This window comes from Cornus florida, unplaced genomic scaffold (genome assembly GCF_030987335.1).
Source record: "Cornus florida cultivar Cherokee Brave unplaced genomic scaffold, ASM3098733v1 CherokeeBrave_3.0.0_Hap2_Chr07, whole genome shotgun sequence".
Lineage (NCBI taxonomy): Eukaryota > Viridiplantae > Streptophyta > Magnoliopsida > Cornales > Cornaceae > Cornus > Cornus florida.
In genome coordinates this window covers 27,188,758-27,260,846 of record NW_026775577.1, presented here as the reverse complement: position 1 = coordinate 27,260,846, position 72,089 = coordinate 27,188,758, and the positions used below count along the sequence as shown (strand labels likewise).

Below are 72,089 nucleotides of genomic sequence, written 5' to 3'. Positions count from 1 at the left end.
ATGTCCAATTCGTATTCTACGTTTTGATAATGCTAAGGAATATTCTTCAACTCCATTTGATATATATCTTAGCGATAAAGGAATTATTCATCAAAATTCATATGTTTATACTCCATAACAAAATGGAGTTGCAGAACGTAAGAATCGACATCTCTTAGAAGTAACTCGTGCTCTTTTGTTTCATATGCGTATGCCTAAACGGTTTTGGGGTGATGCTGTTCTTACTGCCTGTCATCTTATTAACCGTATGCCGTCATCTGTATTAGATGGCAAATCTCCACATTCTATTTTATTTCCTGATTCTCCCTTGTTTTCTCTTCCTCCTAGGGTTTTTGGATGTGTATGTTATGTCCACAATCTTAGTCCTGGTTTTGATAAATTAGACCCACGTGCCACAAAGTGTGTACTCTCGATCTCTTAAAGGTTATCGTTGCTATAGTCCTGTTTCTCAACGGTACTTTATTAGCGCAGATGTAACGTTTTCTGAGTCCATCCCATATTTTTCAGATACTGATTCATTTCTTGATATCACTCTTGAGTTGCCTCCTTCTGCCGTTCCTCTTCCCTCACTCTTTCTTCAACCTCGATCTCTTGTTCCTTCATCTACCCCGTTACAGGTGTACACTCGAAAACCAAAGCCATCTGTTGTCGTGCCTCCTCCATCGTCTTCAGAGTCTTTGGATCCGGCGCCTTCCACTGTGTCTGATTCCTTGCCTATTGCACTTCGTAAAGCTCCTCGCTCATGTGTTACTAACCATCCCATTGCTCATTATGTCTCTTATAATTCCTTTTCGCCATTATTCTCCTGTTTTTCCTCTAAGTTGTCTACTACATTCGTTCCTAAGACTGTGCAGGATGCGTTGTCTGATTTGGGCTGGAGGACAGCAATGCAAGATGAAATAGATGATTTGCATAAGAATGGCACGTGGGATCTTGTTCCATTACCTCCGGATGTCAAACCTGTTGGTTGTCGCTGGGTATATACTGTGAAGTATCTTCCAGATGGGTCTGTTGATCGTTTAAAAGCACGTCTTGTTGCCGAAGGTTATACCCAAACTTATGGTATTGACTATGACGAGACATTTTCTCCCGTTGCTAAGATTTCTTCTATTCGTGTTTTGATTTCTCTTGCTGCTAATAGATATTGGCCTCTGTTTCAGTTAGACGTTAAAAATACCTTTTTGCATGGTGACTTAGCAGAAGAGGTTTATATGAGCAACCACCTGGGTTTGTTGCTCAGGGGGAGTATCTTCACACTGTTTGTCGCCTTAAAAAGGCTCTGTATGGATTGAAACAATCTCCACGGGCTTGGTTTGGAAAATTCTCTGAGGTGGCGTTAAAATTTGGTCTTACGAGATGTCAGACAAACCATTCGGTGTTTCACCAGCGCACTAAAGCTGGCTTCATATTTCTTGTGGTGTATGTAGATGATATTGTGATCATAGGTGATGATTCTGAAGACATTGCTAAGTTGAAGTTGTTTCTGCAATATTAATTCCATACTAAAGACTTGGGTAAACTTAGGTATTTCTTTAGCATTGAAGTTACTAGATCCAAGAAGGGTATAAGTTTATCCCAACGCAAATATGTGTTGGATTTATTAGAAGAAACAGGTATGTTGGGTGGTCGTCCGGTTGATACTCCTATGGATTCAAATACAAAACTTGTATCTGATGAGGGTGATCTATTTAATGACCCGGACAGGTTTTGTCGCCTTGTTGGGAAATTAATTTATCTTACTATCACTCGACCTGATATTTCATATGCAGTCAGTTCATGGGAGTTCCTAGAATGCCACATTGGATTGTTGTTCTTCGGATTATACGATATCTCAAGAAAGCTCCAGGTTTAGGGTTACTATATAAATCAAATGGCCATCTCAGGGTGGAAGGTTTTACAGATGCTGACTGGGTTAGTTCTCCTTTAGATAGGAGATCTACTACAGGCTATTGCACATTTGTAGGAGGAAATCTTGTTACATGGCGAAGTAAAAAGCAGACGGTGGTAGCTCGATCTAGTGCTGAAGCTGAATATAGGGCAATGGCCCATACCACTAGTGAGTTGACATGGATACAACATTTTCTAAAAGAACTTGGGTTGATAGTTGAGGCTCCTATTCCATTGTTCTGTGATAATCAAGCAGCAGTTCACATTGCATCAAATCCTGTGTTTCATGAGAGGACCAAACATATTGAAGTTGATTGTCACTTCATTCGAGAAAAAATATTAAGTGGGAGCATCTCTACTCCATTTGTGAAGTCTGAAGATCAATTAGCTGATATGTTTACCAAAGCATTGGGTCATAACCGGTTAAGAACTATCTGTTCCAAGCTGGAATTATTGATATATATTCTCCGGCTTGAGGGGGAGTGTTTGAATGTTATATATATATATATATATATATATATAAGTGTTGGGCCATTATGTAATTACAGAAAGTTGATAGGGGCCCTTGTGTAGTTAAGTAAGACTTGTACTCTTTATATAAGCCTTGTACTCTTTATTAGGTTTGAGGATGATGAATATATACAAGTCTGAAACTTCTCTCTCTCTCATATATATAACTTTGAACACACATAAAGAAAGGCATGCAAAAAATATTATTACACACAACAAGCTAAGCTTGCAATGACCACTTGTGGGTACTTTATTTACTTACAATACAACACATAACTCTCATAAAGAGAGTTTACTTTATAAATCTAATGAAAGTTAACATACGGATGCCTCAGCAACCTTTGAACCTACCACAGGGAATTTACAGTACATAAAAGGTGCAACAAACTTGTGTTTTTCTGGACATGTCTATGCATTTGGCTCTGCACATTTATGTCCAGCGCCGGGGCTGCCACCTGGGTTCGTGGGTCGGAAATCGTCCGAGTTTTCTGCAAAAGAATAGGTGACACCAGGAACGTTACGTAAAATTGGTTCAATATCATCTTTGTATTTATGACCAACACCGGGGCTGCTACCTGATGATGTAGGTCGAAAATCATCCTTATATACCGCAACTGAATCACCAAATCCAAGGCTACGATTAGATGTCCTGGGTGAAAAGCTTTCTTTCTTGCCTGAGGCAGAATGGTCAACAGTAGGAGCTTGACCTGCATATGGGGCTCGAATGTCATTTTCATGACCTACAGAATTTTGGTGTAAGTTGATAGCTTGGTTGCCATGATTTACCATTTCCCTTTCATCATGAATGAAATTATTCTCCTGTTTCTTCATTGATTTAAGTTGCCTTCCCTCAGTAAATAGAATATCGTTGCACGTAAATAGTGCAAGAAGAAAAGCAATGGCGTAGAATGGTTGGTTATTGTGATACCCCCTAATTTTGGAACACGGATTGATCAAGTCCGCGCACAAAATCAAGGGATATCAAAACAATTTAAGTATTTAACAAGCACAGAATACAAAGATGAATAATAAAGAATAAATAAACCGCTGAAGAAAACTAATAAATAAATATTACTTAATGATTCTCCAACAATTACAATTCGGAAATCCCATAACTCAAGGACCCCTTAAAACATTATCCAATAATCCAATACTATTTAAAAGTACACAAGATGAATAGACGAATGACAGTCTCCCAGCTGCGGATCCTCAACCTCGAGACTGGAACCTCTAATAACCTGAAAAATAAATCGTGGGTTAAACCCTACGAGCAAGTTCACTCTACCAGGCCTCTGAAAACCAATAAGCAGATCATCTCTGATCAAAACCAAACCTAATAAAGTTTTAGCTTTAATAAAGCACGATATACATGTCTATATATAATTATATATACTATACTAATCACATCCATTAATAGGTTTATTAAATTTCCATACCTATTAAATAATTATTAAAATAATATTCATACCTAGACCAATCTACCATTTCATTTTATAAAAACTCCTTTGACCTTAATCCCATCCTAGTCAGTTGTTTAATCATTTAAACAACAAATTATAATAAAAGAAATACTCTATTTAATCCCAACCCGATAATGATTTTAATTGTTTAAATCACATATCCAAAATCCAAGTTTTGACAAATCATCCACGTCTTCCCCAATATTATTTTACTAATGTAAAATAATACACTAACCAGTAAGTACTAAACTATTCTCATTTAAGAATATCTAACCCTAATCCAATCCATACATACAACAACCATAGATGATATTTTAATCATCTAACACATAATAACGTAATTATGCTTTGGCAAATCAACCATGCCATTGTAAATATTTTTATTTATATATTGGCAATTCAACCATGCCTCCATAAGTATATTTATTTATACATTGGCAATTCAACCATGCCTCCGTGTATGTATATTTATACATTGGCAATTCAACCATGCCTCCACAGGTATATTTATTCATACATTTAATTAGCAATTCATCCATGCGTCCCATGTATGTATTATATTCATACAAATATTTATGTAATATTTTTAATCCTTTGGCAATTCATCCATGCCTACATCTTAACCATGAATCACTTGAAACTTAACAATACGCTAAATCATACATAACTATCTCATGCATATTATACGCATATTATTGATTTAATAATCAACCTATCAAGATACAACAAATAAGAATGATAATATTAATCATTTTAAATGATATATATTTATATATATACCTATACATATATTATTTAATATATATATGTGTGTTTAACACCTTCCTTAATAATCCTTAATTTTTTAAAAATCAATATACATATATGTATATATATATATATACATATATTCATCCTTCTATACAACTCATAAACGAATTAAACTATATATACGCATATATAAATATATATATATATATATATATATATACCCACACACACTTCCCTCCATAATAAATTATTAATTTATTATATTTACACAAATTAATGCTACTAAATATGTCAGAAATAGTTTCCCCTAAATACTCCATACCGGTTTAAATAGTTTTCCGACACCGTCTCACTAAAACGTAAATATCTCTTATTAGGATGAGAATCTGATAATGAAATTGGTACCATTGGAAAGAGGACGAAAAATCCTTGAATTTGAGCTCAAGAATGACCCAATTTCGATTTAAAATGATTAAGTTATGACTGTTTAAATTTCGAATAACAAAACAGGAATAATAATATGTTGAGCTCAATGGTTACTGTGAGCGCAACCGCACTGGATTAAAGTATGACACGTGGCGTACTATGATTCACTGGTGCATCAACTCTGATGGTGCGCACCGCACCAGATCCTATTCCTTTGATCAGATCTAATCTAGGATCCCTTTATGTGGTGCACTGAGTCTCTATGGAACCGCAACACACCAAATCATCCTCCAATCATCAACTCCAACTCAATGGCCCAGATCAGTTTACCCACCAACTTACTGTATGCCGCGCCACATAGGATTATGATACCTTGTTCATACGCCGATACATAAGCCGTATATATAAAATATATAAATAGGGTATATATATATATTTCAAATAAATAAAGAAAATAAATCTAATAAATTCCTTTTAAAAATAGAAAAATACCAGAAAAATTCCAAAAAATTACAGAAAATTCCCATAAATTCTAGAAACACTAATTAACCCTCTTGGGTCTAGATCTAGCCTATTGATTGATGTAAACAAAATATACAACACATATATACAACAATAAAAATCCAAAATTCCAAAAAATAAAATATAATAATTCATATTTTAAATATTCCGTTCTAACCATCATTTAATCAATAAATTTAACCTTAAATTTTGATACTTAACATGAAATCCTTATGAGTTCTAAGAGGAAAGTTAGAGAAGAACTCGCCTGAAGGTTTCGAAACGAAACCGACGCTTCAAGCTTTAATTATCTCTTCCAATTCCGACGTCCTCCTTTTCAGATCCGACCTCCTCATTGTCAGCCCTTCTTCTTCCTCTCTCTCTGTCTATTTTATTTTTCTAACGTGTAAAACCTTTAACCCTAAAGCTTTATGTGTATTTTTATACACATTAAATTCCAAATCCTATTCCAACTTGTATTATGAATTAAAATTATAACCTTTAAATAATTTATATCTATAAACATATATTATATTACATATATAAATATATATTCCTTCCATAATTAACCCATTAGTTAATTAAATCATATATACATATATATATCAATAAATATATATCTACATATATATTCCATAACAACTATTAATTAATTATATATATATATATATATATATATATATATATATATTTATTTATAATTAATACAAAAAGTGATCATTTAAATAATTAAATAACCACGGGCCTTCATTAATTATCCTAATAAGGTTTCATACAAGCCCAAGACCACGTCTTTTGGTCCAACTTTCCTTAAACCCAATCCAATTAATTTAAATAAATAAGATAATTAATTAAATACTGAAATTAAAATAACTAATTACATGAAGTACATAAACAAACAAGAATTTACAACTAAGTCACACAATACCAATAAAATCAACACACTAATAATTCAATCAATAATCAACCACACAAACAATCAATCATCATACATAATCACGAAATATAACTTAATTAAAATAAGATAATTAATCTAGCACTCAATAAAATAAAATAAATCATTGAAGAATAAAATAAAGTAATTAGTCCTAATTAATTAATCCTTTAAAAATATCGGGGTATTACATTCTTCCCCCCTAACAAAAGGAATTCCGTCCTCGGAATTCACGAATCCATGAAATAAAAACTTTGATTATTTAATTTCAAATTTCATTATTCCTTTTATCCGTGTGGAAATTAACCCTTCCACACATATTCATAACTAGCAGACACATCTCGTAATTAGCTAATTCCATATTTATATAATTGATAAATATAAATACACACTAGAGACTCTCACTGGACTAAAGCAGTCTCAACCGGATAGTGGGTATCTCATGTAAAACGCACACAAAGGTGGTCACGAGTCCTTCTACCAGAGCCCACACATCCTTAAATCCAGCTACCCATCTTAATCGGCAATATACGCCTCCATCCTAACCACTGATCCTAAGACTCAAGCTCATATCGTGGCACATAACTATATAATCCATTATATCCAAACATAAAAGTAAACTATCCAACCATATTATTTCAATGGCATGCCATCCAACTATTCCGTTGACCTGACACGAATAAGTAGGACTTAACTCTATGGTTAATCCGTTCCCTTATAAATATATAGGTAGGACTTAACTTCTTTGGTTAATCCGTCCCTAAAATGCCACCGTCCCATACCGGTGCATTAAACCATACAATCCATAAATAAATAGGTAGGACTTAACTATTCCGTTAATCCATCCCTAAAATACACAAATAAGTAGGACTTAACTTTTCCGTTAATCCGTCCCTAAAATACAACCATATTATTTTAATGGTGCATAAATCCATAAAATTCATAATTGATGCAACATATATAATTATACATCAAATAAACCAGAAGTAAAGATAACAAGAATCCGACAAATACATGATTATATTATATGCCAATACATGATTAAATCACGTAAATATACATTGAAATAACATTAAGCAACAAAATCCTCCATTCACCACAAATTAATTAAAATTTCAAATTGTTCAAGTCCTTAGCATATTAATGTATATTATGCATTATGAAATTTTAACCAGTTTATTTCAACCATGTAAATCACCTAATTGGATCTAAATAACCTTGGAACACCCCAATCCTCAAAACAGAACTTAAAACCCAATTCTGCAATTACATTTATTCTCCCTGAAAAATACTGAGTGTAGAAGTAATAACTTCCCACCATTCAGTTATCTACACTATCTCACATCTGTGTTTACTATGTAAACGTAAACTATCGACATTCGTAGTCTATGTCATTCAATCAGTTTCTACAATAAATATTGTCTCACTGATTTAACAAACAATACTGGCACCTACGCTCTTGCCTCCTCAAATACCTTCCAAATCGATGTCCTACCGTTTGTAGATAAGACTAAACGATTTAACTATAGGACGCACTAACGGACCAAATTTAGAATACAAAGAATCCTAAACTTAAGCTCTAAGTAAAAGCGTACACAACGCGGAAGTCACACAACGAAAGACACCCTAGGGACACTTGAACCTGGAGTGCTCTGATACCAACTGTGATACCCCCTAATTTTGGAACACGGATTGATCAAGTCCGCGCACAAAATCAAGGGATATCAAAACAATTTAAGTATTTAACAAGCACAGAATACAAAGATGAATAATAAAGAATAAATAAACCGCTGAAGAAAACTAATAAATAAATATTACTTAATGATTCTCCAACAATTACAATTCGGAAATCCCATAACTCAAGGACCCCTTAAAATATTATCCAATAATCCAATACTATTTAAAAGTACACAAGATGAATAGACGAATGACAGTCTCCCAGCTGCGGATCCTCAACCTCGAGACTGGAACCTCTAATAACCTGAAAAATAAATCGTGGGTTAAACCCTACGAGCAAGTTCACTCTACCAGGCCTCTGAAAACCAATAAGCAGATCATCTCTGATCAAAACCAAACCTAATAAAGTTTTAGCTTTAATAAAGCACGATATACATGTCTATATATAATTATATATACTATACTAATCACATCCATTAATAGGTTTATTAAATTTCCATACCTATTAAATAATTATTAAAATAATATTCATACCTAGACCAATCTACCATTTCATTTTATAAAAACTCCTTTGACCTTAATCCCATCCTAGTCAGTTGTTTAATCATTTAAACAACAAATTATAATAAAAGAAATACTCTATTTAATCCCAACCCGATAATGATTTTAATTGTTTAAATCACATATCCAAAATCCAAGTTTTGACAAATCATCCACGTCTTCCCCAATATTATTTTACTAATGTAAAATAATACACTAACCAGTAAGTACTAAACTATTCTCATTTAAGAATATCTAACCCTAATCCAATCCATACATACAACAACCATAGATGATATTTTAATCATCTAACACATAATAACGTAATTATGCTTTGGCAAATCAACCATGCCATTGTAAATATTTTTATTTATATATTGGCAATTCAACCATGCCTCCATAAGTATATTTATTTATACATTGGCAATTCAACCATGCCTCCGTGTATGTATATTTATACATTGGCAATTCAACCATGCCTCCACAGGTATATTTATTCATACATTTAATTAGCAATTCATCCATGCGTCCCATGTATGTATTATATTCATACAAATATTTATGTAATATTTTTAATCCTTTGGCAATTCATCCATGCCTACATCTTAACCATGAATCACTTGAAACTTAACAATACGCTAAATCATACATAACTATCTCATGCATATTATACGCATATTATTGATTTAATAATCAACCTATCAAGATACAACAAATAAGAATGATAATATTAATCATTTTAAATGATATATATTTATATATATACCTACACATATATTATTTAATATATATATGTGTGTTTAACACCTTCCTTAATAATCCTTAATTTTTTAAAAATCAATATACATATATGTATATATATATATATATATATATATATATATATATATATACATATATTCATCCTTCTATACAACTCATAAACGAATTAAACTATATATACGCATATATAAATATATATATATATATATATATATATATATATATACCCACACACACTTCTCTCCATAATAAATTATTAATTTATTATATTTACACAAATTAATGCTACTAAATATGTCAGAAATAGTTTCCCCTAAATACTCCATACCGGTTTAAATAGTTTTCCGACACCGTCTCACTAAAACGTAAATATCTCTTATTAGGATGAGAATCTGATAATGAAATTGGTACCATTGGAAAGAGGACGAAAAATCCTTGAATTTGAGCTCAAGAATGACCCAATTTCGATTTAAAATGATTAAGTTATGACTGTTTAAATTTCGAATAACAAAACAGGAATAATAATATGTTGAGCTCAATGGTTACTGTGAGCGCAACCGCACTGGATTAAAGTATGACACGTGGCGTACTATGATTCACTGGTGCATCAACTCTGATGGTGCGCACCGCACCAGATCCTATTCCTTTGATCAGATCTAATCTAGGATCCCTTTATGTGGTGCACTGAGTCTCTATGGAACCGCAACACACCAAATCATCCTCCAATCATCAACTCCAACTCAATGGCCCAGATCAGTTTACCCACCAACTTACTGTATGCCGCGCCACATAGGATTATGATACCTTGTTCATACGCCGATACATAAGCCGTATATATAAAATATATAAATAGGGTATATATATATATTTCAAATAAATAAAGAAAATAAATCTAATAAATTCCTTTTAAAAATAGAAAAATACCAGAAAAATTCCAAAAAATTACAGAAAATTCCCATAAATTCTAGAAACACTAATTAACCCTCTTGGGTCTAGATCTAGCCTATTGATTGATGTAAACAAAATATACAACACATATATACAACAATAAAAATCCAAAATTCCAAAAAATAAAATATAATAATTCATATTTTAAATATTCCGTTCTAACCATCATTTAATCAATAAATTTAACCTTAAATTTTGATACTTAACATGAAATCCTTATGAGTTCTAAGAGGAAAGTTAGAGAAGAACTCGCCTGAAGGTTTCGAAGCGAAACCGACGCTTCAAGCTTTAATTATCTCTTCCAATTCCGACGTCCTCCTTTTCAGATCCGACCTCCTCATTGTCAGCCCTTCTTCTTCCTCTCTCTCTGTCTATTTTATTTTTCTAACGTGTAAAACCTTTAACCCTAAAGCTTTATGTGTATTTTTATACACATTAAATTCCAAATCCTATTCCAACTTGTATTATGAATTAAAATTATAACCTTTAAATAATTTATATCTATAAACATATATTATATTACATATATAAATATATATTCCTTCCATAATTAACCCATTAGTTAATTAAATCATATATACATATATATATCAATAAATATATATCTACATATATATTCCATAACAACTATTAATTAATTATATTTATATATATATATATATATATTTATAATTAATACAAAAAGTGATCATTTAAATAATTAAATAACCACGGGCCTTCATTAATTATCCTAATAAGGTTTCATACAAGCCCAAGACCACGTCTTTTGGTCCAACTTTCCTTAAACCCAATCCAATTAATTTAAATAAATAAGATAATTAATTAAATACTGAAATTAAAATAACTAATTACATGAAGTACATAAACAAACAAGAATTTACAACTAAGTCACACAATACCAATAAAATCAACACACTAATAATTCAATCAATAATCAACCACACAAACAATCAATCATCATACATAATCACGAAATATAACTTAATTAAAATAAGATAATTAATCTAGCACTCAATAAAATAAAATAAATCATTGAAGAATAAAATAAAGTAATTAGTCCTAATTAATTAATCCTTTAAAAATATCGGGGTATTACAGTTATGGGCCATGACGAGAGAAATAAATGTTATTTGATAAGGTTCACAATAGATTTAAACTAAGAGAGAGGATGAGAGAAGGAATGAATGTTATTTGAATGATAAGGTTCACAATAGATTTAAGCTGTGAGAGTGTGTGAGAGAGAGAAAGAGAGAGATGTGAATACAATGGTTACAACCAGCTTGCATCTTCTTTGGTATTTATAATCATAGGAGCCATGTCAGATCTTAACCGCTAATAATTCTTTAAACTAAATACTCCCCTGTGCTAATATAAATTTGGATGGTTTGCATTTTCGAGCTTTTTGCGGGTCCTCTTGTGAAAGAACTGTATGCTTATATTGGCTTTTTTGATGATCATTCTCACTATATTCATGTCCCTTGCTACTTTTGTTCCTTCTATCTTCCCTTTTATTTAAAATACAAAAAAATAAGTTCTATTAATATAAAAGTAACGGAGTGAATTCCTTGTGCTGACTTGCTGAAAGCATACTTTAGTTGAAGTTCAAAGCTGGATCATTGACTGATAATGACCTTCATTGTGCTGAAATGCTGATTTATTGTTTGAATGTTGCAACAGCAGTAATTAATTAAATTAATTGTTTCTGGAAAATCAGTTGAAAGATCTCAGATGTGTTCGTGTAGAATAATATTATTAACAAGGTCAATCGGCTTTACCACCACTGAAATGCACTAAAAGAGGGATTCTACTGTACTCACCACTTACAGATTTGTTTTATTTTATTTGGATGGCTGTGTGCAAGCTTTGAACTCTTTAGTCGACAAATTCAAGTGAAACACATCTGTCCATAGTTTGTATTTGGTTTTATTAATGGTTTGTGGTAGATTTTAAGTGATTTGCATCATTACTAAGCCGCTGAAAGGTTAAGATTCCACAGAACGACAAAAAAAAGAATGAAGTGTACTTTCTTTGAGAGATATCACTAATCCCTTGTTTTTGTACTGTTGCATAAGTGAAGGTTAAGATTCGCTAATATAATGCATAAGAGAAATGGCTTTCTAGTACGATGCTTAAAAACCACATGTTAATCATAAAAAAACCACCCACCTTATATTGGACAGATAATTTGTCTAATAGATGCGCTGAAACACACGTTAGGGTGTTTGAATTACTTTCGTCTAACTAAAAGTATCTCGTGACAAAAGTTATTGGAACACTGGTCTTATTCTACTCAACTTTTCTGAAATCTGCTTGTTTAGTGGAAAATTATGATTTGATTACTATTTATTACTGAACTCAGATTCTAGATCACATGATTAGAATTCTCTTGAGCCTGATTCTTTTTCTTCTCTCCACTTCAATGAATCTAGATGAGGAAGGACTCCATTTTAGTTATGCAAGCCACAGCCTGCCATTTCATTTATGACAATCCTTGTGTAGGGTAGCAAAATATTAGGAAAATAAGATTGTCATTTTATACTCCATAAATGAAGGCTCACTACGGTACCCTAAATGAAGCTGAAGCGGAAAACACCAAAGTGGAGGTGGATACTTCTAAGCATGTAAAAAATAATTAACTTGAGAGAAATTCGACAAAGAGAGATTATTTAGCCATGTACTACAAAGTTCAGTAACTGTATAGGTGAAAAAGAGTGACGTGGTCCACATTAAGAGTAATGCTGGAGAAATTGAGAAAGGGAAATACTAAAATTACATCGGTTGGGATAGTAAGGAAATATATGATAGCATGTAGTTTAACCGAAGTTATAATATTAGATAGAGTATAATGGTGAAACATTGATTTATTTTGTCAAAACTTCAGATAATTGGGTGAAGACTTTGTTGAGTTTTAGTTTGGGTGTTATATATGAACCCAAGACAGTTTGTTCTAACATTGTTCCTCCTATTTTCTGAATGTTTTTTAGGTTGTTTGCAAGATTATATTTGTTGGAACAAACTGAAGTCTAAAGCTGCCCATGTTCCATCCAGTGATGGTAGATACTGATGGATCTGAGGTACATGAATTTTTATTACTTATAGTGCAAAATTCATATTGCATGAGTTAATTTTTAAAAGTCTTCATTATCAAGAAACAAAAAGTCAAGTAAAAAAATGCACCAAAACCACTAACCCTCAAAGAGTCCCTACCACTCACTTTGGTCAAGACTTAGTAGATATTTTGTTTAAGTTAAAAAAAGTCAAGTGAAGAAAATCATGAGCTTGAAAGTGCGTCTATTTGTCCCTCCCCCCTTCCCCCCATTTCTTTAATTAGAATGGAATTATAAAAAAGAGATTCTTCCAAAAGGAATGTTTTGAGGTTGGCTCCTTGGGTTCAGGAAGCCTCTCCCCAACCTCTTCCCACTAGGAATCTATACTATTTTAAAGAGCAAAGATAATTTGATTTTGTTTTGTGCTAGGCTGTAGTGCACGAGCATGCTTAGTGGTTATTATATTAAGACAACATACGAAGGCGTTATGTTATTGTAACTTTGATGTGACAACAGAGGATCTTCCTATGCCAGCGAATCCAAACAGTCCAATAGATTTTTTATTCTTTTTCTTCTGTCCAGGTGCATTATAGTACTTGTACACAGAAAATTTTACTTGATTCTGGACTACAAAGCCCCGCCAATCACAACTCGACATGCAAGCACGTGTCGTGTCGGCTTTATTCACTCATACACTCGCACTGTGGATACAAGTCATATACTGCAAATTGCAAAAAGTATCGGTATATTCGATTGTTATACTATATACTTAGATGACACAAGGGACAGTTGTGTTTGAAAGTACGCAGATCTCTAGGTGACTTGAGGTAGTAAGTAGAGATTTGGCTATATTTCTATATATAAAACTGGTATGTAAAGAATTATTTGGTGTCATGGAATGCAAGTGTATGAATGAAATTACCTATGGACCAATAGTTGGCAAACTTAGATTGTTAGTCTTGAAATGGCTGGCATAGCGCATGGTCAACAGTACATATTTGACGCCTAATATGCTTAAGATGCCTGCTAAACTTTGCAATGCAAGTGGTTCAGCCATGCAAAATTTTGGATAGAGGACCTATGACCTTCCCGGACCCTCTGACTCATTGAGCACATCTTACTGGCATCACTTCCAGTCATTGACCAGAAATGAAAATCTTGTTAATTTTGATTGCAGAGTTTGATAGCTATAACATGCACTAAAAACAAAATGAAGAAGAAGAAGAAGAACAATTTTGTAATATGATTATTTGAAAATATATATATATATATATATATAGAATTTAGAAGGTTTTAAGATAAGTAGAAATAAATGAGTGTAATTGTAGTTAAATTAGGAATATGTGTAAAGATGCAGTGAAGATTGTTGGTCTAGAGGCATAAAGTTCCTTTATCTATGTTTAATTGCTCATATGGAGGGAAGGTTTTTTTTTATTTTAATTAATTTATTTATTTATTCATTTATTTTTTTAGTGCAAGTCATATGGATGAAAAGATTTGAGAAAATCATTCTATTAGAACAAATATAGAATAGGGTAAATGGAGGAGTGATTCCAATGTATCATCTACATATGCCGTATAGTTGAAAGGATTTTTTTTAAGAATTATCATTAGACAAGACGTGCTTAATCATGCATAAATATTATGTGATTAAGTCTTGTTTATAAAATGTGTATCAAATGTCTGTTGAGATTGGTATGTGGTAGGACAATATTTGATATAACATCAGTCTACCCTACATTTTCTTTCTCTGCACTTCCTCCCTTTCAACCTCTTCTTCTGCTCACCAAGAGCCTTGTGGCCTAGTGGTATCTACTTTACCTCGTACAGTGGTTGGTGAGGATTAGAGTCCCCAAAGGGGCAACGTTAGTGTATGGGTTTCTTGCTAATGAAAAAAAAAAAAAAAAAAACCTCTTCTCCTCCTCTTCCCTAACCATAGTTTCTTTCTCTCTCTCTTAATATTATGTGTTCTTTTCTTTCTTTCTTTTTTATTTTTATTTTTTTATTTCTTTCTGCCCTATAATTTCTTTTATAAAAATTCTCTCTCTCTCTCTTCTTTTTTTTTTTCTTTTTTCTTTTTTCTTTTTTTTAACCTGACAATACATTACAAATATTCTCTCTTACAATTACTTTGTTTTTATTTCAACCCTAGTTCATTACACTTTCCTCTCCTTTTTTTCTATCTTCTCTTTTTTCCACTTTTATTGTATCCTACTTGAAGGTTAAAACGTAAAGTTATTTTATTTTTTTGAAATCTTCTGTACTCGTATTCTTAATCCGTTAGTTTTATACCGATACTACACGTTTCGACCTTTTTTACTTTTGATTTTCCTACAATTGTTTTTCTTACAAATAAAAAATAAAAAAGGATTGCTGCAACAATTTTTTTTTTTTTGTTTGTCTTTGTGCTATTGATAGATCACAATAGCTTTATTAATGATATCTATGACTTTTGCAGACAATTACCAAGATTCTTCCACTTCATATCATAATTTAAAAATTCAAAATAAGACCAAAAAGGTTTGAATTTTGGGGTTCTCACATGTGGCTAGCATGCCAAACAATTTATGGGCCCCATCTATAAGACCTAAAAATTGAGACGACTCTTACAGCCTGTATGGTAAAAAATAAAAAATAAAAATTATGCAGCAAAACTAGAATATCTCCAAAGGACCAAATCCATAAATGAGGCAACTTTTCATAATTTCCCCACCTTCAGGGGAAAAAAGTCAAAGAAAAAAAAAAAATTTGAAACTCATATTAGAATGTCAGTTGAACAGTCAATCTCAAATAATAAAAAATAAATAAATAAAAATTGGTATTTTTCAATTTTAATAAATTGGCTACTTTCCCTAATTTCAGTTAAAAAAAAAAAATTGAAAAATAAAATGTTGAGAATTGATTTTTATTTTCTGAAAGATCATAGGCACAATTTTGATGTAGATATTTGATCGGTGTTTTATTTTGTTTTGTACATATTTATGTCATTATTGACTAAATACATGGCTAGCTATTTTTTTATTTTTTTATTTTTTTTTGGGGTCCATTTTTGTTTATATCCAAGATGAAATTAGCAAGATCTATGTTTGTATAAACCTAATATATTTCTGACATTAAGATCTATGTCTGTATAAATCTAATTTATTTCTGAAATGACTTTATAGTTGTAATCATTTTTACTTTCTGTTCTGGCTGTATTGGGAATGGACTTTCTCTTATGAGTACAGCATTTTAGCTGTCTTTATCTTCTGAGGGTATGTCCTTTGTGGACCTGTAATTTCTTTTTCTTTCAATGCAACAAGGTTGTTAAAATTAGAATTTTACGTAGAATCGTTTTGATCTTCGTAAAATTGGAATCGTGAATGGTAAGATTCTACCAAATTGTGAAAAAATAATTAAAACTAATTTTTTAAACAGCAAGACCTATAAAATATAACAAAAATAAGTCTAAAACAGACAATTAAATATATCTAACCTCAACATAGCTTATCAAGAATAAAATTTGACATTTAAGAGATATTTTTTACATTAAATTAACTCTTATATTATATTAATAATTATATTTAGATTTATAATATTTTGAAAACTAAATTAATTATATATATATAAATTTTTTTTTTTCCCACGTGACATCTGAATAATCCTCCGTCATCTGAATAATCCTCCGTCAGTATCTATCTTTGCTTTCAAAGTCTGTGAAGGAAGAGGAACGATAAAGAAGAGGGGAGCAGCGACGGATCAGCGACACGAGCGGCGACCAGAGGGGAGCGATCAGCGACCTGCGAGCAACGACCGATGAAGCAGCGACCGACGAAGACCAGCGACTGACGATCAGCGATGAAGGTACCATGTTTTGCCTATTTTTGTGATTTTAATCTGATTTCTGTGAATATCCAGTGAATTCCCCTCTTTTCTTCACCTGTAGTATAGTCGGAGTGATGAAACCTTTATGATTCATGATTGAATAACAATCTTTGCTGGTGTGTATTATGAAATTAGGGTTAGTCTTTGACAAATTGGGGTTACTCTTTGACAGTGTATAATGAAATTTGTAGAATCGATAGAATCCTGTATAATCGTACGATTCTACGATTACATCCCCGATTCTACCGATTCTACACCCGATTTTACCAATTGAACGATTTTATTACGATTTTGGATTTTGAATCGTAGAATCGTGCGATTCTACGACTCAGAATCGCGATTTTGATAATCATGCAATGCAACACCAATTATGAAAATAATAATAATAATAATGTATTTCTGAAATACTTTTGGTTTATAGATAGTATAATATTAGATCCTTTTATATTAACGAATATATACTAATACTTCTACTGAAAGAAAATATATTACACAGCACAATTTTTATTTCCATGTCACTAGTTAACCGCCCCCACCCCAAACCCTATAAAAATTACTGGGACTGGCCCTGGATACTGGCGACTTGTGTGGTTGATGTACGCTATAAAGCTGAAAGAAAAATTCTGTAGAATAGTAATAAGACCAAACATGCATTATAAGAAATAGTATTATGTGGGTAAGGCATGTTTACAAAATTAGCACGGTCAATATACGAATATTTTGACAAGAATAAAATTAGAGATGAATGTATTCGCGAGACAGTAGAACACTCTTTGGTGATCAAATGAGTAAACACCGACTGCAATGATTTGGTCACACACAGTGAAGACCAATAGCTGTATTAATGAGGAAGATTGACATAGTATATACATTAAGGACTAGGGAAGGTTAAAAATAGATAGTAAAAAGACATGATACATGTAGTTATATGAAAGTTAATCAATGTGACTGATATATCACTGAAATGAGTTGTTATTTAGTAGAATTGAGTTGTTTATGATTGCCAGTGGAGGAAAGTGTGAGAGAAGTAAAAATTGTGTAGTTTCATCCTTTTAGTTGCAGCAAATTAATACAAGGAATTGCAAAAAGCTATACACTTATGAAAAATAAATTGCAAAAGCTATAAACGTTATTTTTATTTATTTATTTTTTGTTGGTCTGTAAAACAGGTCTCATAGCAAAAAAAAAAAATTGTTTGGAAATGGATTGAAACAAAATGGTCATGTCCACTAATCGTATAGCCACCTTTTTTTTCGCCTCAAATGATTGAATTTATATTATAGGAGTGATCATCTCATTTCTAAAATAGGTTGAGCTGTGTATTGGAGCAAATTTCATGTTCACATTGCATTGTCTATAGGGTTTCTACATGAAAATGGAGGTTCATTTGATTTACAAGGTCTGATATTATGTTAGTTGGATATATATCTTTATGTTCAAATATATCAGTATGTATTTGTATTTGATATGCGGGTGGGGATTGTTACACAGGTTTGTAGATTCAGAGGATGTATTTCTTGTAAAGAAAAAGAATTGGCGAAACTAGGAAAAATAGTGAAAATTATAGTTTGATTTATGGAAAGGAAGCGTGGTGCTTTAGGTGGTTTATTACATTTAAATTCCCTCTTTTTTACTTTCCAGTGAGGTGTAGCAGAATGGAGGATAAAACTGATGGCAATGTGTGTTTTATTTATTTATTTATTTATTTTTTTTTTCAATCATATGGGCAAACGATGGAGAGGAAGGAGAACCTCTACAAGTCTATGTATTATTTATTTAGTTTTGTACAGACAAAGAAATAGAAAACCATGAATACCATTGTCATATAATAAATGCAACTCTATATGAAAACTACATAGCTAGCGACATACATTCAAATTCAAATTTACATGTCATTACATAAACACATGATAGGGGATTACTTAAATCCATTTTATATAACAATAAATTACACACACAACTGGCCATATATTTGTAGACATATTATGACAGTTTCCCCGGGCCTAGCGGCCTAGCCCTAGTTTTGAAGGAAATGCCCAAAACCAGGTTTGTGACCTGAGGCTGTAGGTCTGAAATCGTCACCAGCTGGCGGTGGCCGAGTCTCGTCTACAGCTTTACTCTTTGCCAATGGTGGCGCCGGAGCTGTTTTATTTATGCTGTCACCTTGCATGTTGCTGTTGTGCTGTTGAATATTCCTCCCCTCACTACACTGAATTTCTAGGACAAAAATCAGTACAAGGAAAACACTAGCAAATACTAACTTAGTTTGAGCCATAGAGAGAGAGAGAGAGAGAGAGGAAGAGGGGGAGAATTAAGGAGGGGGGATGCGAGAGAGATGGAGAGAGAGAGGGATAGAGAGAGAGAGAGAGAGACAGAGAGAAAAGCTTGATGCTGGACTTCTCCATCTCCTGGGTACTTATAGAGCTGAAAGAACCATGTATGGGTCCTCACCACTGGGAGATTCTTTAGATATAATATACAGATAAATCAGGTCAATGTGTTGGTTCACAGCCTAGGATTGTAGGGATACTCTGTCAAAACTTTGTTTGCATTCCCCATGCAAATGCACTATATATAAAAAAAAATTATTTTTCCTGAATCTATTTTACCATTTGAATACACAGGCAAGTATGAACCACTACTACTACTGCTTTTACAGTAAAGGTACTTGAGGATATGAAAAAGGCACGAGGACCACCTCTTGTACCGCTTATACAAGAAAATAGCTAAGAAGCATGCATGTGAAGGTCCACAGTAATGGGAAGATTCCAGAGACAAAAGATGAGCAAAGTAAAGGAAATTAATTAAAAGGGGATTTGGACGGCTTTTTTTTAGGGTTTATCAGTTGTACGTATGAATGAAGAGGAAAATTGGATGGCTTGTTTTAGAGTTTAACACAACCGTGAACAAAAAGATTACACTACCTCATTAGCTTTTGCTAGTTCTCTATGTTCTGCTTTCCCCTGCCCATGTTGGGGCAGCCGTTAGGGTATGGACAATTGGACATGGAGATTCAAAAAAAAAAAAAAAAAAAATTAAGAAAGTAATGATACACAAAATACAAGATTTACGTGTCAAATAATCTTGCAACAAACATACGATACCAAACATGTTTCCGAATAGTATTGAACACATCTCAAAACAGAAATATTACTTCTGTTTTGGGTCACAAAGTAATTATGGTTCCCAAATAAGCCCTCGAGAAAAAATAAAACTAGGTAGTTCTAAAACTCAAATTTGATCACTTAATTACAGACATTTTAATGATCTCTCATTACATAAACATCCATCATGTTGAGGTGTAGCTTCATTTTGATAGTTATTGTGCTTTGTTTTTATGGTTCTTTGGAGCCGAATTCTAGTAGCCTTTGTAACCGAAATGCTGGGCTTTGTAGTGTTCAAGAGAGAGTGAACATTGAAAGTCGAGAAAGTTTGTGAGAGAAAGACAAAGGGTTGGGAGTTTTAAACTTGTAATCCTGTTACTTCTTAAACTCTTCACCGATTTTTACCGTGGGGATGTAATTAAGAAGTTACAAGTCAAACTTTGAAAAATTTTGTATTTAATTTGTGTAATCCATGATTCTATATTTTCTGTCGATTCTTTGATTGTGTTTGATTTACCGCAAAAAAAAAAAAAAAAAAAAAAAAAAAAAAAGGTAATTGGATCTTCAATCTGATTTATTCATTTTGTAAACTTTTCCCCCCCCTACTGTGTAACCTTTGAATGCACTCGAGGGTTGCAATTGGTTTAAAGTATAGTAGTAGATATTGAAGTACGTACTCCCCACCATTCATTACTATATTCTATGCACGATCGCTCCACCATATATAACTACATTATATTCTCCTTTATTTTTCTAGGGTAAGAAAAGCTCAACTTTACAGGCTTACAGGCAGAGGCCTACATTACCTTTTTGCAGTTCCTATATATATATATACCCTTTAGAAAGTTTGTGAGCTCTGCTACAATGATTATTAGCCACCAAATGTAATAGATTCCTTGCAGTTTATGGCAAAAATGGAGTAATAAAATCAAAAAGTGGTCTCCCCAGCTTGAGGGATCTAACTGGGTCGGTTGTGGGTTTGTATATATATATATAGACAAACACACACAGTATATACACACACAAACATACGAACATTTGAAACACTGAGCCGACCAAGATCAGGGGTTTGAAGATTGCTCAGTACCTCCACTCATCACAGATTCCATTGTGGCATGTTCTATTTTCCTTTATTTATTAGTTGCGGTTGGTGATCGACTTCTATACAGTAATTAAATGAGGGAAAGGAACACAAGCTATCACATGTTTAGACAGTGCCCGACCTAGAAAAATTATGTGAGATTGGACAAACGTGTATATAGTAGGGATTTCTGTAATTTCAGTGGGGTAATTTTAAAATTTTATAAATATATAATACAAAAAAATAAATATTTAATGAGTATATAATATAAAAATAAAAAAATATTTAGTCGGGGCGGTTGTCCACACTAAGCCCATAGTAGATCCATACCCGAATTTCGTTATGTAGATTGATTTTTAGTACAGTTTCGATGATTAGTGTCTGGGTAGATTTATTTTCGACAAAAAACAACTTAAACTCAAACTAATGCTCATTGCTATGCTCTATTCTATTAGTTTGGACACATCTTTTCCAGCCAAATTTGGTGTTATATGGAAAGATTGTCGAATATTTCAAAATTTTATAAAAGGTTTAAACGGATTCGTACTTATCTAAAATTTGGTAGTTAGCCTAACTTAGTAATTAATTAGGAATTTATTTTTTTGTAATTTTTAAAAACGGTGCCAAATTGAATTATTTTTAGTATTTTTTTTAGGATTTTTTTCCTTCTTTTTATTTTTTATTTATTTTTTATCTTTATAAATAATCGTTGTAGTATTCAGCATGTTATCATTCATTTCTCATTAATAACATCAGAATTCGTTAAAATGCCAGAGCTGCAGTGTATTTTATTTGGATGGAAAGAAATGCTAGAGCTTTTAATAACCAAGCAACACCCTATCACAGCGTCACTGCACAAGTCAAAAACTGTGTGAGAGCCAGACTAGCAACACTCAAGTTAAAATTCAGCTACAATCTCTATTTCAGCAGGAGGGATGTTCCACACCATGCGGACAAACCTTGCTCCTACCCTGAGCTATGTTGATGAGAAAGCTCTATTGGAATACTGCGGTGAGGCTATGTAGACAATATTTGCTGCTGCTGCTGTGAAGGTGGTAGTTTGAATGGATGGAATATTTTGTATGTAGCAGTTTCAAATTTTGTTTTGGTTGTAGCATCTTTTTTGTTGGTCTTCCCCATTTGGGGCTCACTCTAAATTCCTCATTCTTATATACAAGCTTACCTTTAACGGAAAAAAAAAAGAATTCGTTTCTTTGAATTTTTTTATTTTTTGCACAAAGAGAGATGATTAATAAAAAATTCAAACAAATCACATAATCACAATCAATATGAACCTCATACACAAAAGTTTTTTTTTTTGGAAAATAAATGTTAAATTCCATTGAATAAGTGGAAGTACAGTAAGCCCGAGAGAGGCTAGGAGGACCAGTAGGTGGGCCTAACAAAAGCCCAAGATAGGGGTACAAGGATAAACAACCATAGTACGACAACTAGCCCAAAGAGCAACAAACAGGGGTTCAATCATGATGAAGTTTCCATCACCGTTCCGGTACACAGCAGTTAGCAGCAAGTGGAGTTCCACCATACTTGGGGACCAATCCGGTGGCCTAGGAGGAGGACGTAAGATGGACCAAGGAATATCCCAATTAGTGAGGATGCTTCTGTTGACTGGGGAATCCATGGGAGGATCAGCCATCAGCTTTAATCGAACTGATTCAATGATTCTGGAGAGCAGTGAGTTTGAGGAGATTCTCTTCCTTTGGAAAATACGCCTATTGCGCTCACACCAGACATTATATACAAATGCTGCAAATGCCAGTCTGGATATGGAACTTCTATAGTCAGATGCATTCTTCTTCCAATGATGCGATGCCCAAGCAACCAATTCATTCCAACAAGATGGCCGAACATGGAATCCACAACGTGCTTGAATGAATGTCCAAATGGGAGAGTGGAAGGAGCATTGAAAGAAAAGGTGGTTATGTGACTCTGGCATGGAATCACACAAGGGACAGAGATTTGGGGAGTTCAAGTGAGATGTGCAGTCACGGTCTTTGGTGGATAACTGACATTGGACAGCTAGCTAGAGAATGAAGGAGTGTTTGGCAACCATTGGTTTGGACCACACCAGTTTTGTCCAAGGAAGAGAAGGTATGTGTCTAGAGAGAAATTTCAGGGTAAAGTTAATAGAAAACTTACCATTTGGTGAAGGAATCCATAGCTTTCTATCAGGTAAGGCAGGATTGGGATTAGGGAGAGAACTGTGCTGTGTGAGTTGAGGGATGAGTGTGGTGATTGCTCTTGGAAAGGACCATGTTGAACCTGTAATAAACTTGCTTACAGTGGTTCTACCATCAAAGGAATGGGGTATATGTTGGTGTGGAGGCAATTTCAGATGTAAAGGGCCAAGACTAGACCAACGGTCGTACCAGAATTTGGTATTGATACCATTTCCAATTTCGAATTTGACAAGGGGTCTAATGGCTGGTCTGAGTTGAAGAAGTTTTCTCCAGGTCCATGAACACTGGTTAGGGATGCCAACCTCCCAAATACTCCTTCCTTTAAGGAGGTATGTGTTAACCCAATTAATCCATAACATACCTTCTTTGGCCTGGATGATGTTCCAGAGATGCTTAAGAATGGCTATTCTGTTCCATGAATGTAAAGATGGAATTCCAAGACCTCCAGCCCTTGAGGGAAGGCAGATGTAGTGCCATGCAACCTTTGCCCCATGTTTTTTAAGTTCTGGGCCTGACCATAAAAAAGCCCTAAAGATACATGTGAGTTCATTAATTATGGACATTAGAAGAATGAATTTGGAGCTCCAATAGATTTATATGCTATGGAGGACTGATTTTATAAGCTGAAGTCTAGCTTCCTGCAAAAGAAAGAAACTTGCTTGTCCAGTGAGTAATTCTTGATGTGATCTTATCAGTGAGAGCTTTGCAATCATGTGCCTTCAACATAGTGGATATAAGTGGCACACCTAGATATCTGATTGGAAGGCACCCTTTCTCAAAACCCACAAGGTCAAGGATTTCAGACTCGACATTTGGTGGCACCCCAGTAAGAAAGACGGTACTTTTGTTGTGGTTGACACGGAGACCAGAAACATTAGCAAAGATATTTGTTGCTAAGAGGAGGGATTGGACTGAGGGAGGGCTACCATGGCAGAAAAGCATCACATCATCAACAAAGATGAGATGAGTGAGGCCAAGTTCCTTACACCTCCAATGAAACTTGAATGGGTTAGAGGCAATAGTAGAGTCAATAATGGATGAAAAGACTTGCATCGCAATGACAAAAAGGAAGGGAGAGAGTGGATCTCCTTGCCTGAGACCTTTTGCTCCCTTGAAGAATCCATGGAACTCACCATTGATTGAGATAGTGAAAGAGGTAGTGGTAATGCAAGAGTTCACCCAAGAGATGAATAAATCAGGAAACCCAAGTAACTTCAGAGTATCCAACAAAAAAAACCCAGGAAATGGAATCAAATGCCTTCCTCAAGTCTATTTTGAGTGTGCACCTAGGAGAGCTTGAGAACTTGTGGTATCCATTAAGGAGTTCCTGAGCAAGGAGAATGCTATCATCAATGCATCTGCCTTATATGAAAGCTGATTGTGAAGGGCTAATGATGGTGGGTAAAAGGGGCTTGATTTTGTTGGCTAAAAGCTTGGAGATGCATTTATATATGGTGGAGCAACATGATATAGGTCTGAAGTCATTGAGAGTGGAAGGGTTGGGTGATTTGGGGACCAGTGATATAGAGGAAGTGTTGACCTCCTTCAACAGCTTACCAGAAACAAAGAATTCTCTGATTGTAAGGGTTACATCAGGGCCTACAATAGGCCATGCTTTTTTGAAGAAGGCTGCATTAAAGCCATCAGGTCCAGGGGCCTTGTCATTGCTCAAGGAAAACATACATTTGTGGATATCTTCATTTGAGGGAATGGCTATAAGGTTAGGGATGAAACTGGCATTGATGGTTTGGTTAATGAATTGTGATAGATGGGTAGTTCCAGGATAGACATGTGAGCTAGTACCCAAATCATTGTGGAAGTGATTGAGTGCCTCTTGTTTTATAAGTGATTCAGTTTCAAGAAGGTTACCATTGGAATCAGTGATGCTTGTAATCTTGTTCCTGTTGAATCTAGAGACCATGGACTTGTGAAAGAAAGTAGTGTTAGAGTCACCCACTTTGAGCCAGTGCACTCTAGACTTCTGTTTGAAAGTGAGTTCTTCAGCAACCTTGAGTTCCTTGTAATCAGAGATAAGCTTTTTTTCTTGCATTCTGAGAGAGGGGTCATTTGGAAGGCTGTCAAGATTAACTTGGCAGTTGGATAATTTCTCCTTAGCAGCATGGACCTTCTTAGAGATATCACTATATTAAGTGGCTAACTGGTGCTTGAAAGGTTGTTTAAGGTTTTTCAATTTGGTTATAACTTGAAACATGGTGAAACCTCTAACTGGGCTCTCCCAAACAGCCTTAACAATTGGCAGAAAATTGTCATGATTGCTCTAACAATTAAAAAATCTGAAGGCGATCTTCCTTGTGGGAGAGGGAGTGCCTAGGTTCACAACCATAGGGCAATGGTCAGAGAGACCATAAGGATGGAAATGGCAGGTAGAAGATGGAAAGGTTGAGTTCCATGCTCCATTAATCAGAACTCTATCCAGTTTCCTAGAGATATTGGCCACACCTGTGCTTTTGTTAGTCCAGGTGAACAAAAGGCCAGTGAAGTTGAGGTCCTCAAGGTTGTTATCATAAAGACACTGCCTGAACTCTCTCATAGCTTGGGTGATTCTATTGGATCCACCAAAGTTTTCATGAGGAGAGTGGATAATGTTGAAGTCACCAGCTAGCATCCATGGTAATGAGGTGAGATTGGTGGAGATACTTGTAATGCTGCTCCACAAACCTTTCCTTTCAGCAGCTGAGTTGGCTCCATACACAAAGAAGATGTAAAAAGAAGTCCTTGAACTCAAAATGGTGGCATGGTAGTGGATCAGTTGTCTAGTTGAGTGTAAAATTTTGAGTTCAATATAATTATGATTCCAAAGTATCCAAATTCTATCCAAGGGAGAATGCTGATAATTGTGAGAGATATTCCAAGAGTTGGCCAAGAAATTGTGGATCAGATCCACATTGACCACACTGACTTTGGTCTCAATGATGGATAACACATCTACCTTATTGTCCCTGATTAGGTCCTCGACCTCCTCCTGTTTTTTGAGGCTATTCAAGCCTCTGATATTCCAAGTTGCTACGACCATTTGACAGTTTTGAGGAGTTTACCACATGGGATAGCAATCCCTTTCTTTGGCTGGAAAGGACCCTTAAGGGTTTTCTTCTTCTTCTTCTTGATCATAGACAGGAGTGGGGTGTCAGAGGAGGGTTCCTCAGCTATAGAGAAGGATTCTTCAGCTGAAGAGGAAGATTCAGTAGTTGATATGTTCTCCTCAGAACCTGATAAAGCTGAGAAAGAATTAAGGGAGTGCGATGGGCTGCCAGTTTCAGGAGCAACATAAGATGGATTATAGGTAGGTAATGGTCCCAGTGGGGAGAAATCAATGATGAGCTTATCATCGTTGCTGAAGAAATGTGTGACAACATTCTTTTTGGTTGACTGAGGTGGGAGGGATGGTGGGTTCAGGGCCTTTATGTGGGACTGATGAGTGTAAGGGATTAATTGCCAATCTGTTGAGGTAGTGGGTTAGAGAGGGAAAGATGAAGTAGGACATAAATGAGAAGTATGTCTAAAGCAATGACAAGATGCACAAATTGGTGGGCAGAATTGGTATTCTACTCTAATGGTGGTCGTCTTCCCAGAGCTGAGTTTCAATTTAATGGTGTTGGGGAATGAGGATTTGTTGTTCATTTCAAAGCAGAGCTTAGCAAATCTAGTTTTGGTTTTGTTCTCTGTAAATTCATCAGCAAAAAGTGGTTTGCCCACAGCACTTGCCACAAAACTGAGCCCTGGTCCAGTCTAGTAATGTAAAGGAATACCAAAGAATTTGACCCATATAGGAAGGGATGAAATTCCATGATCAACACTGAAGTCTGAGTCCCGAGATTTTAGGATAAGAGGTTTGTTTCCAAAGAACCAAGGCCCCTCAGTAAGGACCAAGTTACACATATCAGAGGATGAAAAATGGAATTCGAATAGCTCTTTGGTTGAGCTTGTAACTTTCAATAGCCCTTTGTCTTTCCATAGATCACCAACAATGGATTGCACCATTCCAAAAGGTAATCTCTTATGAACAAAGAAACCAAGAAGACTAGACTTCATTGAAGACAACCCTACAGACTCAATATCAGGAGGTGAAATGAGGCACTCACCAGGGTTGGTGTGTTGATGGTAGCTAAGGGATAGCTTGGGAAGTGGGTTCTTGACCACTGATGCCCAGGTAGGGCGTTTAGAAGGATGTTCTGAACCTGCAGCACTTAGTTCTAAGTTTCTTGGAATGTGTCCAGAGATGGGTGGTGGATGATTGGCCTAGTTTTGGGCTTGCGGGGTGAGGTTAGGGATATCAGTGTTTGGATGGTTGTGTAAGGTTGGAGAGGGGGTGTTTGGGATCTTGTGTATGTTTGAAATTTGGATATTAGCCTGGGGTTGTGCAACGGGTAAAGGGGTGGTGTTTTCAGATGAACCATTGTGTAAAACTAAAGTAGGTTGTGCATTGTTATGGTTCTGGGATAAAGTAGTTGCAGGGTGAGGTGGAGTGTCAGTTGGATGGGATGTGATGGGTGTTTTAAATTTTGGAAAATCAGATTGCTGTTTGGCTTGGGGGATAAGATGGGTAGAGGGAGGTTCATTGGTTGGAGGATGGGGGTTTGAGTCAGGTAGGAGATGAGGATCATTGTCCTTAAAGAGAAACCTATGCAGTGAGATCAATTCTTTGTGAAGCTCAGCGTTGCGTGAATTGGCTATACCCAGGAGATCTCTGAGCCAATCAACTTCCTCTTGCAGCCTGGACTGGGTGGTACCATTCCTGAACTCTGCAATGGCAACTCTAAGTCTGTAGATTTCATCAATCATGCATTGAGTATCGTTGATGCTGATGCCTTAAAGTATATTTTGGGGATCATGGAGCTGAAAGTTGGTGGTTGGACGTAAACGTGCTTCCCACATTTGCTTCATGGTGGGGGACTTAGGGGCTTGGGGAGACGACAATGGATTGGCAGGAGCCTTTGGTGCGTTGGAAGCAGGGTGGAGCGGTGGTTTGGATGAGGTTGATGGTTTAGTTTTGAGAGGAGTAAGGTGAGAATGGGAGTTGGTTGGGTGGGTATCAGTGCAGGGAACAGCATTATGGCCATGGTTGGGTAACACATTAGAGCGAGAAAGCAAGGTGAAAGGAGGTTTGAGGTGGTTAGAGCAACGATTCAGGGGGGTTCTCATGGATGGGGAGCAAAGATCAAATGGGGTGCTAAAGATCATCCTTTAAGCATTTGTTGTTGGTAACTTGGCAATAAAGACTTGAAAATGGTGTTGAAATCATTTCCGGGAAGGTCATTCAAGTTCACGACGAATACCCACCATTCTTGAGATGAAATGCATGCATGGAAAAGATGGGCAGTCATGTGAGAGCGGACCGAGGTTTCTCAGTAGTGCAGCACAAGTGTTATGCTATCGTAGAGGTTCATTTCACAGCACAAATCAAATTCCTCATACACAAAAGTTTCCTCAACAAGGGAGAGAGTAATTAACAAGCCTCCTTATTTATACACTCAAAACAAATCCAAACGCCTCCACAGCTCCTATTAATTATAAAACATTATTTGTTCGGTGGTGAATTATGGAACGTTGAAATAAATAGTCAAAAATAATAATAAAACTACAAAGAAGCTTCCTTGCTACTTGGGAGGGGAATTCATTCCTCTTCCTTTTCTTTCTTTTCTTTTCTCCTTCTCATTTTTTTTTTTAAAAAAACCAAACATTAAAAAAAAGTTGTCACTTGAGCCATCTTAATTAGCTGCTTTCTTGTAGTTCCAATACTTAAGATTTCTGAATTGACTCAAACTCTCACTACATGTTTGTACACATCTCTAGTGTATACTATATACACACGTATTGGTCACCTAGCAGCAATAGATATATATTTCTATTTTTTTGTCCAAACAAAAGAGATAGAATAGCATTGGGCGTGCAGGACATGGGCATATGGTCTACGTTGCAGCAATTAATGTTCCATTGAAAGGAACGATGCAGGATGAAATGCATGTTAAAATTAAAATACATGTGCCCACTAACTGAGAACATATTTGGTGAATCGGGACATGTCATGTTATTGGTATGCCCGGCCAATAAAAAATCACCATACGTTCACAAACCTTGATCCCAGCCACCGCCAACTAATAAAAGCTGCTCTCCACAATCTTATTTGTTAAATTTTCATTAGCAGGGCATTCCAATGGAGTGGTATGCCTTGCTCGCGTACCCTATACCTAGCTACTAGAGAGAGAACTTGTTTGCCGAACAAAAATCCTACTTGAGAATCTTATTAGTATTTCCATCCATATATGGTAAGAGAAGCTTAAAAAAAAAAAAAAAAGCTTCTAAAACATAGAAAAATATATATGTCAACATGCATTTAGGGCTTTACTGTCAAAAAATTGATTAAGTAGTTATAGGAGCTAATTAAGCTAGAATAAGTGTGTGTGTGTGTGTGTGTGTGTGAGAGAGAGAGAGAGAGAGAGAGAGAGAGAGATTACATTCTAATAACCAGAAACATATATATTCAAATTTAAATTAGACACTGAATACAAACGATACATACTATCTAAATTCTAAACTAGAAATGAAATACATACACCTTAATTAAAATGGAAATTGAAATACCTAACTTAAGGATGACAAAGTACAACAATAAACATCTAGATGCATAATACATTGCAATGCCTTAATCATGATTGGAGTGACCGACACCGGGGCTATGGCCGGGCGTTGTGGGCCGGAAAGCTTCAACAAATCCTTCATCCGTAGTTCTAAAACCAGGTCGGAACTGACTAGGGCTTGCAACTTTTTTACTTGCCTCTCTTGAATTTATTTTCGCAGTAAGTTTCAAGCCTTTCACATGCTTTAACTTCTTCCCAAACTTCGCATTCCTTCCTTCGATACGAAAAACTTCGTTAGAGAAGATCAAGAGAAGAAAAAACAAACAAGTACAAGTGAACTTAGTCATAGCTTGATGATATATAGGAACTAAAACAGTACACCAACTATACTCAAACGATCGTACTCGATCAAGCTCGAAGTCTAGGTTTGAATCACAAGAGAGGGTGGATCGAGGAGAAGGAAGGAAGGAACATACTTGCAATTCCTCTCCTTCCTTGGTATTTATAAAGGCTAATAAAGAAGTGAAGCATGTGAGGTCCAAACATCAAGGAATTAAGATTCCACATAGTAAGAAAAAAATTGGTGGTGGACATCAATATGTTCAAAATCTTTTAGATGCCATTAAATTAAATTAAATAGCCATACAAGAACACTAGATACTCCATAGCTTAGCTCGCAAAAAGTTTTTATTTATACTACAAATATTATGTATTTTCTGTTTCTTTGGTGCACAAGAGAGTTTAAGAATATCATGCATGCATGTATCGTTTTGGTAAGTAAGAATATCATGCATGTTACTCCAAGATCGAATAAGAAAATGTGTGAGAGAAGCAGAAGCACAAGAAGTACAAGATATTGAAAATTTTATATTTAATGTACCTTGGCAAAGATCTCCAACAATATTCTTGAAAAAAGTTGAACCCTTCATCTTTTGATTAATTTGAAAAGAGAGTAGATACTACTAGACCATAAATTTTTATTACTTAGAAATATTGTTTGACAAATATTTGTAGCAAACACGTAAAAATTAGTTGAGTTTTGTTTTCTTTTTTCATTTTTTTTTAGTAAAAAAAGAAAAATCATAATGGAACCCATTACAAAAAAAATTAAGGGTAAATTATGCTGACTTTTCCCTGAAGTTTTGTCAATATACACTGACCTCCCTCCCTTTTTATCAAATTACACTTACCTCTCTTGAGATTTGTATGTAATTAACACATGCATACCTCCACTCGTTAATGGTCAACGACAAAAAATGCTGATGTCAGCAATTTTGTGACTTCCAAATTTCAATTTTATTGGTTTGTAATTACGTTTCTATCCTGCTTATATGTATATATGTTGTATTTTATTGCAATAAATAAATCTTCCAAGGATAAAATTGAAATATGGAAGTCACAAAATTGCTGACATCAGCATTTTTTGTCGTTGACCATTAACGAGTGGAGGTGTGCATGTGTTAATTACATACAAATCTTAAGAGAGGTAAGTGTAATTTAACAAACAAGAGAGAATGTCAGTGTATATTAATGAAACCTCAAGAGAAGTCACTGTAATTTATCCAAAATTAATGGGTCTTTTTTCCAAATAACCAAGGGTTTAGCTGATTGCCTCATTCACCCAAGCCAACAATATATGTTGCAGGATTGTGTAACTTATATGGCTTATCCAAATTCTCTCCAATAATGATTTTCTATTGTTTCCGCAAAATTCACTAGTGATAGTGATGGAATTCACCAACCGTAGGGACGGTAAGAAATCATGACGGGAGAGGATTTTATGCACTTAATTATCTCATTTGACAGACTAAGTTGAACAGTATCAATCGGCTCTAATGGAATATTATTAATTCTTATCATAATAAATTGAATAACAACAAACCAAACCCAATTTTCCAATCCATCTTCTTATGTTTCCCAGGATATTTTTCAAAAATGACACATGGTGTCAGTCAGTGAGTGTATTCCTCTGTTCAAGTAAATTAATAAACAAGTTGGTACTAACACAGTTCACAATGCCCCAAGAATATGGTGAGAGATTCTTTTGGCTTTTTTTCTTCCATGCGCACCACTAAGCACTAACTGAACGGCCTTCTTTCATTAGAGCTTAATAAATTGATTGTATTTGTATGGCTGTGTGTATATCAGTGTATATATATGTATATATATATATATATTGGCTACTAGCAAGTAGCAGCAAAAGATGTAAATCACAACTGTAAAAGCTTAGGTAGGCTGCACATGGAATTTTATCTGTGACTTAATTTGCAGCATGGGGTTAAACTATGACTTAAAAAAATGTTTAGACATATACATCTCAACATACATCTCAACTTCCCATAATTAATATATATATATATATACATCAAGAGATTCGCCTTTTGAACCTCCTTTTTTTTTTTCCCGAAATGTGATCACAACAAATCCTTCCTTTTTGAACTTTGCGGCTGCATGTTAAAGACGGCTGGTGACAGCAAAAAGCTAAAAGAAATGGAAAAGTACAAGGAGGCACCAGCTAGTTTTAATACAATAGGGTTGGTTTTGTCCACCAATTAAGCTAGAAAATTATGTATGAGGGGACAAACTTATATAGTAGGATTTTTTATATATATAAATTGTAATAATTCATGTAAATTATTAGTCACAAATAAATATGAACTCTAACATCTTAGAATTTTATTGTTTTTACATACCTATAATGCATAAATATATAGTTAGATATATATTTATCTCGATCCATAATAGTAAATCTTGTTGAGATCAAGTCCAACGTTGAGATCCTCTAACAACGAACTAAGCTGCAATTCCAAACAATAGACAAAAGTGTGAAAACTTATGCATGTTGTTTTATTAACGTACATAATTGATAGAGAATGTGCACTTTTATAATGGCATAGAGAGGACCAGTCCTTTTAGTGACCTTAATTCTACTTTTCACTAATAATTAATTACCAAAGAGATAATTTATAAGTTGACCAAATAAAATAATATTAATTTGATATCTATTTACTTAACTACTAATTAATGAAATATATAACATGTCCAAATCATGTTGACCACACAATGAATAAATAATCTTACATTTTTATGTAATTTAGCAGGGGCAATGTTAAAATTTTATGGGTATATGATACAAAAAAATAAAAATTTAGAGTATATAATAAAAAAATTCAGTGAGGCATCTCTAAGACCTGTAGATCTATCCGTGCATACAATAAGTGATGTAACATAAACAAATCAAACGTTCATAACGAATGAGGGTTACCAGCTTGAATCCACAAGGTAGAGTACTTTGAATCCATAAGGAAAAAGAGAATTGGCAGATAAATCTGATATTTTATTGATAAATGAATTAATAATTGCTCTACATGTACGTATAATTAAAAAAATCCTAATAGCATAAAAAAAATCCTTAAAAACATAAGGAAAATTGCACCTCAAGGAAACTGCTCAAAAACAAATTTGTTTTAAAAGTTTTGTAAAAATGAGGAAAGAAACCTAATTACTAAAACCACTAAATATAAAAAAAAAAAAAAAATCAATTCGAATTCGTTTAGTCTTCTAACAAAAATCCCTAAATATTCAATATTGGAAAAATGAAATTCCTGAATCCTAAACGATTAAATTCAGCCGAAAGGCGCCCAACTTCAGCAAAGAAGTTGATTTTTGTGGGTTAGGCGTTTCCAATCAAACTAAGGTCCTTGCAGGTCAAAACGGATTCATTGAAATCATCTCAAAAAAACTGGCCAACATGTCTGTTTGAACTTTTGATGGTCCAAAGTGGCTCCAAAATTTTCAACAACCTTTTATGCATCAATAAGACTAAATGAATACAAGGAGCAACTACAGATCTACCCATACCCGATAATTTAAGCTATAATATAAATGAATTCATATTGGACTTGTTATCGGGTTTGGATTCTCTGCACTACCGCATTTGTGTTGTGCTGCATTTGACGGTTCACATCGCTCATGTGTGAATGGATGCGGGTGATGAGGACCGTCGTATGCATACAACACTTGTATTGCAGGTTATCCATGAAAGTTATAATTTAGTTCGATATCTGATCATTAAGAGTGAAATTTATAAAAATAAATACAAAAATAATAATTTAATCTCAGCGTACAATGACGAGGGAAAAAAAAAAGGGAAAATTACATATAAATGGAGTTAAAGTTCCATATTTACTTAGAGGCTGAGTCAAAGTTCCATATTTCCTCTAAAATGGATTGCTGAGGTGGCACATGATTTTTTACTGTTTAGAAATTGTGATGCCTAAAATACCCTTCCGCGAAGGTACTACTTTTTCTTCAAAGGTACTACTTTTTTGAACTGAATGTACTACTTTTTGGCGTCCAGGTACCATATTTTTTAAACACTCGCAAAGGTACTACTTTTTCTCCGAAGGTACTACTTTTTTGAACTGAAGGTACTACTTTTTTGTTAGGGAATGACATTTTAGGCACCACAATTTTTTAAACAGTAAAAAATCATGTGCCACTTCAGCAATCCATTTTAGAGAAATATGGAATTTTGACTCAGTCTCTAAGTAAATATGAAACTTTGACTCCATTTATACGTAATTTTCTCAAAAAAAAACCTATAAAAAGGTTAAGACAAATAAAATATGAAAAAAATATATAAGAAAATTAGATATTTTACCTCTTTGTTAAAAATAAAATAAAATAAAGAGCCTTGAAAAGACAAAGGGAGGGAAGAAAATAGGATTTTATTTTTTTCAGTCAAATTGAATTATTATTGAATCGATCAAAATTTATGGCTAATATATTATCAAATTTGAATTAATAATTTTTTACTTAGGAGTAACTTATAAGTTGGTTGAATAGTATGTTCAGCAAACGACATCGTTGTTAGGGCCGACTCCGAGTGAAATAGAACCAACCATGGAGAATCATAAGTGAGAAATGAATTATAGTGCGTAAGAGACTGTGTTTGCAGAACTTGCATTGACAGGTGCGTCTTCAATCATCAGTTCTTGTTGTTTCAGCTAGGGTTTTGTATTTGTATTTCAGTTTATTGATGATGATTTTGATGATGATGATTCTGATGATTAGTTGGTATCTTTAGATTGCGCACACAATCTCTCTCCCCGTTGTGTGTGTGTGTGTGTATATATATATTTCTCTTCTCTATGAATTTTGACTCAATGTTTGAGGTTTAGGTTTTGAATTTAACTTACTTTTTAGCAATTCAACACGTTCTTTATTTGTATTAAATAAATTATAATCACAAAACTGTTTTTAATCTAAAATCAGAAAAGTAAATATTCAGAGCTGTTGGGTACCATGTGCTGTTTGATTATATCTCTCATGATATATTTATTTATATATATGTGTGCATTCTTCTTGTCCATCCTGAAAAGTTTGCCTTTTTTTAAGTTAGTGGCCCCAAATTTGTTTAAACGTGAGGTGAGGGTTGTGCTTTGCCCCATTTGCATGTTTTTTTGGGCATAATCTTTAGTATTCACTCCCCACATGGCTACTTTAGTTATAAATCCAACTTTATTATTTATACCATTTATTTATTTGGTGGACTAAGCTATGTTAGTCTTGTGAATGCCTGATCTGAAATTAGGAATTCGGATCCTCTCATGTGCACTGGATGACCGTCGGGAGGGTGGAGATCACACTAGGGGCAGTGGGGTTCACTATGCCCGTTGGGTCCACTCTCTCTCAAGAGTGATCTCCACCCTCCTTTGTGCTCTGGAGGATCCAGTTTCCACATCTTGCCATTTTGGTTTTGTTCTGTATGGTATCACATTCCATAACTTGAGTCATCTTTAACATGGTCTATTTATTAATCGTGTTATATCCTCAACCTTAGCACATCATCTTTACAACATAGTCACTAGTTTCAAAACTTTTCGATTTGTCCCTGTTTTTCATCAAAAGAACATATGTTTCTATTATGCTTATTTGAGCAATTATATATATTAATTTTTATATCACAAATATTCATGAAGATTTATTTATTTTTATTTATTTTTTAAATCCTTAAATTGTTCCAGGTAAATGTAGATCTCATGTTTTTAATATATGTATTTTTCTCTTTTAAAAGTTCTCCTGAAATGTTCTCTTAATCCTTGATTTTTTTTCCTGAATAATTCCAAGTTGCGATTATACTGAACAATTTCTGAGTACAGAATTTGTCGCCATGCATGACACATTAACCCAATTATTTTTCCCATCCATTCTTTAAAAAAATTTCCATTTCTCTTGTGAAGAAGATTTTTTTTATAAAATATAAGCATCTACATTAACTATGCCATATAATCAAGAAAATTAGTCTTCATGTATGTACATGCTAAAGCAAGTATTGTTTTCTCCATGGCTCAAATATATATATATATGTATATATATATATGTATAGAGAGAGAGAGAGAGTAAATCCAAATATATAAATAGACTGAAGCACGGAGATCGCAATTCTGTAAACAAATGTCTCAATTCATGTGGTATTAATATCAAAACACAACACAAGTTTTTACCATAAAGAATAGAAAAAGAAGAAAAGGGAGAAAAATTAAAAAACAAAATCCACAACTATGTAAATCAGATCTAAATTTTGGAAGGTAAAATTAAAAACAGAGAGAGAGAGAGAGAGAGAGAGAGAGATCATATGAAGTGGGATTGAAGATTGAATAAATATATAGCACTTTGATTTTTGATTGTTGGATTTCATTGCTTGAGATGAAAACACACAAAAAGAGAGGAAAAAATGGAAAGAAAAAAGAATATCATATGAAGAGGGATTAAAGATTGAATAAATTTAGAGCACTTTGATTTTTGATTTTTGGATTTCATTGCTTGAGATGAAGAGGAGAAAAGGAAGAAGAGAGTGTAGCCTCGCCTCATATTTTAGTTATGATAATGTGATGCTTTAGATCCTAGGTCTGTTAGGGTACTATAAACTTATGCCCATGTTTAATTTAATAAAATCTTCAAAATAACTAATGGCATGGCTTTGAGGCATATTCTTGTCACTAGAACACAATAATTAAACGAATCAAGTTTTGATCAAAACAAAGATTCTAATTAAATGGTCATTACCTTCTGTGGTTGTAGTTGATGTTAATCAAGAGTATTGTTGCTTTTTTTTTGGGGGGGGGGGGGGGGGGGGGGGGGGGGCGGTGGGGGTGGGGGTGTTGCATATGTAACCTTTGGCATTAGTTGCAGTGGCCAAGTGTGGACTGAAGCAAGAAACCTAATGTCACTGCATATTGTATAGGTCAATATTGCTGGTAACTTGATCGACTCATGACATGGATTTGATTGAGCTCCAATCAATTCTTTAACTTGGTGATGTGTTTGAGTAGTAGTTATAATTTGTTAAGAGCTGTTGCTCCTCTTCCAAATGATATGATTTGAATATTTATGGAATTAATGAAAAAATTTAAATTTCTCCCTAGATGGAAAAAAGGAAGAAGAAGAAAGTAATTACTCGTGTAATTTGAGATGGATCTTCAACTTTTCCTTTTGATTTATACAATTTCTGGTAATGCACATTATTATTATTATTATTATTATTATTATTATTTGGTTGCTATATTTCTGAAGTCAGAAAGTATTTACCACTGAACTATAATTATCTTGGCTTGTTTTGCCTTTTTATCATTGTGGAGTGCATGGGTTTAACAGAAAGTAATTAGACCTTTCTTGGCTTTCTGAAGTAGATTTGATGTTTTCCACAATACATTATTTATCTTGCTTAACCTTTTGTTCACTTATATTTTGATGGTGACTGACAATTATGGTTTGCACGTAAACACGCACACAAACTATATATACATACACATACATTTAAAGAGAGGCATGCAGAAAATATTATTACACACAATAAGCTAAGCTTGCAATGACCACTTGTGGGTACTTTATTTACTTACAATACAACATATCACTCTCATAAAGAGAGTTTACTTTATAAATCTAATGAAAGTTAACATACGGATGCCTCAGCAACCTTTGAACCTGCCACAGGGAATTTACAGTACATACAAGGTGCAACAAACTTGTGTTTTTCTGGACATGTCTATGCATTTGGCTCTGCTCTTTTATGTCCAGCGCCGGGGCTGCTACCTGGCTTCGTGGGTCGGAAATCGTCTGAGTTTTCTGCAAAGGAATGGCTGACACCAGGAACGTTACGTAAAATTGGTTCAATATCATCTTTGTATTTATGACCAACCCCGGGGCTGCCACCTGGTGATGTAGGTCGAAAATCATCCTTATATATCGCAACTGAATCACCAAATCCAAGGCTACGATTAGATGTCCTGGGTGAAAAGCTTTCTTTCTTGCCTGAGGCAGGGTGGTCAATAGTAGGAGCTTGACCTGCATGTGGGGCTCGAATGTCATTTTCATGACCTACAGAATTTTGGTGTAAGTTGATAGCTTGGTTGCCATGATTTTCCATTTCCCTTTCATCATGAATGAAAGTATTCTCCTGTTTCTTCATTGATTTAAGTTGCCTTCCCTCAGTAAATAGAATATCGTTGCATGTAAATAGTACAAGAAGAAAAGCAAAGGCGTAGAAGGGTTGGTTATGGGCCATGACGAGAGAAAGAAATGTTATTTGATAAGGTTCACAATAGATTTAAGCTAAGAGAGAGGATGAGAGAAGGAATGAATGTTATTTGAATGATAAGGTTCACAATAGATTTAAGCTCTGTGTGTGAGAGAGAGAGAGAAAGAGAGATGTGAATACAATGGTTATAACCAGCTTGCATCTTTTTTGGTATTTATAATCATAGGAGCCATGTCAGATCTTAACCGCTAATAATTCTTTAAATAAATTCTCCCCTGTGCTAATATAAATTTGGATGGTTTGCATTTTCGAGCTTTTTGCGGGTCCTCTTGTGAAAGAACTGTATGCTTATATTGGCTTTTTTGATGATCTTTCTCACTATATTCATGTCTCTTGCTACTTTTGTTCCTTCTATCTTCCCTTTTATTTAAAAAAAAAAAGAAAAAGAAAAAAAGGTTCTATTAATGTAAAAGTAACGGAGTGAATTCCTTGTGCTGACTTGCTGAAGGCATACTTTAGTTGAAGTTCAAAGCTTGATCATTGACTGATAATGACCTTCATGGTGCTGAAATACTGATTTATTGTTTGAATGTTGCAACAGCAGTAATTAATTAAATTAATTGTTTCTGGAAAATCAGATGAAAGATCTCAGATGTGTTCGTGTAGAATAATATTATATTAACAAGGTCAATCGGCTTTACCACCACTGAAATGCACTAAAAGAGGGATTCTACTGTACTCACCACTTACAGATTTGATTTATTTTATTTGGATGGCTGTGTGCAAGCTTTGAACTCTTTAGTCGACAAATTCAAGTGAAACACATCTGTCCATAGTTTGTATTTGGTTTTATTAATGGTTTGTGGTAGATTTTAAGTGATTTGCATCATTACTAAGCCGCTGAAAGGTTAAGATTCCACAGAACGACAAAAATAAGAATGAAGTGTACTTTCTTTGAGAGATATCACTAATCCCTTGTTTTTGTACTGTTGCATAAGAGAAGGTTAAGATTCGCTAATATAATGCATAAGAGAAATGGCTTTCTAGTACGATGCTTCAAAACCACATGTTAAACATAAAAAAACCACCCACCTTATATTAGACAGATAATTTGTCTAATAGATGCGCTGAAACACACGTTAGGGTGTTTGAATTACTTTTGTCTAACTAAAAGTATCTCGTGACAAAAATTGGAACACTGGTCTTATTCTACTCAACTTTTCTGAAATCTGCTTGTTTAGTGGAAAATTATGATTTGATTACTATTTATTACTGAACTCAGATTCTAGAACACATTTTTATTTATGCACTCATGATTATAATTCTCTTGAGCCTGTTTCTTTTTCTTCTCTCCACTTCAATGAATCTAGACAAGGAAGGACTCCCTTTGTACATATTTTATTTGTTTGGGGCATGTAAAATATATAGTAATAAATTTGATATATTCATTTATTCAGTTGCTCGACATTTGCTTTGTTTATTTGTAATCTCATTCTTATATAAACTACTAACTGTATCATTGTTGAGTTCTTTTTAGATTTTGTTTGTTGTTATTGTAAATCCAATAATGTTCAGTATAAAAAATAAGAGCACTCATTGTCGTGCACGTGTGCACTTGAAAAGCAAAATGATTTTAAATTACCAAAACAACTACCACTTGTGGGGAAGGTAGTTTAGTTAGTAATGGATGGTTTGCATATCGCAGCCATAATCTTTGACTGAATTGACCAGTAATCATTTGGTTGAGCTTTTGTTTTTTCTGGTTTTGCATAAGTAACACTTTGACCACTGGAATCTTTGTGGAACATTAATTTATTTATGTTATATAACATGGGTTTGACGTCTTGTGTCGGCGTCTTCAGGCCCTTTTAGTTATGCAAGCCAAAGCCTGCCATGTCATTTATGACAATCCTTGTATAGGGTAGCAAAATATTAGGAATATAAGATGGTCATTTTATACTCCTTAAATGAAGGCTCACTATGGTACCCTAAGTGAAGCTGAAGCGGAAAGCACCAAAGTGGAGGTGGATACTTCTAAGCATGTAAAAAATAATTAAGCTTGAGAGAAATTCGACAAAGAGACATTATTTCGCCATGTACTACACAGTTCAGTAACTGTATAGGTGAAAAAGAGTGACGTGTTTCACATTAAGAGTAATGCTGGAGAAATTGAGAAAGGGAAATACTAAAATTACATCGGTTGGGATAGTAAGGAAATATATGATAGCATGTAGTTTAACCGAAGTTATAATATTAGATAGAGTATAATGGTGAAACATTGATTTATTTTGTCAAAACTTCAGATAATTGGGTGAAGACTTTGTTGAGTTTTAGTTTGGGTGTTATATATGAACCCAAGACAGTTTGTTCTAACATTGTTCCTCCTATTTTCTGAATGTTTTTTAGGTTGTTTGCAAGATTATATTTGTTGGAACAAACTGAAGTCTAAAGCTGCCCATGTTCCATCCAGTGATGGTAGATACTGATGGATCTGAGGTACATGAATTTTTATTACTTATAGTGCAAAATTCATATTGCATGAGTTAATTTTTAAAAGTCTTCATTATCAAGAAACAAAAAGTCAAGTAAAAAAATGCACCAAAACCACTAACCCTCAAAGAGTCCCTACCACTCACTTTGGTCAAGACTTAGTAGATATTTTGTTTAAGTTAAAAAAAGTCAAGTGAAGAAAATCATGAGCTTGAAAGTGCGTCTATTTGTCCCTCCCCCCTTCCCCCCATTTCTTTAATTAGAATGGAATTATAAAAAAGAGATTCTTCCAAAAGGAATGTTTTGAGGTTGGCTCCTTGGGTTCAGGAAGCCTCTCCCCAACCTCTTCCCACTAGGAATCTATACTATTTTAAAGAGCAAAGATAATTTGATTTTGTTTTGTGCTAGGCTGTAGTGCACGAGCATGCTTAGTGGTTATTATATTAAGACAACATACGAAGGCGTTATGTTATTGTAACTTTGATGTGACAACAGAGGATCTTCCTATGCCAGCGAATCCAAACAGTCCAATAGATTTTTTATTCTTTTTCTTCTGTCCAGGTGCATTATAGTACTTGTACACAGAAAATTTTACTTGATTCTGGACTACAAAGCCCCGCCAATCACAACTCGACATGCAAGCACGTGTCGTGTCGGCTTTATTCACTCATACACTCGCACTGTGGATACAAGTCATATACTGCAAATTGCAAAAAGTAACAGTATATTCGAGTGTATATTCGATTGGTATACCATATACTTAGATGACCCAAGGGACAGTTGTGTTTGAAAGTACGCAGATCTCTAGGTGACTTGAGGTAGTAAGTAGAGATTTGGATATATTTCTATATATGAAACTGGTATGTAAAGAATTATTTGGTGTCATGGAATGCAAGTGTATTGAATGAAATTACCTATGGACCAATAGTTGACAAACTGAGATTGTTAGTCTTGAAATGGCTGGCACAGCACATAGTCAAGAGTACATATTTGACGCCTAATATGCTTAAGATGCCTGCTAAACTTTGCAATGCAAGTGGTTCAGCCCATGCAAAAATTTGGATAGAGGACCTATGACCTTGCACTCAAAGGCAGGATTATCTTCCTGGACCCTCTGATTCATTGAGCACATCTTACTGGCATCACTTCCAATCATTGACCAGAAATGAAAATCTTGTTAATTTTGATTGTAGAGTTTGATAGCTATAACATGCACTAAAAACAAAATGAAGGAGAAGAAGAACAATTTTGTAATATGATTATTTGAAAAAAATAGAATTTAGAAGGTTTTAAGATAAGTAGAAATAAATGAGTGTAATTGTAGTTAAATTAGGAATATGTGTAAAGATGTAGTGAAGATTGTTGATCTAGAGGTATAAAGTTCCTTTATCTATGCTTAATGCTCATATGGAGGGAAGGTTTTTTTTTTTTTTCTTTTTTTTTTTTTTTCTTTTTTAGTGTAAGTCATATGGAGGAAAAGATTTGAGAAAATGTTTCTATTAGAACAAATATAGAATAGGGTAAATGGAGGAGTGATTCCAATGTATCATCTACATATGCCGTATAGTTGAAAGGATTTTTTTTAAGAATTATCATTAGACAAGACATGCTTAATCATGCATAAATATTATGTGATTAAGTCTTGTTTATAAAATGTGTATCAAATGTCTGTTGAGATTGGTATGTGGTAGGACAATATTTGATATAACATCAGTCTACCCTACGTTTTCTTTTTCTGCACTTCCTCCCTTTCAACCTCTTCTTCTGCTCACCAAGGGCCTTGTGGCCTAGTGGTATCTACTCTACCTCCTAAAGTGGATGGTGAGGATTCGAGTCTCCAAAGGGGCAAAGTGGGTGTGTGAGTTTCTTGCCAATGAAAAAAAAAAACCTTTTCTACTCCTCCACCCTAACCCTAGTTTCTCTCTCTCTCTCTTAATATTGTATGCTCTGTTCTTTCTTTTTTTCTTCTTTCTGCCCTATAATTTCTTTTATAAAAATTCTCTCTTCTTTTTTTTTTTTTTAGCCTGACAATACATTACAAAAATTCTCTCTTACAATTACTTTGTTTTTATTTCAACCCTAGTTCATTATGCTTTCCTCTCCTTTTTTTTCTATCTTCTCTTTTTTCCACTTTTCTTGTATACTCCTTGAAGGTTAAAACATAAAGGTATTTTATTTTTGTGAAATCTTCTGTACTTGCATTCTTAATCCGTTAGTTTTATAGCGATACTACACATTTTTTGCTTTCATCACCAACTCTGCATTGTATCACCAGATCGACATTTTTTACTGTTGATTTTCCTACAATTGTTTTTCTTACAACAAAAAAAAGGATTGTCGCAATTATAAAATGTTTGCTACAACTTTTTTTTTTTTTCGTCTGTGGGCTATTGATAGATCACAGTCGCTTTATTAATGATATCTATGACTTTTGCAGACAATTACCAAGATTCTTCCACTTCATATCATAATTTAAAAATTCACAATAAGACCAAAAAGGTTTGAATTTTGGGGTTCTCACATGTGGCTAGCATGCCAAACAATTTATGGGTCCCATCTATAAGACCTAATAATTGAGACGACTCTTACAGCCTGTATAGTAAAAAAAATAAAAAAATGCAGCAAAACTAGAATATCTCCAAAGGACCAAATCCATAAATAAGGCAATGTTTCAAAATTTCCCCACCTTTGGGGGGAAAAGTCAGAGAAAAAAGAAATTTTGAAACTCATATTAGAATGTCAGTTGAACAATCAATCTCAGATAAAAAAAAAAGTTGGTATTTTTTCATTTTAATAAGTTGGCTACTTTCCCTAATTTCAGTTATAAAAAAAATTGAAAAATAAAATGTTGAGAATTGATTTTTATTTTCTGAAAGATCATAGGCACAATTTTGATGTAGATATTTGATCAATGTTTTATTTTGTTTTGTACAAATTTATGTCATTATTGACTAAATACATGGCTAGCTAAATTTTTTTTTTTTGGGTCCATTTTTGTTTATATCCAAGATGAAATTAGCAATATCTATGTTTGTATACACCTAATATATTTCTGACATCAATATCTATGTCTGTATAAACCTAATGTATTTCTGAAATGACCTATGGTTGTAATCATTTTTACTCTCTCTTCTGGCTGTATTGGGAATGGACTTTCTCATTATGAGTACACCATTTTAGCTATCTTTATCTTTTGAGGGTATGCCCTCTGGGCACCTGTAACTTCTTTTTCTTTCAATGCAACACCAATTATGAAAATAATACTAATAATAATATATTTCTGAAATACTTTTAGTTTATAGATAGTATAATATTAGATCCTTTTATATTAACGAATATATACTAATACTTCTACTGAAAGAAAATATATTACACAGCACAATTTTTATTTCCATGTCACTAGTTAACCACCCCCACCCCAAACCCTCCTCCCCTTCCCCCCAAAAGATAAAAATTACCGGGTCTGGCCCTGGATAGTGGCGACTTGTGTGGTTGATGTACGCTATAAAGCTGAAAGAAAAATTCTGTAGAATAGTAATAAGACAAAACATGCGTTATAAGAAATAGTATTATGTGGGTAAGGCATGTTTACAAAATTAGCACGGTCAATATACGAATATTTTGACAAGAATAAAATTAGAGATGAATGTATTCGCGAGACAGCAGAACACTCTTTGGTGATCAAATGAGTAAACACCGACTGCAATGATTTGGTCACACACAGTGAAGACCAATAGCTGTATTAATGAGGAAGATTGACATAGTATATACATTAAGGATAGTGTTAGGGAAGGTGAAAAATAGAATTGACACAAGATAGTAAATAAACATGATACATGTAGTTATATGAAAGTTAATCAATGTGACTGATATATCACTGAAATGAGTCGTTATTAAGTAGATTTGAGTTGTTTATGATTGCCAGTGGAGAAAAGTGTTAGAGAAGTAAAAATTGTGTAGTTTCATCCTTTTAGTTGCAGCAAATTAATATAAGGGAGAAGCTAAACTAAGTAATAATTGCAAAAGCTATACACTTATGAAAAATAAATTGCAAAAGCTATAAACATTATTTTTATTTATTTATTTTTTGTTGGTCTGTAAAACAGGTCTCATAGGAAATGGATTGAAACAAAATGGTCATGTCCACTAATCGTATAGCCACCTTTTATTTGTCTCAAATGATTGAATTTATATTATAGGAGTGAACATCTCATTTCTAAAATCAGGTTGGGTTGTGTATTGGAGCAAATTTCATGTTCACATTACATTGCTTATAGGGTTTCTACATGAAAATGGAGGTTCATTTGATTTACAAGGTCTGATATTATTTTAGTTGGATATATTTCTTTATGTTCAAATATATCAATATGTATTTGTATTTGATATGCGGGTGGGGATTGTTACACAGGTTGGTAGATTCAGAGGATGTATTTCTTGAAAAGAAAAAGAATTGGCCAAACTAGGAATAATAGTGAAAATTATAGTTTGATTTATGGAAAGGAAGCGTGGTGCTTTAGGTGGTTTATTACATTTAAATTCCCTCTTTTTTACTTTCCAGTGAGGTGTAGCAGAATGGAGGATAAAACTGATGGCCATGTGTGTTCTATGTTTTGTTTTTTCTCCTTTCGATCATATGGGCAAACGATGGAGAGGAAGGAGAACCTCTACAAGTCTATGTATTATTTATTTAGTTTTGTACAGACAAAGAAATAGAAAACAATGAATACCATTGTCATGTAATAAATGCAAATCTATATGAAAACTACATAGTGACATACATTCAAATTCAAATTTACATTTCATTACATAAACGCGTGATAGATGATAGCATGATACATGCTGATACATAAATCATATAAAAACTACATACTGACATAAATTGAAATTTACATGTCGTTACATAAACACGTGATAGGGGATTACATAAATCCAATTTATATAACAATAAATTACACACAACTGACCATATATTTGTAGACATATTATGACAGTTTCCCTGGGCCTAGCAGCCTAGCCCTAGTTTTGAAGGGAATGCCCAACACCAGGACTGTGACCTGGGGCTGTAGGTCTGAAGTCGTCGACATGACCGGGTGGTGGTGGCTGAGTCTCATCTACAGCTTTATTCTGTGCCCCTGGTGCCGTTGGTGGCGCCGGAGCTGTAGGGATAGGCTCATTTGCATATACTGTTTTATTTATGCTGTCACCTTGCATGTTGCTGTTGTGCTGTGCAATATTCTTTGTTTCTTTTTCGAAGATCTTGGTGTGAGTTTGGAGCTTTAGAAATCTATTTTTCTTCCCTAACTTAATATTCCTCCCCTCACTACACTGAATTTCTAGGACAAAAATCAGTACAAGGAAAACACTAGCAAATACTAAATTAGTTTGAGCCATAGAGAGAGAGAGGAAGAGGGGGAGAAGGAGGGGGGATGCGAGAGAGTTAGAGAGAGAGAGAGATAGAGAGAGAAGCTTGGTGCTGGACTTCTCCATCTCCTGGGTACTTATAGGGCTGAAAGAGCCATGTATGGGTCCTCACCACTGGGAGATTCTTTAGATATAATATACTGAGAAATCAGGACAATGTGTTGGTTCACAGCCTAGTATTGTAGGGTTACTCTGTCAAAACTTTGTTTGCATTCCCCATGCAAATGCTCACTCTTTTTGCCTCTACTTTTTAGCCTTCTTTAGCTATACAGGTGTTTCAATGCGAAACAGGCTCAGAATTTGGATGTTGACTAAAATTATCTCCATCCAATATGTTTAGAATTTAATCACTGTAGCCACCACTTAAAAGAATGGCTAAAACATTCAAACATAGTGCGGTTGGTGTGCATTGTGATGCTACAATATAATTCATTAGAAGTTACCATGGTGTTTGCGAGACACAGAGCCCACCGTTTACAATTTTAAAACACACAAAACATTATGTTTTCATTCATACAAACCCTACAAGGGCAGCTTTCCAACTAGAAATTAATCTGATATCTTTTCTTTTTATTTTTTTATATTTTTGCAGCCATTTTGAATGTTAACCAGCTAGATTTCTAACTCTTAGCTATTGAAATTTAACTGAAGAAAGTTTTTTTGGCCTTAGCGTAGCTGTACTGTCAAACACATGCTGTTCAGAGTGTAAGGAAGTTAGAAGAGTTGCCCTTGCAGAAGGTCAGGATTCAAAGATGGCACTGTGGTTTGACTCTCACATACATTAACTTTTTATTTTTTATTATTATTATTTTTTAATCCTGGCAAAGACAATAACAAACAACATGGAGTAATGGAAACAATCCTTAGCTGTTAGAGCTAGGATTTTTTTTCTCGTATGCATTGATTAGCTCTTCGTTTAATGCGTACATGTACACTTTAGCCTATTTTTCAACTCTTCTAGACTTTATTTTTTTGTAAAAGGTCCACAAGGGTTTGTCCAATGGATAGAAGTTTAAGGATTATGCTACACTTCTATGTTCTGTAAGCAATTAAGTTTTATTCATATAGAGGAAGCCGAACTGTGACAGCATAAAATTCAGAAGCATTTGATGGTGAATTGCCCTTGCAGAAGGTCAGGGATTCAAAGATGGCACTGTGGTTGACTCTTATATGCATTAATTTTTTATTTTTTATTATTATTATTTTTAATCCTGGCAAAGATGAGAACAAACAACATGGATTAATGAAAACAATGCTAAGCTGTTAGAGCAGCTATGATTTGGTTCTCATATGCATTGATTAGCTCTTTTAATGCATACATGTACGTTTCTAGCCTATTTTTCAGCACTTTGGACTTGATTTATTTGTAAAAGGTCCACAAGGGTTTGTCCAATGGATAGAAGTTTAAGGATTATGCTACACTTCTATGTTCTTTAAGCAATTAAGATTTATTCATATAGAGGAAGTCGAACTGTGGCAGCATAATGCTCAGAAGCATTTGATGTTGAAGTTTCAGCTCATGCTGATCATAAAATAACGGATGAGGCCCTAGTAAAAATGATCCATAGGTGTACAGGTTTTAGGTAAAGTCAGGGTAGAGAAATTGCTGGAGTCCCTTCGAAACGTATGAGGGCACCCTGATGGTTGAAATGCTATGAATATCATGCAATCAAGTGTTCCTTATAAATACACAAAGTGATCATTTAAGCGAGCTTTGATAATCTGGAAGTACTTTTCTTGCATTGAAGATCTGCATTTTCTTCTTAAAAGATATATAAGTCCCGTCAAGCAAACTAAAAATTGATTCTTTCTTTCTTTTTCCCCTCCACCCGAAGTCCCAAGGTTTGTCTTGCTTTCTAATTTTCCTGCTTTACTTCAGCAGGTTGAAAATCCACCATCGAGGACAAACAAAGATGGTACTTTAGAGGCTGCCGAATCAAGGGAACTCTGGAAGCAAGACGTTCGCGATGCTTGAAGATGCTATTTGTCTAGCAAGGCAGGATGAAGTAGAGAACATGGCGAGTGTGACACAATGTGAAGACAAGACAATGTGGCAGAGGATGATGACACGCAACAGTTTTGAAGACGTTGAGATGTATGTACCATGTGACAGTCCCATATCAAAAGGGTAATATGGTTCTGAGATACATCTGTGTTTCTTCTCTAATAGCCTGGTGAAATTAGGCTGCAGGATCTACCTACCACTGCTTTAGAGAGCAAAAACCCTGGCTTGCTGGACGGCTAAACCGCTCCACCAGGTCACACTGTATTCAGAGACCTCTCGGGATTTCTCAGCTCCAGATTTCTCAGCTCCTAAGTGCAGTAGCGGTAATGGGCACGAGGAAGGCAACTCCTATCGTGTAATGTTTTGATTTGATATTTTTTTGGTGTTGGGTCATTTAACCCAAATTATTATTATTCACACTCCGACTTTATTAAAGTGATTTTTTGAGGTTGGAGGCGTGAGACAGTTAGTCCATGACTCTTGTAAACTTGAACTGCACATTTGTTTATTTCATTCTGGTGGAAGAAAAATCCTCTTTATGGTCTCATCGTTGTCTTTATTTAAAAAAAAAAAAAAAAAAAAAAAAAGCCCATTGACCTAGTAAATCAGAACACTGTAGATTACAAATTAGAAATGTTCTTTTGTTATATTTGCCCTAATCTTCTTAGTGCGATTTTTGCTTTCCAAATGTCACATGAGAAATGAAATAATGTGCGGGGTAAATATTTCTGTGTGCTGGAGATATTAAAATCTTCTACATTTTGGTTTTGAAGGAAAAGAAAATACTACTTCACATATCTTAGTAATGACCACACATACCTTACTCCAACTATTTTCATTAATCGTAACAAAAATGTTTATTTATTTCTACAATAAAGCGCAGGAAAAAGGAAAATAATTTATTATTTTTTTAATAAGAAAGTTTATATAAGAATTAGGTGTTACGAAAATAATTTTCAAAGTAACTTGCCGAAAAAAAAAATAATAATTTTCAAAGTAGAAACATATAAACCCTAAAGAGAAGGCCGAAAATGTCGGATCTTCCTGTGGAGCTAATCGCCGACATACTATCAAGGTTACCGGTGAACCCACTTGTACGGTTCAGATGCGTGTCAAAATCATGGTGTGCTCTGATCGACAGCGCACATTTCATCAGATTGCATCTAAATCGATCCATAGAAACCAACACCAATTGCAGCATCATTTACATGCAAAATGAGCTCGACTCCATAAACTTGAACTCTCTCGACGGTGATGATGGTGCGCTGATGCTTGAAGAAGATACTGAATTGATCGGTTCTTGTGACGGGTTGCTCTGTTTGTTCGACTCGCACAAAGACATTGCCCTGTAGAATCCTTCCACCAGAAAACACCACCAATTACCAGTCTCACCGATTCACTTCCCGCGCGAACGTGGCGTTTACAAGAACAGTGTGTACGGATTTGGACACGATTCTGTGAATGATGACTACAAGGTGGTGAGAGTAACAGAGTTTTTTTTGCAACGGTGAAGATTCGTTTGAGTCGGAAGTCAAGGTTTAAAATCTGAAGTCGAATCTGTGGCGACGGGTTCAAGATTTCCCTGATCACATCTGCTGGAATGGGGACAATGCCGTGCTTGCTCATGGGGCTTTGCACTGGGTTGTGTGTCGAAGACAGGATCCGGATGGGTCCAAGTTGATTGCTGCTTTCGATCTTGGGGCTGAGGAATATCGGTTGGTGCCACAGCCTGATTATTCTGATGAGAATTTTGAGATGTGTCTGGAAGTTGTAGGAGGATGGCTTTGTCTAGTTTGCGACTCTCGCGTGTTCAATGTTCATTTATGTGTTGATATATGGGCGATGGAGGAGTATGGAGCAAAAGAATCTTGGACTAAATTGTGTTCTATTGCACAACCCAGTACCCTTAGCTCCGTGGATTTTTCGAAGACCGGTGGGGAAGTACTACTGGTGCAGGACGGTGATAGGTTTCTTTGGTATGATTTAGAAATGAAAACAATCAAAAATTTAGAAGGTGAGGGTTTAGAGTTTATATGGGAAGCTGATTTATGTTTTCGAAGCCTCGTTCGGCTTCGGTGGTGAAGGTGGAATTGACGAGGAGAAGCAGCAAGCACAATAGGCTTGATTTCTTTCTCTTTTAACTTGGTTTTATTGATTAGTTTATGGTGTTCTTTCTTATTATGAGATTAATGGAGGCTGAAGACTGTATTGATGAAACTTAATACAGAGAGACTACAATCAGGTTTAGCCAATTCCTCTATGAAAGTAGGAATAGCCTTCATGAAATCAATCGTTCTCTTTTTTCTGAAATGCATATTTAGCTTCACCTGAGCTACTCCATTGCCTTCTCCCTTAACCCATCCAAATCTCGAATAATCATGATATTGTAGTTAGTCACTGACTTCCTTCTGCAATTGAAGAACAATCCCTTTGTGGATTCATCACCAGATTGCAGTCCCCCTCTACCACTACTCATCATACCCCAAGTTGCCCTTATATATATATATATATACACACCACAAATTGCAGCTCATTTTATTCCTAGCAACCATAGCCTCAACCACGACAGAAGAAACTGTTGAAGGGGGAACTAGAAGAAGACCACAACTTTATGTACTCTACCGGATTCAACTCTCAGTACAGTCCCACCAGCTGCCTATCCAGAGTGAGAACTAAAAGCAGCATCAAAATTAAGTCTTAAAAATAATAATAATAATAATTTGGATTCCATCTTGCTATGGAATGCATTCTAGTCTCCCTTACAGAATGTACTGTATACTTCACCTACCTAATTACATTGAATTCCTTTAGCATCTAATATTAAAATTTCTCTCTTAGGATTGATACAGGACTCATAGGGTAGGTTAGGAATGTTACGAAGGAGTTACAGAAAGAAGATTAGGGAATATTTTACTGTTATTACATCCAATATACTCTTTTTTGTGAAGTCATTAGTCAAGTTGCGTAGTTAAAATATTTCCATTTTACTTGTGTAGTTCCTATGGTTTTGAAAGTTGGCACCTTAAATGATCATGGCATGCTTGCATTCTAGTACTCTCCTTAATTTTGATCTGTTTTTATGCCTCTAATTTTCATCGATGGTAATTGAGTTAAGTGAGGGTGTGAAACAGAGTTAGGATACGCTTTATGGGTAAATATGTGTTAGAATTTTTTTTATAAGTAAATGTGTGTTAGAATTGCTTTTGTACAGTACACGTGAAGGTTTGTTTTCTCTGTGTGCCTCTCATATGTATTTTGCTGAGAGTTTCGATGAGGGAGTTCAAATTTCCTTTTTCTGGATTGGTGAATCGTCGATAACAAGTCTATGATTATCTATTCTTGGTGATAAATTCATAAATTTGTAGTGTACTTGACTTGGTCCAGATCATGGTTCCTTTTTTACAAACTAAATGTTTTTGAGTTTCTTGAAATTTTAATAATTTAAGTTTGTTGAATTTTTTTTATCTTCATGCTTGAAATTGTGATTGTAAATTAATGTTTTTATTAGTTAGATGCCAATTGAATAGGAGGCCCCCACTCGAAGCCATGCCATGCACTTTCACAATTTCTTGAGCATTGTATTCATTCAATTCTGACATGTTATTGGTGAAAGGGGGTGCATTCTTAGCTAATTCATTAAGGTATAAACGTCAGACTTTTGAGGCCAATATTAAATTCTGAATGATGTCTTGTGGGCGGTGCTTAATTTGTGTTTCTAAAGACTTTTTGATACCATTGTTGAAGGCATATGTGCTTGTATTTTTTTTAGCTTTTAGTTTGTTCCACTTTGCTTGGATTATTTATGCTATAAATGAGGATAGAAACGCTGGGTTATAAGTTGGCTTGCATCTGTTAGGTGATTTGCGACATTAAAATTGATTTTTAAATATTTGTTATGATGACTTAACTCAGGTTGCTTCCTTTCATTTTGTGGGTTTCGTGAGAAACTGAAGTAAATGACCCTTTGTGGGTTTCCAATGGCTCTACTATTTTACATGGTTTTATTTCATCAGTTTCTTGTCAGACTTTGACAAAGATCCAATCAGACCTTTCCATTTGGCCGTTGATTTTTGGTAATTTGGTCGGGATTTTGTTGCTTACCTAAATTTTCTCATGTTATCACTGATTTTCATCCCTTTTGAAATTTCTCAAATCCTTTGTGAGTTGATTCATTTAAAATCATCCTCAATTTGAATGTGAACTTGTAGGTTCCCTAATTCATGAATGTTGGAATTTCATTCTTTTTTCTTTATTTTTCTCTCCCTCTATTTAGGCAAGATTCAATGGTTTCCTCAATTTAGTAGTTTATGTTCATATAAATTAGGATTCTCTCTTGTGCACTGTATTGCCCAATGTAAGGGAGAGGGTGTAGATCACCCCACTGACACGTGATCTCCACCATCCCCGCTGGTTTGTATCCTTTTACCAACATTTCTCAAACTTCGTGTTTATTTACGAACAATAATAATTATTACTCCCCTTATATGAGGGAGAGGTAACAAAATATGCATCATCTATTAAAGCTATATAAGGAGTGAGATGTTTAAGATAAAGTACAAACTTCAATGAAAAAAAATAAATCAATTGTGTTTTAAGCATCCAATGTCAAGCAAGATGTATATTTGAACTACACGTGTTTATATATCCTGGTGGAAGAAAGCATATTTGATATGGGTTTCAACATTAGGGGTTTGTACAAAGTATACATCTGTTTCATACTAATATGAATACATTTGGAGGGAGATGTAGAGGTTGTTGAATATTTGAAGGTGGTGTCATTTAACAATAGAAGCCCAGATGTTGTAAACTCATTATGTGTTTGTGTCATTGATTTTCTAAGGGGTAAAGTCCAAAAACAAAAAAATCACTTTACCCCCAATATATGTTAGTTTTGCTTTAGCTCATTTTTTTATCTCTAAATGACCGTGTCTTGAATTTCTGATAAATTTGTTTGGACATTTTATCTTTTTGCTTGAACTTTTGATTGTAAATTTTTGTTTTATTAGGTATAGATGCCAACCGAACGGGAGCCCCCACTGGATGCCATGCACCTTCGCCCCCACTGGATGCCATGCACCTTCGCAATTTCTTGAGCTTTGTGTCTGTTCGGTTTCTAACATGTTATCGGTGAAAGGCAGAACGAGGTGCTATTCATCAAGGTATAATGAACAGTTGAGCAAACTTGAGACTTTTGACGCCAATATTAAATTTCTGAATGATGTATTGTGAGCACTGATGCTTAATACTATGTGTTTCTGAAGACTTTTATATCGAATGCATATGCGCTTATATTTTTGGATCTTAGTTTGTTCCCACTTGGCTTGGGTTGATCCAGGATGATTTATATGCTATAAATGGGGGATTGAAACTCTGTGTTATATGGTGCATCATTTCATTTTCTGGGCTTTTCCTGAGAAAGAAAGGAATGTGAATGACTCTGTGGGTTTGTTTTGGCAGTCTCGTGCATGGTTTTATTGCTTCATTTCCGTTTCGCCGTTGAGTTGAGTTTTGGCTGACAACAATGTTTGATTTTCATCTCTGAAATTTCTCGAATCCTTTAAAAGTTTGTTCATCTTATAATCTCGTTCTCAATTTGAATATGAATTCGATTCTTTTCTATTACCAGTTGCTTGACATTCCTCTGCAATATCAGATAATCCATGGAGGCATACTTACCTATTTTATCCTACCACTAGGTCTCGACTTACAGTAAATCTAACTAAAGCAATCAAATATGAATAAGTTTGTACATTCCTTCGATCTACAAATTAGGGCTGCAAGTTGGGCAGGTTCAGCCCAGACCAACCCGAAATGTTTAGGACTGGGCCGGTCAATTTGATATTTTGGGTTGGATTCGGGTTGTCTTTCACCATCCCGATTTTGTCTTCGAGTTGGGTTTGGTTAAAACTTTAAACCCCAACCCCAACCCCAACCCCAACCCAATTTATATATTATAAATATACTTTTTATTAAAACACTCAATTCTCAATCAATTCTCAGCCATCTATTTTGATCCAAAGGCTGATGTCATCCTATGTAATAACACTCATCTCTTCTTTAAGCAAACACAAACCCTAGCCACACCAAGAGATAGAGAGAAGGGAAGGGGATAGAATGCGTAAAGCAAAGCTTATCCATCACACAAAAGGGTAAATTACAATGACCACTTTCTTGTTAGCCAAATTACACTTACTTTCTAAAATATGTAATGTGTTCGTTTAAGTGTATAAAATAATGGGTTTTGTGCACCTATTAATCTTTAAGATACTTTCATACAAATAAATATTTAAATTTTTCTTACTTGAACACACTATTATAGCCAACCACCAAAAAATGTTCGTGTATTTCCTTTGCATGTTAATACTATGCTACTATAAAATAATTGAATTTTAAATAATTTATAATATAGTACACTATTATTTTGTTATTATAAGAGCAATTAGACACCATAAAATAAAATAAATAAATAAATAAATCACTATAAAGTGTGATGACTATTTGTATAACAATTAGCATAAAATCATGCTTAGATAAATTGTTTATTGTTGCTTGATTATATTAAATTTTGATTAACATGAAAATATTTAATAAATTAAATTAAATTAATTTATTGTTCATTAATAAATTAAATTTTAAAATTCAAAATGTTAGTTTATAATTTTATTGCGAATTAGACTTTATTTTTGTACAACACACGTTCACTTTTACAAGTATGTATCAAAGAAAAATTATTGCCAATTTGACTTTATATATAATTAAACCCACTTTTCTCAAGTTATTAGATCCAAATTCAAATATATTGATTCATAAAAAATAAAGAGTAATTTGCACTCACATCCCTTTAGGTTTGCCTTAAAGACAGGTAAATCCAATTTGGGAAAAGTGTGATCCACTTGCTCCCCTAAGTTTGAAAACTTGAACAATGATAACTCATTTTATACATAAGGAGCCAAACACAACCTTAAATGACATAAAATGTATAATATGCCCAATGATGCTATTTTCATCTCACCTAAAATGACCAAACTACCTTCAGTAATATACATGTATACATTTTGGAAAATGCTATTTTTTTACTATAGTTCACCCGAATATTTGTACACAGTGCTGCCTCCGCCATCACCCCTTCATTTTTGTCCTTTTTTTTTTTTCCCTCCATTTCACAACTTCAAAGGGCAAACCCTTTTCTCTCTCTAGTGTGCCTTCATTTTTGTCGATGGGTTTTGTGATGTACCAAATGGGTTCGCCAAAGTCGATTGGTTTTGGGTGGTGGGTTGGATGTGGTGGTGGTGGTGGAGCAGGAGGTGGATCAGATGATGGTAGGGTTTTGTGATGTACAGAATGGGTTTGCCGAAGTCAATGATAGGTTTTGGGTTATGGATTGGAGGTGGCGGTGTCCAGATCGATGGGTTTGCCGGTGTTGGTGGTCGTCAGACTAAGTCTTGCAGGAATTGTTGTTACTGGACGAAGAATACGACTTAGTGTAAATGGGTAATCTTCTTGGGTCGAACCTGGTTGTGTGAGTCTTAGATTTGGGGAAAAACATATGAGAGAAATTGAACGGATTGTATAGAGGGCAGTGGTCGACGAGTTGTCTTCGGTAGGAATGGTACGAAAAGATGAACTAGTGAGAGAGAGAAATATACATATGTGATGTGTGTATATTGACTGAGGTTACTTTAGTCATTTTAGGTGGTTAAAGGGTAAATATGTCCTTTTATCATGTTTGGGTGTGTTTGTTCAGCTTACCAAACTTAGGGGGTGTCACTGCAATTTACCCAAAAATAAAAAGGTCGAGATTGAGTTTTTTAATTTACTTTTTGCTAAAAAGTTGTGGGCTGGATATTTGTACCTTTTTAAAAATAAAAAATAAATAAATAAAAAAAGAATAGGGACTGATATGCATCTTTTTTTAAAAAAAAATAATGATAAGTAGTTCGAAATTGAGATGTATCTGACTAATTTACGTGAGTGATGACATCATTATGATGTCATTAAACATGATAAAATCATCATGACATCATCATATACTCACATAAATATAGTAGGATGTGTGCACTGTCGGACTCTCTATCATAACTCTAAGTCAAAGGGTATTCAAGTCATATGAACCCTTGGGTTGTAATGTCATTTTACATGCAAAAAGTGCTTTGACACCACTAAAAATTAACATATAGGGTGTAAGTGAGAAACATACTAAACGTTTGTAATGTAAGTGATAATAATTTTTGAAAAGTGTTTCAATGTAATATTTGGCCTCAAGTGAAATTATCCCTTAATTTTATTATTGAAAGTTAATTTTATTATTATTTTATACATATGCTATTTATATAAGTACTCCTACAAAATTAGACAACTTTTTTAATTTTTATTTGTTACCTAGGCATTTTTAATAACAATATAGTGTTATGTTAAACATTAATATAATATATAAATCTACACAATTTAATATTACATTACGTACATTTGTGAAAGAAAAAGAAAAAAAAAATTATATTGTACATTATAATATTATGTGACACATATTAAGATAGAATATATAATTATTTTTTATTTCATAAGTTGCACTACTTTATTGTCGGTAATTCAAGTTGTTTTTAATTATATTATAGACAAAGTTATATATATAAGATAAAAACATAATGTTTCATATATGGCAGGAGATATATCAGTTTTATTGAAATTTGAAAGGTTACCCCGACATCTGTGCATAAAGATTATTGAATTATCTGTCAAAACATTATGCCTATATCTACTAGGAGTACTACCTAGGTTATATCTATATAGAAACCCAATTATCTTCCATCAGCCAAAACACTAAGAGGCTGTTTGGCATGTGTTTTGTTTTGTTGCAGGCCTGCTACAGTAGCCCATTTCAAGCCCAAAACATGTTTGGCTGAGATTGTTGTGTTTTAAATAGTTGCAAAATAATTTCAAAAAAAGGCCCAAAATATGAAACACCATTTTGGTGTTTTTCGTTATTTCGATACTGTTTGAGCTAAAAATTCCTGTAGCAGAGCAAACAAATAAGGAAAATGCAGTGAAGGCAACAACTGAAGGACATATAAAAGGAAAATGTTGCATTTTCTAGGGTTCGCGTTTGCTCTCTCCTCTCTGGCGATTCTTGGCGACTATTATGGTGGAACACTAAATCCAAGGTTCCACAGTTGTTTTCGGCCGAAACCTTCAATGATTTGCATTCCTTTGCTATTATCTTATTTCACTTAAACCCATTTATTCTCTTATCTTCCATCAGTTTGCATATTTGAATTTCTATTGTTTGTCTCGATACAAAACTTTGCACTTACACGTTTTTCGTACATTGTTTGCACTCTCGAATTACACGTGTCATGCATCTATTAGCTCTCTTCCATCCGTTATTACTATGTAATTAAGAAACTTATCCATGTACGAGATTTTGTTGTTGCACATTATCTGCACGCTCGAGTAAAATATGTCATAAATCTATCAGTCATCTTACATCTATTATTCCTATTTAATTAAGAAATTTGAATTCATGCTTGTAAAATATCGTTCAATTTTTCCAGACTACTTTCAGAGAAAAAAGTAAATGGTTGATACTAGTGGTAAGTGAATGCTGTCAAATTCTAGCAATATATATATATATATATATATATATATATATATATATATATATATATATATATATTCTACTTAAACGTGTTTGAAGTTCACCATTAAGGACAAATAAGGTGGTACTTTAAATACTGCCAAATCGAGAAAATTCTCAAAGTAAAATGTTCACAATGCTTACGCAAGACCACAGGCCCCCATTTTAATTAAGTCCAATTTGTAAGGAATTAAATTAACACTCATTCCTAAGTCAAGAAGAGCTCTACGAACTTCATGGTTTCTAATTACACATGAGATGGTCGGAGCACCGAGATCTTTGAACTTAGGTGGAATGTTATGTTAAAGCTAATAGTGCATTGAAAGCTTTCATTTTAATAAAGGTGGATAACATACCATTTTCATTGAGTAACCGAGATTCTAGCCTCATCAAGTACTGAATTTCTCGCGCCAGTTCGAAAGTCTTACGCAATATATGATGCTCATGGTATGATTTGGTTTTGGCTTTGTAGATTTTAGCACTCTCATACGCACCATTACGCAATTCTTCAAGTTTCGAATGATCAGCAGGATTTAATTCTTCTACAATCAAGTTCAGATCTTCAAGTTACAGATTTGGTATCAGGGCGATGGTTCGAAAACCATTAGGATTACGGGTAGAGGCTAACCTAAAGTAGTGAGGATGTTGATGTGCATGGATTACGTGTTTTTGTGTTGAGGTTAAGTGTATTGTAAATTTTTAAGGGATGGCTAGTTTGGTCATTTCATAGGGTTGATGTTTTTTTATATATATAAATTTGAATTACAAGTTCAGAGGCATTTATGACATTTCGATTGAGAGAGGGTGTATGTAAAGCCCCAAATCTTGAATCCTGTACCTGAAAAATGTCCCCATTACGTGGGTGAGTAACATAAAGCTACTCATAGGAGATGGAAATGCAAAGACCTAGCGTTTTACAAACTTAAAGATGTTATTTGAGTAGCAATGCAGGTTAAAGTAGAGAACACGACACTGGACCAAGCCATTGGATTTATCTTTTGGTTATTTTCCTCGTTAGTTAAGGCAAATGCATACAAGTCATGTTTATCTATACACAAATTGCATGAATTATCACATAAATACAAATAATATGTCGGAGTTTAGGAAACAACAAAGAAACTCTTTGTAATCTTTCAAAAATAGCAGCGAAACATCTATCCAAATATTTCACACAAGGAATTGACAAATTTAAAAATTCTGAAAGCTCCAACATTGAAAACTATCTCACAACATGAACCTAAATCCTCTAAGTTAAAAGTATTTTACGTTTTCATAAATTAGAATAATCTACAAACTAACATATGTCATTTAACATCCATTTATTGCTAAAATAAACCACATTCGATAAGGCACAATCATGTTGTGTTCTTATATATTTACCAAATTTAGACTAAATAGTGAATTTAAACAGGACATTAAAAATTTTACAAATTTGAAATGGTGTAATCTTTTCAAAACTGGTGGGAAAGCAATTTGCTAAACCCATTGCTATAATATATATATATATATATATACACACACACACATACACACATACACACACATTAATGCAGAACTGATTGTCGAAGCCTATATGGTCCATTTGAACTGCCAGAAGGCCAAATGGGCATGCTGACAAATTTTCTGGTTCAATCCCGAACTGTCCGATTTTTACCAAAAAGGATAATTGTTTAACTCGAAACAACCCATCGAGCAAGACTCTAAATAACCTATCGAGCAAGACTCTTACGCCATTTTTTGACCAAATAACATTGTTTAGGGCCTCAAAACAGGGTTTTTCTGTTATATAAAAGGTTTGGTGAATATTTTAAGATTTTTGTTCATTCTCTAAACGAACCCAGATTGCTTTTATTTTTTATATTCAGTAGTTTTTATTAGGGTTGTAAATGAACCAAGTTTTCGACAAATAGTTTGAACTCGGCTTGATAGAAGCTTGGTTCATGTTCATTGATTAACAAACGAACCAATCTCAAACACCTTTTTGTTCGCCTCGTTTGTTTATGAGCATGTTCATGACTAAGCTCGATTAAGGGCTCATTTTAAGTTCGATAATAGTCCATGTAATAGTATACTAACTCAAACAAAAAGAGGCACATATAAATTCAAGCCCAAGAAAATTAAAAATTAAAATTAAAAGCTATCTTTCTCAATCACCCAAACCCAATATATTTCTCAATGACCCAAGTCCATGTACTTTTAAACATAACCCTAATTTCATCTCAAATCATTTTCTTTCTATTTACAGTAAATTATGTAATGAGTGAAGATCAGAGGATTGTGGCCACTGCAACACTATCTGGCATCTACTCACTGCCGGAAGCCACCACTGATTAACAACTTATGATTATTTCTTCTTCCTATCTTGTGATACAAAGGTGTAGAATCTTGATTCCTTGTATTGTGTAAAAGGGTTGAAGATAGAAAGGTTCGAAATCTATTTACATGTAATGGAGATTTCACCAGATAAATGTTCTGTTGCAATTAGTTTCCTTTTACTTTAGGTTTTCATTCATTATAAATACATGTAATGCAAAGAGTAGAAATACATATCCAATTCTCAATACAATATCATATTTTCTCTGAATTTATCTCTTGGTTTGTGAACAAACCTAACTTCCGCTACATAATATATATAGTGAAGATGTAAAATGAAGATACCGGATACTTTATTTTACCTTTTTACTTTCATCCTCAATGGAGGGATGCCAATGAGATGCTCAATAAAGAGGATCTTTTTTCAGTTTTTAAGTAATATGTAATATCAATCTTTCAATAAACTTACTTGGCCACATTATCACTGATGACCGTTGGCCCTAGGGACCTATCCCAGTACAAGACTTTGCAATTGTACGTTGTTCGCACATTATTTGCGCGCTCGAATTACACATCTGATTAATCTATTAGCTTTCTTCGATCCATTATTACTATGTAATTAAGAAACTTATCTATGTACGAGCAGAAGCGGAGCCACGATTTCAAAGTGGGGGGCTAAAGATAAAAAAATTTGAACATTATCATTAGGTGTGAACATTTGTATGACAAAGTAAATAGTAAGATTTCAATTTTTTTTTTTGACTCATGGGGTGGAATTGACTTGCCAACTCATCACAAATCTATTAATTTGTGAAACTACAATAATGAAAAATACATGAGCAAAATTTCAAGTAGAGAATTTACTGGGGAAAAAAAAAAATTCAAGTAGAAAAAATGATAATGATAACAGCAATAATATCGATGAACATTTAAATAATGGTAGACCAATGGAGGTAGCATATGAAAATCCCCTAATTGCAACTAATTTCAGTTAATGACTCAAATTTGATGAAAAATACCAGTAAAAAACAACTAAACTTTACAATAGTTTTTTTAAAAAAAAAACCTCAAAAGTTTGCAACAACTAACGAAAACCCTCAAGAAATATGTCATAATTAGAACACGATGGCAACAAAATTGATGAAAAAAAATTTAGAATAGCTAAAAATGTTGAACAATCTACACTTGAAATCCTAAAACCAAACGATAATAGCACAATACTCACAACTGAAAACAAAAATTACCTTTCTAAGCTTGAAATAAACGATTTTAAGTAACGATTCAAAGCAAATGATCAATACTTACAACTCAAAACGAGCTTTTCTTCATAAAAATTGAATGATCTTGGGTTGAATGATCTTAGGGTTTAGATCATGAATAAGGAACAATCTATATTGACGATCAACATTTAAAAGATATATCAGGGCTTGCAGAGGGTTTTTGGGTTAGGGTTAGAGGAAGACCATATGGCTACTGAGATATATGGCGAGAATGGATCATAATCATCACATAATTCGGATTTAACATGGTTAGGGTTTGCTTGGCTGACCTTGTTATGTTTTAAGGATTGGGCTGGGCTGAATGGATGATAAGAAGAGGAAGAATAGTACATGGGCTTATAGGAACAGTATTACTATTTTTTTTTTTTTAATTAGACCTGGGTTATAACTCAAGTTAGCCCATGAATAATTCCACCCCTGTGCACAAGACTTTGCAGTTACACATTATTTGCACGCTCGAATAAAACTTGTCATAAATCTATCAACCCTCTTCCATCCATTATTCCTATTTAATTAAAAAAAATTAATTCAAACTTGTAAAACATCTTTAGGGCTGTAATCGAGTCGAACCAAGTAGAAGTTGGTTTCGGGCTTATCTCGATGATATAATGCTGGTGCTCGAGCTCGACTCGAGCTTCTACATAGGCGTCCAAACTCGGCTCGGCCATGATCGAAAACGTTTGAGCTAGTACTCTGCCAATTAGTCAATTCGATCCGAAACTAATCCAATTCGTGTGGTTTAGTTTGGTTTTCTTATTTCATGGTTCGGTAATGGATTAAAAAAATATTAACTTGTAATAAGCGGTAACTGATTGGACTCGGAAAAAACTGAACCAATCCAATCCGTTACCTTCTATATGTATTTATATTTTATATAATATATATAACTTCAGGAAGGCTCTCATACGGTCCAAAACAACAACTTTTCAACGGACCTAAACTCAATTAGTCAATTACACTTTATTACTTTATCAGACTTAACCATAGTTAATAAAATTATATTATTAATCACATCAAATATGGATAACATATAGATTTAAGTATTTTACTATATTTATTAAATTACACAAAATCAAGTAGTACTCCTATTTTCATACAAAATTTATTCAACGTCAAATATTTTCCTATTATTTTATATTTTTATATAATCAAGGCAAATAAAAAAATGTCTTAGAATTCAAATCTACCTAGGAATGTAGAGCCCGTGCCTATATAAATAACCCAACTATCAAAATAACATTTTTTTTTTTTTTACTTTACCTCGTCTGTAGTTTCTCACTCAAAGAGAGAGTGACTTGGATCTGGTAGCCTTGGAGTCCGATTTTGAAGAATGAATATGGTAGTTGTGTTGTGGCTGTAGTGGTGAAAATGGTGACTGTGATGGTGTAAATATGGCGGTAGTGGTTGAGATTGCAAGGAGGATGGAAGAGATTGAAAAGGAGAGAGACTGAATAAAGGTATTGGCTAACTATGGTAAATTGACTATTAAAGTTAACATTATTAACTATAGTTAAGTCTGATAAAGTAATAAAGTGTAATTGACTAATTTAGTTTTGATCCGTTGAAAAGTCCGTTGTTTTGGATCACATGAGAATCTTCCTGTATATAACTATATATATATTTGTATAATAATTATTTGTATTTTTTATTTTTTATTTTTATAGATATTTTCCAAGCATTAACCTAGGGCATCGTTTCTCCTTTACAGTTTACAATTCTATTTTCTATGTTTCTAACATGTGAAGTGTGAGACGCCTCTATGAGAAACGATCTTTTATCCTAGTCTCTGACTCTACAAGGAACCCTAGCATCTCGAATCTCCATCACTTATCTTCAGTCCATCATTCACCCTAGATTGAAAGAAACAACAACCTCTTAATCAGGATCTACCTCATTTTGGGTGTGTTCATAAGTTTTTTCCATGAATTCTTCTTCTTCTCCTCTTCTCTCAACATATCTTTTTTTATTTCTTTATTCATGTATGATTGAAAGACGAAAATTATGATTTTGCCTTTGATTTCAGTTTTATTTTAGTTTTTTTCAATTTTGGCTTTTTTCGATCTGTTCGTCATCTGTTCTCCAAACATTATTTATATCAAGATTTTCCCTCTGATTTCAGTTTTGTTTTAGTTTTTATCAATTTTGGGTTTCCTTTTTCATTTTTCTTTTTAATTCATTTTCTAGTCCTTTGTTTATGTGTTTTTATGCCTTTTGCTTTACGATAAAAATCATTTTCTTCATAATCTGTAACTATGAACTGTAAGGTGTTTCAGTTTATTTTTTATTATTTTTTTTTTATCATTGTTATTAGATTAATGAAGTATTAGTTATCTAGTTATGATTTCTTCTAGTTTATTTTTTTTCTTTAAATACAATTTTTTTTATTCTTCTTAGTTTAGTAATCCTGATTACTGCAATTACAGAAATTATATATTATACAAGTTCTTAGCATTGATCAAAGATCAGCACTGACCTTGTTTTGATTTTTTTTTACTGGGCTTAGTTGAAATTTCATCATATTGGGCTTATTGGAAAAAGCCCAATTCGTGGGAACTGAACCGATCCAATCCGTTATTTCATGGATTGGTTCGGTTTGGTTTGAGAGTCTCCATGGATCGGTTCGGTTTCAGATTTAACCAATCCGTGGGGACCAGATTGGATTGAAATTTACCTCAAAATCGAACTGAATCGATCCGTGGTTAGCCCTAAGATTCATATATATATACACACACATATAGGAGATTTCAAAAATACAATTTCATATTCAAATTCAAGAATAATCTATAGAAGCACATATATATAAACACGAATGAGTACATATTTTTACCTGGTATAGTAAAACGCCATTATCATATACCCAGATTTGGTTGTTACTTCAGCATTCACTTTCAAATCTACCATCTAAACAAAAAATAAAGTTGCGGAAAATATAAGAAAGAGAACTAGAAGTCGTTAGGGGCGTTGAAGATATGATGTAATCATGCAAAGGCAGGGACGAGGGTTGGGTGGAAATGGTATTCTACTTCAACATGTTTGACGTTCACCATTGAGGACAAACAAGATGGTACTTTAGATGCTGCCAAATCGAGAAAACTATGGCAGTAAAATGTTAATCATGCTTAAAGATGTTATTTGAGTAACATGACAGGTTAAAGTAGAGAACACAACACTGGACTAAGTCATTAGATTTATCTTTTGCTTCTTTTTCTCATTAGTTAAGGCAAGTGGATACAAGTCATGCTTATCTATACACAAATTATTTGAATTATCACATAGATACAAAGAATCTGTTGGAGTTTAGGAAATAGAAAAGAAACTATTTGTAATCTTTATAAAATAGTAGTGAAGCACCTATCAAAATATTCAACAAAATAATTTGATGAGTTTAAAAGTTGTGAAATCTCTAGCATAATAAACTATCTAGCAACACAGACCTAAATCCTCTCAGTTAAAAGTCTTCTACGTTTTTATAAGTTAGAATCATCTACAAACTGATACGTGGCATTTAACTATGTATCTATGGCTATATTAAATCACATTCAACAAGGTACGATCATGGACGATCATGTTTTGTTCTTATATACTAATCAAATTTGGACCAAATAATAAATTTAAGCAAGACATTGAAAATTATACAAATTTCAAATGGTAGAATCTTTTCAAAATTGGTGGTATAGCAATTTGGTCAACCCAATACTATAATATATACATAGTATATAGATACATATGGTGTAAATGCTAAATAAAGATACGGGATACTTTATTTTGTCATTTTATTTTTTACCCTCAATGGAGGGCTGCTAGTGAGATGCTCAATAGAGACGATATTTTCTCAATTTTCTTGTAATATGTATCATCAATCTTTCAGTAAACTTATTGGGCCGCATTATCACTGAGGATCGTTGGCACTATAGACCTATATCTCAATACGAGACTTTACAATTACACGTTATTTGCACATTGTTTGCACACTAGAGTAACACGTATCATGAATCTATTAGCTCTCTTCCATTCATTATTCCTATTTAATTAAGACACGTATTCATGTACAAGACTTTGCAATTGCACATTGTCGAGTAACACGTATCATAAATCTATCTGCTATCTTCCATTCATTATTCCTATTCAATATAAGAAATTTTAATTCATGCTTGTAAAATACCGTTCAATTTCTCCGAACTACTTAAATGTGAAGATTTGCAAGAGTGAAAATTTTCTAAGAGAGAATTAAAGTGGAGAACACGACTCTGGACCAAGTCATTAGAATTTTCATTTGCTTCTTTTCCTCATTAGTTAAGGCAGGTGCATACAAGTCATGTTTATCTGTGTACAAATTGTTTCAATTATCACATATATAAAAAAAAAAAAATAACAATTGTTTGTGTTTAGGAAACAACAAAGAAACTCTTTGTAATCTATTGAAAATAACAGTGAAGTTTCTATCAAAATATTCCACACAACAATCTTACAATTCTTTCTTCTTGTTCACTCTCTTCTTGTGAATTCTCATGATTATTACATGTTTCATATCTAAAACTTTTTCATTCCCAACACATAATAGTTCTGATTCATTCTCTCTCTTTTAATCAAAACTACAAAATCCATTACAGATGATTTTTGCAATTTGGCAGCCATTGATTTCTTATTCCAAACTTTTCTTTCAATTTCCTTTAATTTATTTAAAACCAAACAACCCCTAATATTAACACTTGCAATTGTCTAGACATTATAGATGAAAAATCAACATTCTGAAAGAGATCCATTCCCACGATCTTGCAGTTCGTCTTACGGAAAGATTTTAAGAGAAAATAATAAATAAAATAAAAAAAATTCAAAAATTAAATAAAACTCCATATTTCAATTTATATTGGTTAATTTTTACCTAAAGGGATTTGAGTCTAATTCAAAGTCGGACCTATGCAATCATTTGTCTTCAAATTGCTATTCAGATTGAGTGAGAGGGAGAAAGAATTAAACATAGTTATTAGCTTTCAAAAATCATGGAATTGCACAAGATGGGAATGAATGAGAAGGAAGAAAGAGTGAGAGCTATGTTAACTCTGTTAAGGAGAGCCATGTTAACACTGTTAAGGTCATTGTAAAGCTTATGTATCAAAAAACGATATAATCTCTTAACCCTTTATTAAATTGGCTGACATTACTTAATATAAGCCATTGATGTATGCTAAATGCCACGTATTAGTATGTAAACAACTCAACTTATGATAATGTAGGGAAAATTTAGATGATCCAAGTTCCTAGCAACACATGAATGGAGAAAGACACATGGCACGACACTTCCCAGGTTGTTTAAATAATGCAACATTTACATCTCTGCATAAACTTCTCTACACGTTCTTCACACACTTGCACACTCTTTGAACCCTTAGTAAGCACGTGGTATGAATCAATAATAGACACGTTCACTCATTACTAGGGCGACACTTGGCACACCTATCTGGAGACGATACTCCGCACTAACTCGTAGCATAAATCTAATGCTCTCTTCAATCAATTGTAATGTCCCGAATTTTCTCAGATTTTTCGGTATTTTATTTTTATTTATTTTCGTACATCGTTTTATGCATCATGCGGGTCCCGATGATTTTATTGCATCTATTTAATTATTTGAGCATTGATGCGTTTAGTTAGTGGAATGAGATATTTTGTGGCACATGTGTGATTGTTTAAACGAGGGAGGTTAGTTTGGTATTTTAGTGGGTCAAAGGTTGACCATGACTTCGGATGATCTTAGAGTCACATTTTGGACAACACACATACCACACATCGCTCTCTCTCGGCCACCCATCCTTCTCTTCTTCTTTCTTTTATTTTTTCTTCTTTATCTCTCTACATCTCTAGCTTCTCTCTAGAATTTCTCTATACATGGGGAGGAATTGATCAAAGCCATATTTAGAGAAGTTATAGAGCTTGGCAAGGGGAATGTTTTGACACCAATCTTGCAACCATTTTGTGGGATTTCGTGTTTTTATCTTGAGCTTTGATTTCTTCATTTGAGGTAGGGAAGTCTAAATTGCAATGTCCTTAATCTTTGTGAATTCTTATGTGTATATGTGTTTCAGAAGCATGATTATGTGTTATATATATCTTATTCTTGTAATATGGAAATTCCTTGATTTGGCTGTTGTTATACTTGAATCGTGATATGGATGTGTTGATTTGGTTTGTTCAAGTTAAAGCATGCTAAGTTAGATTTTGTTGAAAGTTCATTTCCTTGAGAGATATGAATTATTGACATATGATATGCATATCATGAACATTGGTTAGGTTCATGGGTTGGAAGGACTTAATGAAATGATTTTTAAAAAGATTTTGGAAAGTTGATTTTGAAATTGAAAGGTTTTTTAAAAAAGATTTTATTAAAACCGGGTGCCTTGGAGTTTCCATGTGGTCCGGAGGTTAGCCAACCTTGAAAAGGGCACGAGATGGAATTTGGACAAGTATAATTGAGCTATCTAGGCCCCAAATGATGCTAAAAAGACGCCCTAGGTCAGGGATAGCTAGCCAATTCTCTTCGTGACATCTAGGAGTTGCCTAGGGTCAGGTTGTGTTAACATTTTCGGTGTGGGTTATGTTGTGTCGGAAATGGGGAGAATGCATTTCATTATATCTCATTTCATCATTTGCAAAACATGAAGTTTAAGCTTATGTTGTATAATTATCTCTTTCCCCAATTGTATAATCCCTCATTTTGTTCTCATTTGTTTTCGATGTGATTTATGGGATTACAAGAGGTGCACCATAGGCTATCTCTATTAAGCCATTGTGCTCAACCAATATTCTAACATTTTGAGGACATGGCAAGGATGTTGTAGATGATGTACCCCCCGCAAGCTTATAAGTAAAATGACGATCATTTTGTTATCTTTTTGTAAAGGTATTCTTTTAAACAATTGACTATATATAATGACCTTATTTTTTTTTCGACTCCATATGAAGTCGTTGTATTATGGTCATAGAGGCCTTGAATTGTAAACCTATTCTTTTAGACATGTATGAATGGTTATATTTTGATGAATTTATATATTGATGTTGAGTTAGATGATGTTTATTAGCTTAAAGTTAATGTTTATGCACTTTGGGTAGCATTTGAATAGATTTGGAAAGTGATCAAATCGACCACTTCATTTTTGGGCATCATCTAACCGTTTAGACGGGGTTGTCTAACCGGTTAGATGGGGTTGTCTAATCGGTTAGTTGGGCAGGGCAGTGTATGGGTTAGATGGGTTTCTTCCATCTAGCCGTTTAGATAGCCATCTGACCGGTTAGATGCTCCTATCTAAACGGTAAGCTGGGCGGGCAGATTGGAGGTTAGATGGATTTTTCCATCTTACCGGTTAGATGGCATCTAATCAGTTAGATGCATCCATCTACCCAGTTAGATAGGTCTTCAGTTTTGCACACTTTCTGGACCAAGCCATCTAACTGGTTAGATGAAATCATGTAATCGGTTAGATGAGCTAGAATTTACATTTTGACCCAGACTTCAATATAATTACCTATTTACCCCTAGACTTCATTTTAATCATTGAATGACCCTAGTAAATGACAGTTTTACCCTTTTTCGGTTCTAAATCATTATTTGACCACAGCAAATGACCATTATACCCTTATGGACTCTAGAACTAACATAATAATGTGAAATGACCATAGAACCCTTGTGTGACCTAGGGTTAAGGTAAGGACCCAGTTAGCGATCCGGATTGCCGAATTTTGGGTCGTAACATCAACTAAACCTATTTAAGAAGAAAAATGATGTAAATGTGTATTGGGATTTTGCATCGACTGATATGGCAGTTACTAAGTCCAACACTTAAAGATGAGAGAGATCTCTCTTTGTTTCTTTTTCTTTTTTTTCCTAAATAAAAATGAGAGAGATTTCATTCTTATCATTTACTTACAAAAAGTCGTAGTTGGATTTTATTCATTGAAATCGCAACAAAAACTATTATTACTCATTTAACAAAGTTGAGCTCGGGCTTGTGAAGTTGAGTTCAACTTTTTTGTATCAGTGTTGAGTTCAACTTTGTGCGTCAAAGATTTTTCAAATCAGAGAAGAGAGAAAATTAAAAGGTAAAAGCTAGTGAGTGAATATGTCAGATTTTGCCAAGCTTAGTGTTCTTAATTTACAAAAAAAATAATAATAATAATAAATAAAATAAAATAAAATAAAAAAATGTCAATAATGGGATGAATAACAGCAATGGAGGACATAGTGACTGTGGCGCTGAGAATAATCACGGAAAGTTCGCATTCTTTTCTATGTACAATGGTCACAATTAGTCTAGGGTTGCAAAAGTGTACCATGATTAGTTACATAAGTTTTTGGCATGGGAAATTGAGCACAGGATTCACCAGAATAACAAGAAGGCATTATTGATGGAGTAATAGAATGAGAGAAGTTAATGGTAGAGTGTTTTGCGAGGATGGAAGACGAAGTGAATCATAAACGTAGTGTGATGAGGATGAAGTGGTTTATAGGTCTTCAATTCCAGTGAAGACGACGAGGTCACAACGGTTATGGTATTGATGGTTAAAGAGGAGCTTGTGGTGGCCAACTACGAAGATTCTACTGCGGTTATGTTTAGTAGTGGCATCATGGATCACCCAAAATTTGGGCTATGTTCACGAATGAGGAGATTCGACTATAATTATGAAAAGAAATTACAATAGTAGAGATCTAACACCAACTGTGTACACCAACTTTTATCCTAGAATTCTTTTATGTGTACTACTCTAGGGATTGACACTGATACACGAGCCTTACACCATGTACCACCACAAGACTCTTTCAAGCCATGAATGCTATCTCTACAATTCTATAAAAATCTCTCTACTCAACTCATCTCGCAGACACAACTCCTTCATAAGGCTGCCCTCCATGGGTTACATGTCTCTCAACTAGTTGTCAAAAATATCTTAGGTATCTATTTATAGTAGGGCTGCAACTTGGGCAGGCTAACCCAGCCCAGCCCACAAAAATTTTAAAATTTGGGCATACAATTCATAAATCGGGCTCATGTTCGGGTTGGGTTTTGTCAAAACCCAGACTTATTCGGGTTGGGCTCAGGCTCAACCCGAACCCAACCCAAAACCCAAAATTAATTTTTTTTTTCTCCTTTCTCTCTCCTCTCTTTTCTCTCTTCTCTCTCTCTCAGCCTCCGTCCCCGCCACCGCCGTCGCTGATCCACCACCACCGCCGTCATCCCTGGCCCTCAGCTACTGATCCGCCGTCGCCGCCGTCCCTCAGCCGCTGATCCACCACCGCCGCCGTCACTTCCAAAAATTAAAACAAAACCCATACATACAAGTTAGCAAACAAACAGCTTGAAATACACAAATATGAAACGTGATAGCTTCATAGTTGACATGGAACGCTTCCCTCAGCACACTCATAAAGACCTAAATGCAAATTTAAGAATAACTGTGAGTATTCCCTTTATCTTCTCCATATGCTCTGTGATGATTTTTTATCACCCTTCCTCTGTTTCCCTTCCAAGTTTTCTTCCAAGTTTCGGAATTTCGTTTTCTTTTTCCTGTTTCGAAATAATTCATTTTCATCATCATTCTCTTGATGATTTTTTATCACCCTTCCTCTGCCAACTATGAAGCTATCATGTTTCATATTTGAGTTTTTTTCCTGGGAATCATTTATCTGGGTTAAGCTTTGTTTTATTCTGTGGTCAGTATATGTAAGATTTCCATGCTCGCACAGTTTCTTAAACTAGCTTGTGTTGCTTCAGTAATTGGGTTTTGACTTTTGATTCTTGCAGACAGATCTGAAATATATCAGTTTTGAACTTCTGATTCTTGTAGATTTTGTAGTTTGCAGTTGCAGAGAAAGAGAGAGAGAGTTGAGAATGAGGCGATTGGGGAGGCTGAAATGATTTGCCCTAAATTTTTTTGTTTTTTTATAATAATATAATCATATATATATAAGATATATATATAAATTTCCTTTTTTAAAAAAATAAACTCAACCCAAAAATATTCAGACTGGGTTTTGACCATAACCTATATTAGGTACAATTCAGGCTGGCCCAACCCAACCCGATTTGAGTTAAGGTTGGATGGGGACTGGACTGGGTTGGGCAAGCC

The 72,089-nt window shown here is 34.2% G+C and overlaps 2 protein-coding genes and 1 long non-coding RNA gene across 13 annotated transcripts; 1 reads left to right on the top strand and 2 right to left on the bottom strand.

The window, feature by feature from the left end:
- Positions 1–2,805: 2,805 nt before the first annotated feature.
- LOC132316491 (precursor of CEP9-like) lies at positions 2,806–3,228 on the bottom strand. Its single transcript, XM_059814962.1, has one exon. It carries the CDS (start codon positions 3,226–3,228, stop codon positions 2,806–2,808), a length of 423 nt encoding a protein of 140 aa, XP_059670945.1.
- Positions 3,229–22,890: 19,662 nt separating this feature from the next.
- LOC132316489 (uncharacterized) lies at positions 22,891–24,745 on the bottom strand. Its single transcript, XM_059814961.1, has 3 exons — positions 24,352–24,745; positions 23,652–24,203; positions 22,891–23,441 (listed from the first exon to the last, which is right to left on the bottom strand). The coding sequence occupies exons 1-3, from the start codon at positions 24,743–24,745 to the stop codon at positions 22,891–22,893; spliced, it is 1,497 nt and encodes a 498-aa protein (XP_059670944.1).
- A 10,425-nt stretch (positions 24,746–35,170) lies between these two features.
- Positions 35,171–49,293, top strand: LOC132266885 (uncharacterized). Of its 11 annotated transcripts, none has more exons than XR_009468748.1 (5): positions 35,171–35,263; positions 38,287–38,685; positions 41,237–41,326; positions 47,417–47,479; positions 48,624–49,293. It is a non-coding gene; the product is annotated as an uncharacterized LOC132266885 (long non-coding RNA). The 11 variants fall into 11 exon arrangements; XR_009468750.1 differs by having other exon boundaries at positions 47,417–47,504; positions 48,621–49,293; XR_009468743.1 differs by having other exon boundaries at positions 47,412–47,479.
- The last annotated feature ends 22,796 nt before the right edge of the window (positions 49,294–72,089 follow it).

Coding starts and splice junctions, on each gene's coding strand:
- LOC132316491 (XM_059814962.1), bottom strand. CDS start 3,228: ATGAAGAAACAGGAGAATAATTTCATTCATGATGAAAGGGAAATGGTA.
- LOC132316489 (XM_059814961.1), bottom strand. CDS start 24,745: ATGCAAGTCTTTTCATCCATTATTGACTCTACTATTGCCTCTAACCCA. Junction 24,204..24,351: donor AAGAATTACTCACTGGACAA/GCAAGTTTCTTT, acceptor TTTTATGGTCAG/GCCCAGAACTTAAAAAACAT. Junction 23,442..23,651: donor ATGGATTCCTTCACCAAATG/GTAAGTTTTCTA, acceptor ATTCCATGCCAG/AGTCACATAACCACCTTTTC.